Genomic DNA, 72089 nt, shown 5'->3' with positions numbered 1-72089 from the left:
CTTCTAAACCAGTGACGCCGATTGCTCGTTGATTGCTGGCGCCGATTGCTTCGTGTTTTCAGTCTTCCAAATTACTGCGCCGATTGTTGGCGCCCTTGCTTCGCCCATTGGTGGAGCTGATTGCTGAAACGAGGGTTTTAATATTTAAACTGAAACGCATCGTTTAATTTATCGGAATGGCGTGTGCCGGTGAGCCACATCAGCGCCACGTCGTTTCCGATTTGAGGGTAAAAAAAACATCGTGGGGAAATTGAACAAATGTCAAAGTATTTGATAAAAAATGGAATTTTTAAAGATCGTGGGGAAAATGGATTTCGGGCAAAACTCATGATATTATATGCATTAACCCATAAGTATCATCCTCATATCTAAGTTTGTAGTACCAGCTAGGGTTAAACTTAATCATTTGCCCTTGTGCTATTTCACATAAAATAGAAAAGAATGTGATTCTGGAATCCTTTCATATTGCTCCAACATACATAGGTATAATTAATTAGGAAATTCTTAATACACCAATAAAAGTAATAGCTGCAATCTTGATGGATTGAGATCTTTTACAAACCTGAATGATAACCTGTCTTAAAGACATGTCTCCATTAGAAAGCAGCCCATTTTCTGTTTGAATGTTTTTCAACCATTGTTTGAATAAAGAACATTCTATGGCATTCCTGCAACAGAAATAGACTCACTAAAATCAGACAACCAGGTAATGCATGATCTGTCACAATGAACCTAGTAGTACTTAGGTAAACCGTATTAGTATATCAAGCTCCCTACCCATAACAAGAACATGGTAAGTGTAGCCTATCAATTGTACAAGCATCAAACATGTCAAAACAATAAATGGTTGATACCACTAATGCAACCTTTTCTGCACACCTCATTCTCGTATTTGGTACTTCAGCAACAGCAAAGTGTAAGTGATGCTAGCTTATATGTTAAACTAACAATAGTTCAGCAGCTAGATGGAAACCATACAACAAATCGTCAGCTATACGAGCTCCTTTTAACTTCAAATGACAATTAGATTCTCCAACTTTTCTTTTTTTCTTTTGCTATCCCACATAAGGATGTTCTCTCAGAATTGCAATGAGCATGAAACTTAAAATAGTTGTATCTCAGTTCTTATATTCTTTTTTGCAGCTTCATTCTCAGCTAGCAACATTGAAAAAGTCAAAGCAAGACTTCAGACAAATACTCCTGGTTTTTATGTGAATGTACGTTCACAACCATCTTTACCCTTTGATAAATCCTTGCCACTAGCATACACAAATTGCTTTTCTGCTGGGAAAAGTAAGTATGAGTACAAATTTAAACAATGTAAAACTACAATTATTATAAAAAAAAATTATCATCTATCAACAAGCTTACAATTTGAAGGGCATATATGCAAAAATATTTCAGTGATAATCAAGGTTTAAAACTCGGCTCCCCCTATTATTTCAACCTAGCATATTCATAATATGACAAGAACGTCTTAACTAAATTCACGAATTCATGTTCTATAGGAAAACTTTGATATGCCGTACTTCGAATTAATAAGAACTCAACGCTCAAATGGCAACCAGAATAATATCAAATCCACAAGCGTAAATTACGATTTGCCGATATAAATAATTCCCAAATCACAGCAAATTGAGCTAAGTATGAAAGAATGAGAATAAAGACATGCCTGAAATCAGACTCTGAGACACCGGCGGCGGCTACAACGGTGACGCATTGGTCGAGTTGAGCCGGGAGGGTGATCGCATGAGTGAGTTCTGGCGAGGTCGACTCGGTGGTCATTTTTAAAGCCCGAATTCGAGTAGCTCTATGAAGAGGTCGAGTGGGAAAACGAGTTGACTCAGTGAGTGATGTGTTGAAGCCTTTGGTGGAGAGAACGCGCCTCGAAACTGTGAGCACAAGCTGTGCGGGAAGAAGCGAAAGTGCTCTCATTTTCACAACAATTTAGTTAATGCCTCGTCGACGAATTTTCACCTAATATGATGATGTGTTAATATGGAAATACTCTTTTTCTTTCTCCATATAGAAAATCAATTTTTTAATTAAAAAAAAAAAAGGGGGAATGAGATTTAGTGTACCATACTTTATGTCTCACTTTATGTCCCATTTTTAATTTTATTTTTTTTTATATATTTTTTCTTCAATTTCAATTTTTTATGCTTTAGTTTAATTTTGTAATTATTAACTAGGGTTTATTTCATCAATCTAGGGTATATAATTATTTTTTATCATTTAATTTCACTTTTATAGCTAATAATAGATTGATAAATTCAAAATCATGGTATATACTTTTTAAAAAAAAATAATTTTTTGAAATAAAAATTAAATATAATTCATAGTATTATAATACATGTTATTTTTATAAAAAATATTTTTAAAATGATAGATATAAACATGGAACACAGTGGCACACACAAAATTGTGTGACACTGGATCTCGTCCCCAAAAAGGCACATGTTACAAATAAAAAAATTAACAAATTTTAAGTATTTTTGGACAATAATTCCTATATTTTATGTGGACGGACGGAGGAGTAATATTTGGTCACTTTTTGTGAAACCAGGCTTGTTATTGTAACTTTCAATTGATGGGTAGTTCTTAATTTCAAATGCGGTTTTTTTTAAAAAAAAATTCTTTAACTTCAAATTTAAATATTTTATGCTTTTTAATTATTGCAATTCCAGAACAGTTATTTCTAAAGTTTATATTTCAATATACTCTTCCATGAAAGCAATCACCGTGAATATCACTTCAATTCACACATAACTTCGAATCAAATCATCACGAGTTCTCTGTTTCCGAAAGTTGCCTCATTTTTGTTATACTGCGTGGAGCAAATACACTGTACACACACTCTTATAAACACATCCGTACCCGCTTTTTTTTTTTTAGGGAAAGAAAACATATATTACGACAAATCAGAAAGAGCAATATCCGACAGCCAATGAGGAAACCCCGACTTTCAGATCATTACACCATTAACAGAGAAAGCAAAACAAGCCAACGTGTGCGCTGCTCTATTAGCCTCACGCCGAGCATGACAAAAATCGAGAACCACGTGCTTCCGGGCATGAGCAAAAACCTCCCACAAATCATCACAAAGGGAGTCCGAACCATGATGAGAATCAAGCACTGAATGAATAGCCAACAAAGAGTCCGAGTAGAGAACCACCGGACCGAGATCGTTGGCTAAGCAGAAACCGATAGCAACAATCATCGCATGCAACTCGCCGAGGAGCATAGTGGCCGTATGGCCGATTTGCTGATAGCTGGCCGCCACAATGATACCAGCCGAGTCGCGGAGCACGAAACCAGCCCCAACTCGCCGTCCTTCATCCTGATAAGCAACGTCCACGTCCAAACGAAGGACTTTCGGCGGCGGCGGAAACCAACAGGTGGCCCCCTCGTGCGGAAGAGCTTGCTCCTCAAAAATGACTCGGTCTCTAGCCATTTGATATTCATTCAACATGATCTCACCAGTAATCAAAGAAAACCCTTGCATCTTCTCCTTATCCCCATGTTTAATATTGCACAGGTGCTTCCACACAAACCAAAGTAAGAAGATCCACCTCTCCGAACCTTGACAACCCATCACATCCTCGACCACCCGACACAAATCCTCCAATGACAGCTGCTTAAATGGGCGAATCAAGGCCCAAAAATCAGTTGCAATCCACAGAGATCGCACCTTATGACACCAAAGAAGACAATGAGAGGTAGAGCCCCAAGCCTGCTTACACCAAAAACAAATTCCCGAACATGGAACATGGTGGCGAAATAAATTACCGTCAGCCGCAAAAAAATTATGCAAAGCTCGCCATCCGAAGTGCTTAGCCTTGGGAGGAATGTGCAGTCCCCACAATTTTTTCCAAAGCAGCCTCGAGGTGTGCGGTGTCGAATGTTGTTGATGAACTTTGTAAAAATCAGTTGCAAGAAGGTACCCTGACTTCACTCCATATCTTCCTTTCTCATCATGAGCCCAGTACAAGTTGTCTTCTTTATTCTCACTCGGAACTTTAATCGAGCAGATAGCCTCAATCACAAAGTCTGGAAAAAACTCCTTAAGTTTACCTCGATCCCAAGCTTTGTTTTCATCAATAAAAATCTCCACTCTTTCCTGAACGGCATCAGCTGGAGCCTCATCCGCCTTCCATCGACCGAGCCCAGGAATCCAATTATCCCGCAGAGCATAAATCTGTCGACCATAGCCCACCGCCCATCGAAGCCCGGTCTTGAGTAAATCTCGCCCCCAACAAACAGAGCGCCATGTAAAGGATGCATTAGGAGAGATTTTAGCTTCTAAAAAGTTACTTGATCGAAAATAGCGCTGCTTAAGAACCCGTGAGAGAAGGGATTCCAGGTTCTTCAGGATACGCCAAGCTTGCTTGGCTAGTAACCCTTGATTGAAAGGCACCAGACGACGGAAACCAAGCCCACCTTTAGATTTCGGTTTACACAATTTCTCCCAGCTGGCCCAATGCATGTTCCGAGCATTGTCCTTCTCTCCCCACCAGAAATGACCACAAGCTCTCTCAATATCAAAGCAAACCCCAATAGGAATCCGAAAGCATGACATCGCGTAAGTCGGGATCGATTGCAAAACGGACTTAATGAGCACCTCTTTTCCCCCTGCTGAGAAGAATTTATTTTCCCATGCTCCCATCTTCCTGAACACTCTATCTCTAAGATATCCAAACTGCATCTTTTTCCGTCCCATGACGAAAGTGGGCAGCCCAAGGTAGCAAAAAAATTATTTTTCGCAATTCATGCCTTTATACAGTTTATTCATGCGTGTTATACATAAAATTCATGCATTTTTGCTGGTTCGTAATTCTTAAAATAAGGGTGGTTTATTGAATAACCGCCCCATATATATATATATATATATATATATATATATATATATATATATATAGTGGGGCTATAATAAAAACACATCTTTTTGTAAAAACTAAAAACGGCTGAATTCTATGTAGAACACGTATGAATTAGCTGTGTAACTGTATGAATTGCGAAAGGTCCTGTGTTCGACTGAATTCTATGCAGAACAAGTATGAATTTCGCAATTCATACAGTTACACAGCTAATTCATACGTGTTCTACATAGAATTCATACATTTTAGCCGTTTTTAGTTTTTACAAAAAGATGTGTTTTCACCCTAGCTCAACCCTATATATATATATATATATATATATATATATATATATATATATATATATATATATATATATGTATATATATATAATTGAATATGATTTCAAATTTGACGATGTTGTTTAAAGTTTGAGACGAGATTATTCTCATAACTTAATTATAGTTTCACAAATTCTAGACAAAGAAATACTCACAAATAAGTTATAATCTTCAAGCTCCATACAAGATGATGCTCAAAATTCAGATGTGGTATTTCAAACTCCAAAGAATATGGTTTTCAAAATTTTGACGTTCAAATGTCATATGTGGTCTTTAGAGCTTCATAGATGTGGTCTTATTAGGTCCATATGAGATGATACTCAGGTGACATATGTTTAATTAAATTATTTATTATCCGTCAAATTTAAAGAATGTGAACAAACTTAATACTCCATCCGTCTCCCAAACATCTTCCTAAGAGAGGATGACACGGGTTTTAATAAAAGTTAGTTATTTATTTGATAAGTGGAGAATGTGTCCCACAAAAAGTGAAATTATAAGAGTGATAGTTAGTGAAAGTGGAGAACGAGTCCCACAAAAAGTAAAATTGTAAAAATAATAATTAGTGAAATTATTTCCAAAAATAAGTTAGAAAGATATTTTGGGGACGAACCAAAATAGAAAAAAAAAATAGGAAATTAAATGTTTGGAACTCTCATCCTTACTGGAAAAGATTCGTCCACCAACACCACCGCAAAGACCATGACATGCCTTGATTTGATACATCTACGTCTACCTACCTTTCTTTAATTAACTTTTTATTCTTTATTTATTTTTAGTCTTTAGGTTTATGTTTCAGTAATTTATTTCGTATTCCCCATCAATTATACTAGTGGAATATTTCATTTATGTTTCTCTTGCTTGATTCCTTCCTATTTTAGTAGAGTATTAACTTTCAAATGCTTTGATTAAATTCTAATTATAATTAATAAATCTTGTCTGTTGATTCAAATATGAGAAATTCTAATTAGTAAGAGTACCGCTAAACACACATAATATGTGCGCACATAATTGGACTTTTTGGTCATTTTATATATTTTCAAACTATAAAAAAATTAATTTTATTTATTTGAATTTATGTTTTACATAAATATCCATGATACTATAAAGGAAAAGATTACCCATAATCTTTCCATAATAATTTAAACCTTACTTTCTTCAATTATATCAATCAATCCCACAAATTGTTTAACTATCCTTTTTTTAGGTGCAGTTAATGTTTAACTATTCTATTATCAAACTCCACCATTCAACATGATTATATAGCTAAGATTGAATCACTGTTATAACTAGCATAATTTGTTTATCAAATCGTTATCAAACTCCATTCTCATAAATTTGGAGTTTTCGATTTTCTTATTTATTTTTTTATTTCTTATTTTCTATAATAATGATATCTTTATATATTTTTATAAGATATCAATTTTATTGTTTTTATTTGCATATTTTTTATTACGATAACTATTATGCCATTAAGAAGAATGCGATTAATCCATTTTAGGACTCTTTATTTTATTTTTTAAATTGCAAAACTAGATTTTGTATTAATATTAATTTAAAGATGAATAATTAGCCACATATTTAAAGTATATAATTTTTGGAATAGCTTAACGAAAAAATCATAGCAAATTAGGGAAGTAGAAATAAAAAATTAGAAAATAAAAGTGAATGACAATATGAGCACATTGATGGACAACTCAATAGAAATATACTATACAATAATATATTATAATAAATTAGTGAAATTGAAATAATAGAAATAAATGAGTAAAATTATAAAATAATGTCTTACTTTGAGCACATCGATCGATTGCTCAATGGAATTATAATATAGGACATTATATTATAATGAATTAGTGAATATAAAATATAAAATATGAAAGTACTGTAATAATAGTTCAAATGATAACACACTCTAGCTACTTTCTTTGATTAATTATTTTATAAAGGTATATATTAACGAAAAAATCATAACAAATTAGGGAAAATAAATAAAAAATTATAAAATAAAAATGAATGACTATAATTATTTTGAAATAGTGTCATTCGTTGTCACATGCATCTACAATTCAATACAAATATACTATAAGAAAATATATTATACTCCCATACATTAAGCACATTAAGCACATCGATTTTCTCAATGAAATTATATAATAGGACATTATAAATTAGTGAATATGAAATAAAAATATATAAAATATGAAGGAGTTTTATAATGGTACGAATGATAAATGACGCTAGCTACTTTCTTCAATTATTTCATAAAGGGAACTTGAAGTAAAAAAAATATATAAAATAGGAAGAAATTATTTTAATGGTTTGAATGATAACACACCGTAGCTAATTTATTTGATTATTTCATAGAGCTATAGGTTAACAAAAAAACCATAGCAAATTAGGGACATAGAAATAAAAACTAGAAATAAAAGTAAATGACCATAATTGTTTTGGAATAATGTCGTTATACATTGATCACATGGATCGACAACTCAATACAAATACACTATAAGAAAATAATTGATAATATATACTAGCTAGTAAACTCGAAACAATAAAAATAATTTGTTCAAAATTTGATAAAATTATGAAAATAAGTATCATACATTGAGCATTTTGATCTATTCAATGAAATTATACTATATGATAATATATTATATTAAATTAGTTATCTCAAAATAGAATATATATATATATATATATATATATATATATATATATATAATTATGAAAATAATATCATACGTGGAGCACATTGATAAATTATTTTCTTAAAATTAAATTTTAGAGCATTATATTATAAGATATTACATGAAAAGGCAATTAATAAATATCTTTTATTATTAGATATTACATATCATTTCCAAAAAAAAGTGGCCATATTTAAAATAAAAATAAAAATAATACTATTTTGATGACAAAATAAAGTGACCATATGAAATTGTATGTTAAATCAAATGAAGAAAAATTTAGTAATATATATTGATACATACCATTTTTTTAAAAAAAAAAAGTGGCCATATTTCAAAACAAATAAAGAAAAAATTAATAGTCAGAGTCCAAGATAAAGTGACCTAATGATATGTTAAATAAAATGAAGAAAAAAAATAATATTAATACATATCGTTTGCAAACAAAAGTGGCTATGTTAAAAAAAAGACAACAAAAAAATTAATAGTTAAAGTCCAAAATAAAGTGACCGAATAACTGTTAAATAAAATAAAGAAAAAATAATAATATTACTAATACATACCAATTGCCAAAAAAAAAGTGGCCATATTTAAAAAAAAAGATAAAGAAAAAATAATAGTTAGAGTCCAAAATAAAGTGACATAATGATATGTTAAATAAATGAAGAAAAAAATAATATTAATACATGTCATTTGCAAACGAAAGTGGCTATATTATAAAAAAAAAAGATAAAGAAAAAATTAATTATTAAAGTCCAAAATAAAGTGACCAAATAATTGTTAAATAAAATAATAATACATATCAATTGCCGAAAAAAGTGGTCATATTAAAAGAAAAAAGAAAAAGAAAAAATTAGCAGTAGTTAAAGTGCAAAATAAGTGGATTGAATAATATGTTAGATAAAATAAAGAAAAAATTAATAATATTGTTACATATCATTTCCAAAAAAAACAGTGGCCATATTTTGGAAATAAATTAATAACTTTCCAAAATTATTAAAGTTAAAAAAAAGAAAAAAAAAATCTTTAGAAGCTTTCCAATATAAATTAAGGATAATTTAGTCATGATAATAATTTATATTAGGTAATAAAATTTCAAGGGTATTATGTACGCACATATTATGTGCATTTATCATTATTCTTCTAATTAACTTTAAATTCAAATGGATGTTGATGCACACATTCTTTTGCCATTTAAGTATTTAATATCACCCTGCCATATATATACATTTATATATAGAAATCTTTAAGTCATCCAAATATTAGTATATCCTAGAATCTTACTACAAGATATCCTCGTCTCCTCAGTAAACAGTATTAAGAAACAAAGTGCACAATAAATTAATACGACTTAAGCTAGCAATTATGCCCCTTCAACATATGTTCGAAAGTTTTGACTTGTGGGAGTAACCTAATTGATAAAATGGGGTGGTCTCGTGACTGTATATAAGTTCGAATTTTGTGACAATGTCAATAGTAATGGCACAAAAACGAACGAATATGCAAAATCGTATGATACTTTTGTGGTGTTGTAACATTCTAAAATATAAATATTGGGCCTAGAAAAGATTTTGGAGGTATGGTAAATTACAATAAGCCTTGTTTCAAGAGGCCCAAAATATCAAACTTGATGATAAATAAGAGTAGGATGATGGCCTTCCTCACACATCATCAAAGTTTGGAAGAAAAGTTGCAATCTGCTGATAACAAATGGCTAATAAAAGGATTGAATTCAATTACGTGTTCTGTGTTCAAATTAATGTGTTTTTTTATGATAAATTTGTGAGCTGTGATTTGAAGGTTTGAATTGACATGTTCGAACAAACTGGAAGCAAATTAATGAATCAGATTCGTCCGCCCCTTCCGAAAAATAACAAAAATATCATAAATTTCGCCCCATGATCTAGTGTGATTTCGCCCTTATATTCTTCAATTATTCTAGGGTATAATTTTATATAATTTGTGGCTATATAAGAATAAGGTATTATTTTTGTTAATATTTTACATGAGGTGCTATAGTAAATAAAATTAAGGATATGAATAGAATTACTTATTGATATAGGGATGAATCCAACAATTATGGGAGAGAGGTTGAAATGAATCCAACAATTACTTTGCTATGTGTTGCGTTTTTATGTGTTCATATAAACACAATATATGTAAAGGTTTAAATGAATTCAATAATTACTCTGTCACGTGTCGCATTTTTATGTGTCCACATAAATACAATGTGTGGTCCAAATTTGAATCTATATATCACTTCATATATATTCGATAACAGGTCATTTGAATTGTAATATTTTTTTCTTTGACTAGAAATTTTCAACTGCAACCATACCAGTTGTTGGTTTATTCGGACAAACCCACGAATTTCCTCAATTGAGATCTCTAACTATAACTAACCCTTAAATTAAAACAATCAAAATAGCAAGAGATGGACATACGTGTTAGTCAAATGAGCTACTGCATGGGCTACTAAAATAGCTCATGTTAAGAATTTATGGCTATAACCTTAATTTCAAAAGTTGTTGTCACTATTTTTCAATATTGCGACTAACACCATCTCACATTTGCCTATAAATTGAGGGTTTCGCAGCTGCCTTGAAGTACACCAGAACATAAGCATTTTTCTTTTTTTAGAGAGAGAGAAATCTTATAAGGAAAACTTCAATATTGAAGTTATACACTTGTGATAAAAATGAATTGAGAAATAGCCTCTACCCAGGCAGATACAAAATAAAATGTGGTATTTTTGTTGTGCTCCTCCTTATGAGATTCTCTAATATATTGGTGTGGGTCCATGGACGTAGGCAGTTTGGTTGAACCACATTAAACATTTCGGTGTTATTTTTGTCATCATTTTTCATATCGGTCGATATCTTAAATATTGCGTGACACTAGATCAAGAGCAAAATTAGTTGCGACTAATTCCTAACAACTGGTAACAGAGCCACGTTGGTGACAAATTTTTTCTTTCTGCGCTATTGCTATTCATGTGAATAGTGAATCTTGTGAATAGTAAATTTGCGAACAGTGTTTCGAGCGCAAACAATTGGCAAATTTTCTTTTGAAATTCTTAGTATGATTTGTGGTTGCAGTGTAAACTGAACCTCATAACAAAAAAGGTTTTTTTGAGAAAATTATCATGTTTTTTTGATCGAGTTGAAGCAATGTCAACAAACGATAAAATTTCCAAAATTAATAAATTCAATTGTTTGAATTTTTTATTTTAGAAAATGCAAATGGAGGATTACTTGTACCAAAAGGACCTATATAAGCCTTCGAAGGAAAAGCCAGAAGAAATGAAGGACGCCGAGTGAGAGGTGCTTGATCGAAAGCTGTGATGCACGAATTCTCCAAAAACTAGCACTTTGCAGTATCGGATACGTGCAGGGGGCGGGTGCGGGTGCGATTCGCGTGGGATTCGCACGAGATTCACCACGTGGCGAATCCTCCCAAAAAATTGAATACGCGAATCGGGTGCGCCCACCTCAAGAATCGAGTGCGTTTAGGGTGCATTGAGGATTGTTTTGAAGAACTTCATTATTTTTAGCTCTTATGCAATTTTTTTAATTTATTGCCCTACAATTATTTGTGTCTCTTCGATCCCTCAACAATGAAGATTTTATACGAGATAGATTGAAGTTGTCTCTTTGTTTGCAATGCAACATTTAATTTATGAATACTCTTTTCTTTTTTTCAATTTGATTGGTCATATATAATAAAATATATAAATATAACAGACGTATCCTTCGAATCGCACCCTATAATTTTTAAAAATCTGTATTCCCACACCCGAATCGTATCGTTCTCGCACCCTCTCCCCCCCACACCTGTGCAACATAGATCGAAAGGCACTCGGTGCAATCAGGCTACCCTTGTTAAAGTTCGTCGTCTTCAACATAAAGCATGAAAAGATGAAAACATCTCTCATTAAAGCTCTATCCAACATGTATGAGCAACTATCTATAGCAAATAAAGTTGATTTGATAAAGAAATTGTTCACTATGAAAATGATTGAAGGCGGGATATTTAGAGAATATTTGAACGAGTTCAATGAGGTGAGAAACCAACTTACCACGATGGATTACATCACATTTGATGATGAGGTCCGAGCTTTGTTAATACTTAGGTAGTTACCTAAGAGCTGGAATGGTACAGTTACGGCTATTAGCAGCTCTGCTGGCAAGTCTAAAATGAAGTTCATAATGTCATGAGCATGATCTTAATCGTAGAGATTCAAAGGCAGTCAGATATAGCCTCCACTTCATGTGTTGCTTTAAACATAGAAGCAGGGGCAGAAACCCAAATAGAGTTCAAAGGCGTGGACGGAGCAGGTCAAGGAATGGTAGGCAGAGGTCCAGAAACCATAAAAATTCCAACAACTCAAAGTCTGTTGAATGATGAAATTGTGACCAAGACAGACACTACAGAATGTAGTGTAAAGTACCTTCAAATGGAAATTAGAAAAAGGTCGAGGCCAATGTTGTGGCTAAAGAAGAAGGTGATGCTTTGATATGCTCTATGGAGAAAAGGTTCAACTATTGGGTCATAGACTCTGGAGCATCTTTCCATGCCATCTCGAATCGACATTCCTTCATAAATTATGTGTCGAAATTTTTTGAAGAAGTATATCTCGGAGATGATCATCTGTGTAGCATGGTGGCATAAGAGAAGTACATATTAAACTTAATAGATCCATATGAAATTGAAAGATGTGAGACAGATTCCAGAGTTGAGGAAAAACCTTATCTCCGTCAAGCAATTGTCAAGAGAAGGATGCGATACACACTTCTCAGGTGATTGTTAGAACATCACTAAAAGTGCCATAATTATTGCATGTAGCAAGGATACTGACACACTATACACAACGATGAATGCATGAATCTCAAGCGAAGCATATTAGGCTTCGTTATCACTTTGTCAGATCTCTAATATTGGAGGATGAGCCACTTCAAGTGGGAGGCTATATCTGACTGCCTTTGAATCTTTAAGTGGGAGATTGTTAGTCAAATGAGCCACTTCAAGGGCTACTACTATAGCTCGTGTCAAACATTTATGGCTATAACCTCAATATCAAAAGTTGCTGCAATTAGTTTTTCAATCATTGCGTCTAACAACATCTTACATTTTTTTTTTGAAAAATTACATAAGTAGATAAAGAAATTTAAAGACCGTGCGACGGAGGATTTGAACCCAAGACCTCACAGTCTTGAAGTACACCAAAACATAAACATTTTTCTTCTACTAGAGAAAGAAGAATCTTGTGAGGAAAACATCAATATTGAAGTTATACACAAGTGACAAAAGTGAGTAGATAGTCTTTTTTTTTTTTGATCGGACAAAGTCATGTTAGATGTTAGTAATTAGTTCCCCATCCACTCCAAGAACCACCTTATATCTCCAATCTCCAATTCGCTCCCAAGAGGGATAGTCTTTGTGCAGACATATATAAAATACAGTGTGATATTTTTATTGTACTCTTCCTTTTAAGATTCTCTAATATATTGATGTGAGTAGGACGTAAACAATTTAGTTGAATCACTTTAAAAGTTATATTTTTATTTTTTATATCAATCGATATCTAGCAAGGGCGGAATTAATTACTTGCGACAAATTCCTAACAATACATCGAATCCCTATCTTTTAGTTACCAAATATTATCGACGTCGGTTCTTTCAAGAAGATCACCTTAAAACTACCATCACTTCTGTTCTGTCCATGTCACAACAGAATACCTACTCTATCTGCTCGATATGTGGTTATGATTACATCACTTTTTCCGACAACAACACATTTGATTTTCTCTTTGAAAATATAGTCGTATATATATCTATTCCGAAAGATCTACACTTCACATTCAACTGCTTGAATCAATTTCATTTAATCCTGTAAAATTTTGCTAAAAGTTCATTTAGAAATACCAGAATACTGGTTTATTATTGTGATTAATTGGCTATATATATATTGTATGCAATTTCATTTTTGATACACTGCAATTTTTAAAATCCCCATTATGTCTTTTTCTTTTTTCCTAAAAAAAAGAATAGCTAGTCGAAGATAGTTCACTTTGAACATGCACCAAGCATTGAATGCTTTTCTATGTCGACCACAACCCAACAAAACTTCATCCTGTATGTGAGACCCATTTATGGTTTGTCAAGGTGCACACATGTTGAAACGTAGGGTTTAGTAAATTAAATTTAATTAATTAAAGATTGAGATATTAAAAAAAAAGCTCAAACCTTATATAGAGATTATATCTGGTACTAGAAAATTCCACATAATTTTCTATGTATCTGAATATCAGACTATGATATGCCACGTGGGATTTTCAGTACCAGAATTTAACCTTGCGATATTATTTGAAAAAAGGTGAAAGACTGTAAAATATTAAGGGTGCGTTCTCTTTAGTTGTAAAATTATCATAGGAAAATAAGGGATAACCAAAATTTCACTCTTTAAATCGTTTCTTTCTTTTCCCTCATTTCCTACTTGACCCTTACTTATTACTCATTTTCACTACAAATGAAAGATATATAATATTATCACACCATTTTTGGAGGGATAATATTATCTTTCATTTGTAGTGTAAATGAGGAATAAGTAAGGGTCAAGTAGAAAATGAAGAAAAAGATTAGAAGGATTTAAATGGTGAAATTTTGTTTATCCTTCATTTTCTCATGATAAATTTACAACCAAAGAGAACGCATCCTAATGAGAAAAAGTACGTCAAATGTTAGATATATATGATATTTTTCCTAATATAAAAGTGAAAAACAATGGAAAAAACTTGTCATGATTATAAGTGGTGCATGATTTCGATATCTATACTTACCGCACCGGTAAGAGCTCTACAAAGGTATGGTTTCGGTTCACGGAACAGCCAAACTTCTCAAAATGACACAACAATAATAATCCTTTTAATGAAAAAGAACGTGACCAATTAAGTCCCTTTTTTTCGGGATGAAATCTTATGTTCCGCAGTTTATTATATATCTCATGTTCATTTTTAATCTTTCTATTTTATAATTATTTAATAAAAAATATTATTATATAATTCTAATTAACATTTATAACTAAAATTTAAATTTTTAAAAGTTATATACCCTAACTTTGAATTAATTAACCCTAATAATTTATTATTAATTCAAATTAATATAAAAAATAATTATAAACCTTAATTGGATATGTGAACCCTAGTTAATTTTTTTTAAAAATAATTATACTAAAACATTATGAATTAAAATTGAAGAAAAAAATTATTAAAAACTATGACAAATCGAAAGTAAGACACAAAGTGAGACGCTAAAAATAGAACCAAGGATCTTATGTATATTAACTTCTTCTTCTTCTTCTTCTTCTTTTTTTTTTTTTTTTTTTTTCAGTTACGTGTTTCTGTTTTGTCTTGGTATATATGCCCATGCAGTCACATTCTTAATTTGTTACACATATTTACACATAACCAATTAATTAAGTCCCTCTATTTATCACGACCCACTTTTAAAATGATTGACAAAAAACTCACATGGCGAAGTATTGGCACATAACCAATTAATTAAATCCCTTTACTTACCACGACCTACTTTTTAACTAACTGACAAAAACAATTTCACATGTCGAAATATTGATTGAAGGTTTCTGTAGTACATGTATCATCTAAATCGGGATATGACACCATCTTGGAGTATCGATACCAAAACTTTCACAAATTTCAGAGATACAGCTTTTTTAGAAACCTATAAAAATATAATAAACTTAAGCAAAAAAATAAAAAATCTGCCATCAACATTATTGAACTCGGAAAGTCCGATTTTCGTGAAACTACAAGGAAATTTCCTGCGCCAATAGTATAGGTCCACCAATTTTGTCTTGTAACTATGATTCTTAATTATAATTTAAAAATAAACGTTATAATATTTATATTTGTACTGGATGTCTTCATGTATTTCTCTTGATGCCACATGCCAGCAGAAAAATTTTCAACACACGCTCCACAGTAGCTACTTTAATTCCCTCACACACACACATGTATATGTGTGACATGCATTAATTAATTTATAACTTGAAAAAGATCGAAGAGGATCGCGCGCGGCCACATTAACCATGTCATAAGCCAGATATTCTCCTTCTCAACGTTAATTTGGGAGTAGTGATGGGTTTTCCGGTGGTGTTGCCGCTAGCAAAGCTCGGCCTCATTGCCGGTGGCGGCGGGCTGGCTCCCCTTCTGACGACGGCTTTGCTTTGGCCTTTTGTGCTGAAATTCGCCTTCAACTTCCGGCCGCTGCGGGAGACCTGCGTGGACATGGCGGATGCGGTGCGGCTGTTTTTGTTCCAGATGAGTCAGATAGCGTTTGAGGGCGGCGAGGGCAGCGGCGGCCCGCGGTGGCAGAGAGCGCTCCGTTTGGTATACGAGAGGCTCGTCAACGCGCGGGGTACGCAGTCCGACGAGGAAACTTTGCTTGCTCTCTCAATGCATGCACTCTAATCTGTTTTTTTTTTCTTCTCAATTTGCTAGGTATGTTCATCTTTTTCTACCCTTTTTCTTTTTAATTTATTGCTTTACTATTCTTACATTTTTACATGCACGTCGCCATTTTTTGACACGAAAAAACAATATGAAATGAGGTTCCAGAAATGGATGTGCATAGTAATATCATTAATTTTGTAAAGAAGATCATTAATAAGCTCCCTCCCATTTGCAAAATAATTCGTTGTGTTTTGCACAATTATTAAGAAAAAATATTTTTACCGATATTAACCTTATATAATGTTAATTTTTACAATAATGATGGAGAAGTTTGATTGAAAAAAAAAAGAAGTATATGAAGAGGAAGAGAAGAAGCGAGCTGTAAACATGAGCCAATAAACGATAGATGCTAATATATATAAAATGTCATATAAAATAATATTAATAAAAACAATCAAAACATCATGTATCAAGAATGGGATGGAGTAATAATTTTTATTTTTACTTGTATCGACTCCAATCCGGCAATCCCTAATCTAATGATGAAATAAAAAAATATTTTATCTATTAAAGTGTCCAATCATCGATGATTTCACACAATCACACTTGCAAACTTCGGTGATGCTAAAACAATATTATCGCAAATGGGAATAGAGAGAGAGAGAGAATGTTACGCTTGTTGTCATTGGGCCGACCAAAGACAACAAACGAAACGTGAGCCGAATATTTACAATATTTTTTATCATTTGACAATGGCATTATTCCACATATAGCTGCAGTTAGGTTGGATTAATTCATTCATCCTCGAATTCAAATGTGGACAATCTATATCGACGTGGTGGAGCTCTTGGACCGGATCCAATGATGATACCAGTGTCAATATCGTACAACAATTTTATTTGGATAGTGGGAAAAGATGTTGGAATAAACTTGATTTATTAAGAGGATAGATACTTTGGAATGAGAAAATTATAGAATATTAAGGACGTGTTCTTCATTATTGATAAATGGAAAAATGTGCAAATAAGACCTCCTAGGTGTAGCCCTTATAGCGTATACCTCCCCTTACTCTATGTGAGTGCAACTAAACCCCCCAACTCAAAAAAAAAACGGAGCAAATAAGCAGGGCCGGCCCTGACATCCTGGGGGCCCTAGGCGAAAGGAAAAAAAAAAGGCCCCCTAGAAAATCAAACTTCATAATTTTATAGCAAATTTGAGATAGCCGCATATATAACTAACATTATTATAAAGTGCAATAAATCATAAATTAATGATCAAATAATTATAGAAATAAAGTAAATTTTTAATATTTTGGGAACAAAATTATCAATAACCTCTTCAAGAATACGCCATGTTTAAAGTATAAAATTGCTAATACATTTAACCTTTTTTGAGATATAGTAGAATGCAAATATATACTATAATTTTATTGATTTTAATTTTAAAAAACTTCTTTCTACTAAAGTTACAATAACCAGTATAGTCTTTTTTTAGGGGACAATAACCACATTATACTCAACAATGTTCTATATACAATAAAAATATTTAAAAAATAATCTAAAATTTTTAATAGGATTAATATTAGTGAACTTGTATTTATTTTGGGGCCCCCTAAATTTAGGGGGCCCTAGGCCTTGCCCCTTTGGCCCTATGCAAGGGCCGGCCCTGCAAATAAGCCCCTCACCCTAGACGCCGTCTTCTCACCGTCAGTCAACCTATTTTTTTTTTAATTTGCTGTGGCACCCTCGATTTTGGGCGTGGTAGCCTGAGACCTGGCACCCCCTGACTCGATTGCTGCCTTCTTCACCGCATCCATCCCCGGAATCAGCTGCGCCCGCCTCGGCTCCACAATCTTATCCGACGACACGTGGTTCGACATGGAAACCTCCGGCGGCAGCGCCGCCCTCATCTTCTTCGTTGGGGCTTCGAATTCCGGATTCACCAGCACGAAATACAGACTCTTCTCTTGGGGGAATTTCAGCTGCATCAGCTCCAAGGGCTCGTAGCTGCAGATCAAGACGAATCCGCCCAAAATCAAGGGTGCCACGTTGTCGGCGTGGTAGCCTGAGACCTTGGCACCGTCAAGACGAATCCGCCCAAAATCGAGGGTGCCTCGTTCGTCAATTCCATGTGTAGGAGCTCGTTCTCATTCATCAGCCGCTCATTCTTCACCTCCAGCCAAGCACTCGATCTTCTTCCTAGATCGTTCAATTTCACAATCCTTACTCGAAATCTCGCTCTCCAGCACCGGCTAGACCTGTGCGGAGGAGCGTGGGAAACAGACGCCGAAAGAGCGGGAGAAGCCGGCACCAGAGCCTTTCTGGCCCTGCGGCTGGTGCTTGCCGGAGCTCGGCGTGGAGGCGTCGGGCTAGGTCTTCGTTTGAGCTGGCGATTTCTGCAATCCCATTGCCGTTTTAACTTTTCCGGCGACCATTTGTGTTGATTCTGGTCCTCAAAAATTGGATGAGAATTTGGGTGGGCCCCACAGCAAAAAAAAAAAAAATAGGTTGACTGACGGTGAGAAGACGGCGTCTAGGGTGAGGGGCTTATTTGCTCCGTTTTTTTTTTTAGTTTGGGGGTTTAGTTGCACTCACATAGAGTAAGGGGAGGTATACGCTATAAGGGCTACACCTAGGAGGGTGTATTTGCACCTTTTCCCTTGATAAATTTATCATTAGAAAAGAGGTATAATAAAAAATTCTCTTTTAAATTCTCTCTTTCTTGGTCCGACTAATATCCTCATTTTTTTAGTTGAGATGGTATAAATTTTAAAGATTGCACAATTGATTCAAAATTAAATTTTTTGGTATTAGACAATATTAACCATTTGATCACTTTTTTAGAGATCACACCACAATTAGTGGCGGATCTATATAGGGGTTGCACTGGGCTCCAGCCTAATGCAACCCCAAAATTTTGTCTTATATATATTAAATATATTTAGCTTAATATTTACATAGTTCAATTTTAGACCAGTCCAACTTTTAGAAAAAGAAAATCTTTTAACATAAAAGTAAAAATTAATTTATTCTTGTATAAGATAGATTATTTTCTTAAAAAAATATATAGATGTAGTTTTTTATATTCTTTCAATTATAACGGTACAATTTGCAGGGGTAGCGTTAGTATATGTTATTGAATCAATAGAAAGAGAATAATTATTTATTATAGTCGGGGATCAAATTCTAATCCTAAATCCATTAAAATTTTACTTACACAAAAAAATGAATTGTATAGACTGCCTGAAAAATTTAGCTAGGGGGCTACTGCCCCCGAACCCTCATTCAATCCTTCGAGTTCAGCACCCCCCCCCTCCCCTATTGATAAATCTTGGATCCGCCCATTTAATATTAGACAACATTAATTATTCGATCACTAAATCAACACACACATAATTATCTTCTTTTATATTAGTGTGAGTGTCTTGTCATGAATGACTAATTAAATATGTGTGCCCTAACTTTCTGGGAGTCCGAATTCATATACCTGCAACATGTTCATCATAAATGAACTGAAATATGAACAAGAGAAATGCAAATATGATCCTCTATCTCATAATTTAGTGTGTACTACTTTTAATTTATTATTATTTTTAATTATTTTTTTTCAATTTTAATTTATTATACTTTAATATAATATAAAGATAATTAACAAGGGTTCACTCATCCAAGTAGGGCTTATAATTATTTTTTATATTTATTTGAATTAATAATAGATTATTTATGTTAATTAATTCAAAGTTAGGTTTTTAAATTTTAATTTTGAATGATAATATTAATTAGAGTTTATAATATAATAATAATTTTTATTTTTATAAAAAATAATTATAAAATAAAGATATTAAAAATGGTACCCGGTGATACACACTAAATTGTGGGACAGAGGATTCCGTCCGAGAGAAACGTAGGGTTGCACGGATTTTTTTGGAACTAATTAAACATTTAAGCATTGCTGTCGTTTTTTTGTAGGACTGTATGAGTCTTTTTTTTTAAATTGGGAAAATGAGGACAGTGGAGATTGAATTCTGAATTAATCGTGTTATTATTTTGTAATCGCCCTTGCAACATATTTCATTTACTTTTTTTTTTTTTTCAAAAAGAAGAATTCATTTACAAAATAGTAGTAGTTCGTGTGTTTCCTAAAAAAGAAAACTAGGAGCTTTGTATTTAATACGATATTAATTTATTTATATGGGTGAAATTTTTAAATAAGCCCATTTTTGGATCCTCTTGTTATTGGTTCCGAAGCCCATTTTCGTGGTCTCCCAAACTCAGAAACCTTGCGCAAAAATCAGTGATCCAATCTACTCAAAAAAGAAGTTAAAAATCAGTGATCCAAAAAAACTTTTATTTTCTGCACAAAGTGATCCAATAAAACTTAATTTACACTAATTAGTAGTTGAAGTATTTTCTTTTACTTTTTAATCTTTTATTTACCAGTAATATTTTTCTTTTAAATTTAATGGAATATTTCAAACTTTATTCATAATCATTTTCTCAATGATATTTTGAGTATTGCATTAAATATGATGGTAACTTTTAGCATATTTTATATGTTGTGATATTAAATAAATTAATATTATACATAATAAATAATATAAATTTATAATGTAAAATTGCTTGATGCAGCAGCTGCTGCAAGGCGTGGACCATCTACACCGCAATCAGGTACTTGATCGAGATTTAAAAAGAGTAAAAATTTAAAATGCCAACTTTTATAAAATTATTGTGTTTATGCCCAAATTGACTATATTATCGTTAATGTCACAACAATGTATTTGCATGAGACAAAAATAGTCAACTATCGAAAAAGTAGGTTACTGGTGGACGTCGTATACCACCAAATAATTCCTGCAATACTATCAAGAATTAAGTGAGTATAATGATAAGCAGGGTCGAACAACAGAGAGCAGGTAAAATCATCCAATTCCCTAAAGGCTAATTTTTGGTGTAGCCACCATGCCTTAATTTTGAGAAAGTATTAATTAACCTAAGAAAGCAAATTAAATCAAATAAAATAACTCTAGAAAATAATCAATTAAAGGTAACTCGACTCGAATAAATCCATACCAATTTAATAACTCTGTTCATCGACGCAAAGATAAATTAATCCATATCAACCAACCAGTTATAGGATACCGTGAACGCAACGGACGTACTTCAATTCCTACTTACTGTGTCGATAAACAACTGGAGACGGCAGACATGTCTATTTCCCTTATTAAAATATAACCTAGCTGGAGACGCCAGACCTAAATTTAATATTCTAATAGCATTAAGAGGAAGGAACCCAATTTAGACAAATTATCCTAGATACGCTAGTAATAATCAATCCACCAATTTATTCCTACTACGAACATGGTAGTTTTATCCACCAATTTATTCCAACAATTATGGATTGGAGGAACCAATTCTCTTTAATCCAATTAAACCTAAGTTGGCCACACTTAAATAAAATCAGAATTAACTTTAAACACAATGAATAAATCGGAATCAATAGGAACCAATTTTAAAACCAATCAGGTCTCACAGATTAATAAATCAGTGTTTCATTATTCTTGCCGAATTAAGAAATTAGCTTATCATACTAATAAAATAAAATACAGTAAAATTAAATAAAGTAAACATAACTAATAATCTAACTGGTGAAAGAAAAACCTCTCCTATCCTCTATTAACTAGTTAAAAGGTAATAAGAACCTGAGTAATGTTGATTAAAGACCTCCTAAAGAATTCAGACGGGGCTAAAGCTTGAAGAACACTCCAGAAGTTTTAATGTTTTCTTCTTACTTGAAGAACCAAGAGGGAGTCTACTCGAAAAAAAGATCCCTACACAACGGGCAGTTACATGTATTTATAGGAGTTACAAAAGGGAAGGGTACAACAGTCATTTGACGTCTCACGTACTTCCCAGGCAGGAAAGGTGATGGACGTCGTTATCTTCTGTAGCTCGTCCTTTTGCTAACGGACTTGCAGCTTTCTCAACTACCATTGGGTTTTGATTCACCTGCGCAGGCCTTCTGGGAAGCTGTCTGTGCAGCATAGAACCTCTAGGCATAGGTCGGATAAATACGGGCGAAACCCCATGATGCCAACAGGACCCGTCTAGGAAATAGTTCTTCCACGTCTGTTAAACCTGCGCAGCAAGTGGTCCTTCAGAATCGATCAGTTTTACGCTAGCAGAAGCCCCGACGCCGAGACCTTAGTACAGGATTCAGTGCAAGCGTCAGCGCGGTCCTTAATTGTTACACACAATATATAGTCCTTCTTAGTTCTGCACAATAAGAGGACGTTCGTAGATAAGATGAAAAAGAAGTGTATGATAATAATTTTGCGCTGGTGAGTATTTACTCCTCATCACTAACAAACTGAAATATATAATATTACTAGAAACTTCAATTAATTCTATGTTCGAAACCAAAGCACAAATATCAAATCTTAAAGAAAGAAATAAAAAATACTCCTAAATGTTATAAACTAGAGAGAAGCGAGAGAATATAGTAGAGAATACAAATATCGTCATTATGAAGTTCACAACACACCCATATTTATAGGTGTTAAACCAAGTGTGAACGTCCGGTGTGAACGTTCACACACGTCCGGTGTGAACGGAGGACAGTCAACTCCGGCGGCTTGAAGATGTCAAGTGTTATTCTCCCTCTAGGTTTCTTGGTCAACACACATAAGATATATCTAGAAGATATATTTACAACACTTCCCCTTGATTGACCAATCCCTAAAAAATGTTGCCTCATTAAAACCTTGCTAGGAAAACCCAATGGGACAAAACCTAGTCGAAGGAAAAAGAGTACAACTGCTTCCCCTGAACTCGAAATCATTGAATATCTTTGAGTCGACGCATGCCGATCTCGTGTACCAACTTTCTGAATGTCGATGCTGGTAATGCCTTGGTGAATAAGTCCGCCAGATTTTCACTTGAGCGAATTTGTTGCACGTCGATATCGCCACCCTTTTGAAGGTCGTGTGTGTAGAAGAATTTGGGAGAAATATGCTTCGTCCTATCTCCTTTGATGTATCCTTCCTTGAGTTGCGCGATGCAAGCAGCATTATCTTCATATAAAACAGTTGGTTTGGCCTTTGATAAAGCTAACCCACATGACTCTTGGATATGACTCGTCACATTTCTCAACCATACACATTCTCGACTTGTTTCGTGGATTGCAATGATTTCAGAATGATTTGAGGATGTTGGAGTCAAGGTTTGTTTCACAGACTTCCATGATATAGCAGTTCCACCATATGTGAAAATATATCCAGTTTGTGACTTAGCTTCATGTGGATCGGATAAAAATCCTGCATCCGAATACCCCACTAGAGTATTATCAGAATTTTCTTGATAATATAATCCAAGGTCAATGGTACCCTTTAGATAACGTAGAATGTGTTTAACACCATTCCAATGTCTCAATGTGGGTGCAGAGCTAAATCTTGCTAGAAGATTAACAGAAAAAGCTATATCTGGTCTAGTATTATTAGCCAGATAAGTCAATGCTCCAATTGCACTTAGATATGGTACTTCAGGACCAAGTATCATTTCACCCTCTTCAATTGGTCGAAATGGATCTTTCTTAGTATCAAGAGATCTAACGACCATTGGTGATGCTAATGGATGTGCATTATCCATATAGAAGCGTTTTAACACTTTTTCTGTATATGTGGATTGATGGATAAACGTTCCTCCACGGATACGTTCCATTTGCAAACCAAGACAAAACTTTGTCTTTCCCAAATCTTTCATCTCAAATTCTTTCTTCAAATATTCAGCAGTTTTATTGAGCTCTTCAGGAGTCCCAATTAAATTTAAATCAACAACATAAACTGCTATGATTGCAAATCCACTTTCGGTTTTCTTAATGAAAACACAAGGGCATATTTCATCATTCTTGTATCCTTCTTTCAAAAGATACTTGCTCAGTCTATTGTACCACATACGACCAGACTGTTTCAACCCATACAACGATTTTTGCAGTTTAATTGAATACATGCTTTTGGGTTTTGACTGAAATCCTTCAGGCATTTTAAATCCTTCAGGAATTTTCATATATATGTCAGTATCTAATGACCCATATAGATAAGCAGTCACTACATCCATAAGGCGCATATCAAGCCTTTGTGACACAGCCAGACTAATCAAAAATCTAAAAGTAATAGCGTCCATTACTGGAGAGTATGTTTCCTCATAATCAATTCCTGGTTTTTGTGAGAAACCTTGTGCTACGAGTCTTGCTCTATATCTCGTAACTTCATTTTTCTCGTTTCTCGTTCTAACAAAAATCCATTTATATCCAACAGGGATTTTAGATTCCGGAGTTAAGGCTATAGGCCCAAATACTTTCCGGTTATCACAGGAATTTAATTCCCTTTCTATAGCTTCTTTCCACTTTGGCCAATCAAGTCTCTGTTTGCATTGTGCAACAGATTTTGGTTCAGGATCCTCATTTAAAACTTGAAGAGCTATATGAAAGGCAAATATATCATCAACGATGATATTTTTTCTCTCTAGTATCTGATGTAAATAATTTATTGAGATCTCATGATTTTCAGATACTTGTAATTCTTTAGGAATTACATCACTTTCATTTGATTGATTAGTCGTTTTCGTCATTGTTTGGTTTATATCTTGCCCCTTTCTTTTTTCTAGGCATAGAATCTTTGGAACCAACTGGTCGACCACGTTTTTGGCGAATTTTGGACTCATTTGCTGCCAAAGCTTTTTGTCCTTCAGGGACATCAATTTTAGCTGGAGTATTTGCAGCATGTATGTGAGATTGTGTCACTTTTCTTGTATCTACAAAAGCATCAGGAATTTGATTTGCAATCTTTTGCAAATGAATGATCTTTTCAATTTCTTGTTCACATTGATTTGTTCTAGAATCAAAATGTGATAAGTTTTTCTCATTCCAAGAGATTTCCTTGTGCTTTTCTGGATGTAGATTTATTCCTCCTAATGTTGGAAATGTCATTTCATCAAAATGACAATCTGCAAAACGTGCAGTAAATAAATCACCTGTTAAAGGTTCTAGATACCTTATAATCGATGGTGAATCAAATCCAACATATATCCCAAGTCTTCGTTGGGGACCCATTTTTGTACGTTGTGGGAGTGCAATTGTGACTTGAACCGCGCAACCAAAAGTTCGTAAGTGAGAAACATCGGGTTCTCGGCCAAAGATAATTTGCATTGGGGAGTATTCATGATTAGCTGATGGCCTTAGTCGAACTAATGTTGCAGCATGTAATATGGCATGACCCCAAGCAGTAGTTGGGAGTTTTGATTTCATAAGTAATGGTCTAGCAATAATTTGAAGACGTTTAATAAATGATTCCGCTAAACCATTTTGAGTATGGACATGAGCTACTGGATGTTCAATCTCAATTCCAATAGCCATACAATAGTTATCAAATGCTTGAGATGTAAACTCACCAGCATTATCAAGACGAATTCTTTTAATTGAATTGTCTGGGAATTGAGCTCTTAATTTTATGATTTGAGCAAGTAGTCTAGCAAATGCTGCATTTCTAGTAGAAAGCAAGCATACATGGGACCATCTATAAAAGGCATTAATTAATACCATAAATTATCGAAAAGGTCCACAAGGTGGATGTATAGGTCCATAAATGTCTCCTTCAATTCTTTCTAGGAAAGATGGAGATTCAGTATTAACCTTCGTATATGAAGGTCTAATAACTAACTTGCCTTGCGCACAAGCATCACATGGGAATTCCTTTGTAGAAAGAATCTTTTGATTCTTTATGTTGTGCCCATATGAATTATTGATTATTCGGCGCATCATAGTCGCTCCAGGATGTCCAAACCTATCATGCCAAAGCTTAAAGCTTTTTGTATCATTGAACTTTATGTTCATGACATGGTTTGTCTCAATTGCTTTTATGAATGTGTAATACATTCCAGAAGGTAGTGTTGCTAATTTTTCTTTTGTCAGCTTATAGCCTGAAACAAAAGAATTTATGTAAAGATATTCATTGCTACCTTCTGCAATTGTCTCTATGTGGTATCCATTATTGCGGATATCCTTGAAACTTAGTAAGTTACTTACTAAAGTGCAGGGCATTTTCAATATCTAATTTAGTATCATTTGGCAAAATGATACAAGCTCTTCCGGAGCCTTCAATGATGTTTGATGCACCTGATATTGTGTTGACATTATCCTTGGCTAATGTCAACTTAAGGAAATAATTCTTCTTTTGAAGAATAGTGTGTGTGGTGGCACTATCGGCAAGACAAATATCACAAGATTCCATTTGATTTTCTGAGATATTTTGGAAAAAAAATTAATTATTATTGAGTAAGCATTTGATTTTTATTATTGTAATAAAAAAAATAAAAACAACATCTTGAAATTAAAAATAAGCAATGTCATCTTAACAACTAGAAAAGAAAAAAAATTAAAATTAAGGATAATATATCCTTGATTATTTTGTGCAGAATTGCACGGATGGCAAACATAGCCAAACTTGAGTTCATCGCCCTTGACATCTCGGGCAAGAATTACATGTCATGGACTCTTGGTGCTGATAACATGTTATAAACTAGAGAGAAGCGAGAGAATATAGTAGAGAATACAAATATCGTCATTATGAAGTTCACAACACACCCATATTTATAGGTGTTAAACCAAGTGTGAACGTCCGGTGTGAACGTTCACACACGTCCGGTGTGAACGTTCACACACGTCCGGTGTGAACGGAGGACAGTCAACTCCGGCGGCTTGAAGATGTCAAGTGTTATTCTCCCTCTAGGTTTCTTGGTCAACACACATAAGATATATCTAGAAGATATATTTACAACACTAAACCAATTATTGTTGTAGTCCAGCCGCCAACTCTAATGTTCCAGCCGCCAAGATGAATTGCCGAAGGTAAAAAAATGTATTCTCCTCAAATAAATTATAACCTATCTAATCTAATTACCTCTAACTCCTTTGCCAAAGATTATAAAGCTAATACTATAAAGTCAATTAGCTCATGGGCCACAAATAAAATTAATCAAATCTTAGCCCACTAATGATCGCCACTTTTGATAATTGGGCCAAAGAAATAAAACTAATCAAATTCTAGCTCAATTAATAAGCTCGTCACGTCTCGTCTCTTTCGAGCTCCTTCAATATTTAGCATAAAAAACTTTATTCTTCTACTTTCTTTCACTCGACTCCATCAACATCGAACTCTTCAATTCCTGCACCAAAAATCACCTAATTGTGTAATTAAATTCGATTAAAGCACAAAATAATCCAAAATTCTGAACAACTAAAATACACACATCAGTTACCATTCGGGTGACAACCTACTTAGTGAGGTTGCCGCCCAGACGGTAACCTACTCTTCCGACCGACAAGCTACCTTTTTTGATTGAAATTTTTAATTTGTTACAAACGAAAGTAGGTTGCCGACCGAAAAAGTAGGTTGTCGTCCGGGCAGCAACCTCACTAAGTAGCCGCCCGGGTGGCAATCTACTTTTTTGACATCAAATAATTTTTTCTTATATTTTTCTTACACACTTGTATTGTGTCAGAATAATTGTAACAACCCGCTCTTTTATTATATTTAAATCCAGGAATACGATAATTATTATTTCATCTTTCAGTAAATGAAGCCCAGTAATTATTTATGATTTAAATTCAGCTTATGACACTGGATTATATTCAATTAAGCAGGATTATTATTTTATTACCAAGTCAGTAGCTTCGCGTAAATAAAACCGCGATGAGAATTATTGAGTAAACCAATAATTATTCATTTCAGATTCATAACTGAAATAGCTAAGTCATGTTATTTATTAATCACAGTAGAATTATTTTTCTATTTTTATTATTATTTCTTGAGTCGTGAATTTATTCCGACTTGTGAAGAATTTAATCTACGTTATTAATTTAGATATTATTCCGTGTTTTAAATTTAGCACGCCATGCTCCCTCAGCCACTCTATTCTCACTCGTGCTTAGCTTTTCTTTTCCACTCCTACATAGTAAAAAAAAAAGAATTCAGCAAATCTCCTAGGATTGTTGAGCGTACTATTCATCAACCACGCTCATTAATCTCAAGAATGTCAACAGCAATTAATGCTCCCTCAATAATTCTTCAACCACGCTCATTAATCTCAAGAATGTCAACAGCAATTAATGCTCCCTCAATAATTCTTCAACCACGCTCAACAATTTAGCCGTACTATTCATCATCCTTTCACACTAATCAGCTCTCCTTAAGTTCAGTATAAATTCATCCTCATTTACCTTCTTCATCACAGCAACAAATCTACTCCTTCCATCGAGAAATCACCAAGCATAATCTCCTCATTCCCATTCCACAAACGTTCCTAGCAAAAAGAGGAAAGACTGCACTGCTCTTCATCATTCTCTGCCAAAGCATTTTCAAGTATCAGTTCATTCAAACAATAACCAACCAACAAAACCATTCAAGGTATTTCATGCCATCTCAGTTCACTATCTTCATATATGCATTTCACTTTCCTCACTTCATGTTTTAGAAATTCAGAAATATAGGATGAAGTTTATTACAGAGAAACATAGCAAAACACATATGCGTACATGATTAGCATTCAACAGAAATAGTTTAATTCATACATTGATACCTTTATACTGCCTTTGTACTTAGAACCAAGTCATGAGAATTTCCATCAGCAACAAAACGAATTGAAATACAATAGTAGAGAGATAGAACAATAACTTAGCTTTTAGAAAGGCATCGAACGCGGCCCTGCACAGTCGAGCCGCAACAACGGCAACTTCCTCGGCCTCATCGGAGCCCGAGAACGACAGCAGCGACTCGCGGGGCTACTGCCCTGTTCAGTCGGACCGAGAGACGTCAAGTGGCGGCGACTCGCGAGGCTACCAGAGGGACGCGAGGACGATGGTGCTGCTCACCGGTCTCGCTGCGACGACGGCAGATTTGTGACAGCAGAAGGCCGACTCCATGAACAGCAGCAGTCGGCGGTTTCAGGCGAGAAGCTCGCCTTGGTGCTCCACGAACAGCAGCAGTCGGCGGAGCTCTGCAACAGGAGAAGCAGCAGCCGCGACTCCGGGCGAGTAGCAGCAGTTCCAGACGGCTGACTCGGCGGCTTTAGGCGACGCGGCTCTCGCCGGAACCGTTGGCGGTGGAACTCGTGAGGAGGCGGCTTGATTGTTGCGAGAATAGAAAGAGAGAGATGTAGCAGCGTTTTTAATTATGAGAATGAGGGAGATGGTGGGTTCTGCTTTTAAAAAAAAAAAGAGAGAGTCTCGATAATTATATTGAGAGAATGAATGTTGGCTTTAATAAAGAGAGAGAGAGAGTTATAAAAAAATGTGTGTGCAGCGTGTGTTTTGTTAATAAAGAGGAGAAATTTTACTTTATTAAAGATAAGGAGAGAGATGATGTTGAGTGGTGTGATTTGTGTTATAAAAAAAAAGAGGGGGACCGATGATAGTGAATTGTGAGAGAAAGAGGAAAATATTGGTAGAGAAAAAGAGAGAGAGAGGCGTGAGAGATAATAGTGGAAGAGAGGAGTGGGCCTTCCTCAGTTGGGCCGGGTTTGGGCCGATTCCTTTTGGGCCTAGTTTATTTTATTGGGCCGGAGATTAATTCAATTGGGCTTTGCTTATTTTATTTCCATTGGGCTAATATATATATATTGTTTGGACTCTATTATTTTTATAAATGGGCTCTTATTATTTATTTTGATTGGGCTTCTATTAATTGTTAATAATGAATTTATTATTTTTATTAATTGAACTCCTACTATTTAATTGATTAAGTTCAATGAAATTTATTTAGTTAAGCCCAATGAGATTTATTAATTTAGGCCCCATTATTAATCCTAATTATTTTTAATTAGTGATAAATTTTTAAGACTTACTAATCATTAATTAGTAAGTAAATTAGATTATTTTAAGCTGAGTAGATTATTAAAGATTAATAATCCGACCTCATAAGACGAGCTTTAATTCCTTAAATAGGATTAGCATCTCATAATTTAATTAAAGGAATATGAGTCATGCATAATCATTTCACGCATCCTCATTTATTGAGATTTTTCGAGAATTAGAATCTTATTTTATTTTCTCGGATTAAAGGTCAAGCACCAGAGTTAGAGCTAAACCGTGAGTCTGCTATTCAGGTGGGCTTTCTATGTATAAACTAAAATTATATATTAGAATTGCTAAGACTTTATGCTTATGAAATTTAAATGATATTGTCAATGCCTAAATGCTTTATGTTTTATTATTAATTGCCTATATGATGATAATCGAATTCGGATTCTGGATGGGACCGCAAATCCCTTCGGAATTAGTGTACACCTTGTGATCGTGAGTCATCTAGCGGGTTGGCCGATCATAGTGTCCGTAGAGGGAGGCCTCCCTCTCGGCACGAGTTACTGATATGGTGATTAATGATATAAAATACCTGCGCGGGTTATTGATGAAAGAAATGATATTATGTTTGGTAAATACGAGTCTTTAAAGGAAAACCCTCGTATCTTACTACTGTTGAAAGGCTTGACAATAAAATATTATGCATGTATGTAAATTTCGGCAAGTGTCCACTAAGTACTCTTGTACTTAGCCCTGTATGTATTTATAAATGTGCAGGTTGAGCTGTGATCGAGGATGTAGTGTGCAAGCGGAGCTTTTGTCGATCTAGGATGATTACCTCAGAGTAGAGTATATGTCTTCATACATATACTCAGATTGTTATTCCGCTGCGAACACTGATTATGTTAAGATATTATGTCATTTGTCAAACAATATGTATTATTTAATAATGTACTAAAACCATTGAGTACCCCGTTTTGGGATAATATTATGTACGGTCCCCTTGTGGCCTTCATTGATATCTAGATATTTCGATTGATTTCTTTATACAAGTCGAGTCATCAAGAAGCTAAACATGCCCCTTTTCTAATCCCGCTCCTAAATCCCCTCCCCTAGTCGCGGTTTTCCCGAATTTGCTATCCTTATCAAGTGCGGTCGTGACAGAATGGTATCAGAGCATTTCTTTTGCTCTGAGTACTACTCATTCCTTCTAAGTTGAGTCTAGATTAAGTAAGTTAATACACTTTTGAACTAGTTGACAAAAGCTTGGCACTACATCTCGTCACGCTCAACGGAGGTTATGGTAAGTACTTTCAAGTTTTAATTAAGTTAATTTCTTGAAATGTATGAAGCATGAATAAGTATGACTATGGTATGAATCACAAGAACTTAGAACTGTTAAGTTATATATGCTCACTCTCACGACGGAACATAGAAGAGAACTTAGGGAGATGCCTTAACTTTTTCTTCATGTTACGATGACATCGACAATGATGGTCGAAATAGAGAAAGAAGAATCACACGAAGGGTCGCATGATGAAACCACGAGCATGAAGATTGAGCAGCGTAACGAACGCCAATAGTACGTTGATGGCATGGGCATAACTTAAATATTCGAGTGTTTTTCTACGATGAGATCTCGAATTAGCTTGGCCTTTTGAACTTATTTTGTTGAAACTTTTAGTGCTCGTTGCTAGATTTAAGAAAATATCATCATCACATAACAAGCCCTAAGTTCGGTAAACAACGACACTAGAACTATATGATAGTCGAATTGGTAATCTGTGATTAAGTATTAAGAACCTGTATGGCTTGTGTAAATGCTAGATTTAGATGATGAGGTGTTTTTGCACGTTATGGTTATTGAACCGAACTTGTTTTCCGATTTTAGATATTTAGAACCTTATCGCCTTAAGTTACTTGTCGTGTGCTACTTTTGACGATAGAATTTCCTTTGTTAGATGGCGAGGACTGTTTTCACCCGACGACGACCACTGCCCCCATGGGCTAGTCCAGAGGAGGTCGAGCGGTCCTACCGCACCTATGCTCCATGTCACGGGGATAACCTCGGACAGTTCCTCGCAGGTTTTCACAGACACTGGGTCGAGGCGAGTGCACATGGAGTATCAGGGTATGACGGTATCCAGAGGTTGATCTTACTGTTACCTTCCGAGTGGCAGGGATGGGCTAGACAGATTTCTGGCCACTACATCTTTCGCCGAGAAGATTACCACGACCTCATGGGAGACTTCCCTAGCTTTATTGCGGAGCTTCAGATCTGTTTCACTTTGTGGGGCCGCGCCCCTCTAGGGCCCTACATCCTTCCGGGAGACTACGTACAGGTGGGGACGCCTTTGCCAGTGGAGACACCCGCTACTGCCCCTGAGTCTCCGATGGCCTTGCCACGAGACCCTCCACCACGTGCCTCAGTTCTAGGGCGCCGTGGTAGGCACGATGACGAGACAGGCCCTTCTCGTCCCCGGGCTCGTAGGGATTTCCCATCGCCTCCTGACTCAGCGATCCGAGCTACTGCTACTCCACCACCACTGATACCTACGATAGACGCAAGGTTTGAGGCTTCCATGGCAGATGTCGACAGGGTCATGGCCAACATGAGAGAGTTCCTAAATAGGGACAATTACCCTATGCAGGAGGATGATGATACAGCACAGTATGGTATGATGAGGATTATTCGTCCTGAACCCGTGCCACCTCCAGCTCCAACCGAGCCTCGTGCCACGGCCAGGATCAGCACCAGAGACGATCCGATCCGTGAGATTGTGGACGATATCTTCCGCTCAGCCCAGATCATGCAGGAGACAGGCGAGGGCCAGGGAGAGACTCTGTTGCCCAGCTGGGAGCCGGGCGAGGATGAGGAGGAGGACCCCAAGGAGGATGAGGAGGAGGACCCCGAGGAGGATCCGGAGGAGGACCCCCTGGCGTCACCGAGGAACAGTCGTACCGCGACTCAGAGTTCACAGATTTGATAGTTTTAGCTTGTGGATGTACTCCGGAAATGATGATTCGTTCCAATGACTATGATTTTATTTATGTTGTTTCTAGCTAGCATTAGTACGGAAATGTTGGTCTCTAGGACGTTCCGTGAATAAAAACCTTTTTGTGATTGCTTAACTAGTAAGCCGGTACATCATAGGGAGTACTGGATAGACTTTACTTACATTTTGGGTTGACGATGTAAAAGCCCTCGATGAGGCAATATTCCATGAGATAAAAATGACCCTAGCATGGGTTTTCTACGACGATCTCGTGTATGTTTTATGTTTCTCTACGGGTTTCATTCTTCACGAGTCAGTTAAGAATGTAGTAACTTTGAATAATGTGACTTGTGCATGCAACGGTTCCTGTTATATTTTAGTTTTGGAGTTATGATAAGTTAAATTTGACAAACAGTTCTTTATTAATTACCTTAGAGACTCCTGTATAGAATGCGTTAAAATGGGTGTTTGTATTGTACAGAATGCCGCCTAAACGAGGTCGCCCCACTAGGAGGAACATTAACAACAATGGAAATCGTGATGAAATACCTGAGGGACGGCGAAACGACAGGGAACCTACCCCACCCCCTCCACCCCCTGCTAGAAGGACTGAAGAACTGTTTCTTCGACAGAATCCGCCCACATTCACTGGGACAGGCGACCCAGCCGAGGCCGAAGCTTGGATACGCGCCTTGGAGCGTATCTTCACCTTCCTACACTGCACAGAAGAGGAGCGACTCTCGTGTATGTCTTTCCAACTAGCCGGATCAGCTGACTTTTGGTGGGAAGCCCGCCGAAAGACTCTGACTCCCGAACAATGGGCAGCATACACTTGGGAAGACTTTAAGACGGGATTATATGACAAGTATATTCCCAAGAGCTACAGAAAGAAGAAGGAGGCTGAGTTCTATAGCCTGAAACAAGGGAAGAAGACGGTGACAGAGTATGACAGAGAGTTCTGCGATCTATCGCGTTATGCTCCACAACAGGTGGATACTGATGAGAAAATGGCGGAGAAATTTTGTGCCGGTCTGAGGCACGAGATTCGGATGACTCTAGCTAGTCATGGTGGACTCTCATACACTGAGTCTTTGAACAGGGCACTGGACATCGAAGCTGCGATGCCAGTAGAAAGGTTGGCTCCGCCACAGACCTCAGCGCCAGCCAACCCACCTGCACGCCCTCAGAACTTTAAAGGGAAGCGCAACTGGAACGACCATGGAGGAAATGAAAACCAGACTAACAAGAGGCCATGGCAAGGAAATGCGCCGTTGGGACAATATCAGAAACAAGGACAAGGGAAGCAACAGGGTCCTGCCCCGGCTGGAGGCAGCCAAAGACAAAATGAAGTTCCCCTTTGTCCAAAATGCCACAAACCACATCGTGGTGTCTGTAGGGCTGGAACTGACAGTTGCTACACGTGTGGCCAGAAGGGCCACTACTCCTCACAATGCCCCAACAAACAGCAGGGCGCGGCAATCAGGGCCACTTATGCCCAGCCCCTGCAAGCAGTTCAAGGGCAACACCAGCCCCGCCAACAACAGCCATACCAGCAGCAATACCAACACCAGCCCCGCCAACAACAGCCATACCAGCAGCAATACCAACACAAGCACCAACAACGCCAACAGCAACAGAGGCGGCAGCAACCATTGCCGCAGCAGGCGAGAGCCTTTGCTCTCACCCAAAACCAGCCCGAGAAGAACCAGGGAAACCTGGCAGGTATGGGCAAGCTTAAAGGTTTTTCCATAATGATTCTGTTCAATACTGGTGCCTCGCATTCTTTTATATCTGCCCCTTGCGTAGATACCTTAGAAATCGAATCAGAACGAGCTAAGTGTGCCTTAAGAATCACTACACCCTCAGGAAAAAGATCTACCACCACACATGTTTGCTCGAACGTAGAATTTGAAATAGGAGAACTTAAGATGGTAGCGAACAATCTTAATATTCTGCTCATGTGGGACGTAGATATGATCTTAGGAATGGACTGGCTAGCTGAGAATCACGCCACCATCCTTTGTAGTGAACGAAAAATTTCTATTCGACCACCTGGAAAGGAACCGACGGAATTTCACGGCATAGGTATGAAGAAAAGAGTACCAGTGATATCCGCATTACAAGCCAGAAAAGAGATGATGAAGGAAGGAAGCACAGCTTATCTCGTCTACCTAAACGGGGAAGCTAGTGAAGACAAGAAGGTGGAAGATGTGGCAATAGTACGAGACTTTCCAGAAGTTTTTCCTGAAATATTGCTAGGACTACCTCCAGACAGGCAACTAGATTTCACCATTGATCTAGAACCTGGATCTGCCCCAGTATCAAAGGCACCGTACAGGATGGCCCCAAAGGAACTACAAGAATTAAAGGTGCAACTACAGGAACTCTTGGACTTGGGTTTCATCAGACCCAGTGTCTCGCCTTGGGGAGCGCCTGTACTCTTTGTCAAGAAGAAAGATGGAACCATGAGAATGTGCATTGATTATCGAGAGTTGAACAAACTGACGCTTAAAAACAAATACCCTCTTCCAAGGATAGATGATTTGTTCGATCAACTAAAAGGAGCCAGTGTATTCTCAAAAATAGATTTAAGGTCTGGTTATCATCAACTGAAGATCAGACCAGAGGATATATCTAAGACCGCTTTCCGCACAAGATATGGTCACTATGAATTCATTGTCATGCCATTTGGTCTAACCAATGCACCGGCAGTATTCATGGACCTCATGAATCGAGTTTTCCATCCATATTTAGACAAATTTGTCTTAGTGTTTATAGATGATATCCTCATCTATTCTAAGAATGACCAAGAGCATGAAAATCATTTGAGAATCATCCTGGAGACATTAAAGACGGAGAAGTTGTTCGCCAAATTCAGCAAGTGCGAATTTTGGTTGAAAGAAGTAATGTTTCTAGGGCACATCGTATCAGCAGATGGAATCAAGGTGGACCCCGCCAAGGTGCAAGCCGTGCGCGTGTGGAAATCACCAACCACACCTAATGAAATCCGGAGTTTCTTAGGTTTGGCAGGATACTACCGGAGATTCATCGAAGGATTCTCTAAAATAGCGAGACCAATGACGCAATTACTTCGCAAAGGAATCAAGTATAAGTGGAACGAAGAGTGTGAAGCCAGCTTCCAAGAGCTGAAGAAGAAATTGACAACTGCACCAGTGCTAGCAGTTCCAGCAGCCGATAAAGAATACGTGATCTTCACGGACGCGTCCAAAAATGGGCTAGGTTGTGTGTTGATGCAAGAAGGAAAGGTCATTGCCTACGCCTCGCGACAACTAAGGCCACATGAATTGAACTACCCCACTCATGATCTGGAACTGGCAGCAATTGTGCATGCTTTGAAAATTTGGAGACACCATCTATACGAAGTTAGATGTGAAATCTTCACTGATCACAAAAGCCTTAAGTATTTTTTCGAGCAGAAAGACTTGAATATGAGACAGAGGAGATGGCTCGAGCTCGTGAAGGATTACGACTGCGGTATCAACTACCACCCGGGAAAAGCTAATGTAGTAGCTGATGCTTTAAGTCGTAAAACTCAATCCGAGTTAGGACTTCTTCTCACTCAAGAGGACACGCTTGTAAGGGATTTTGACAAATTGAAGATAGAAGTGGTTCAGCCACCGGCAACGACAAGAGCAATTATTGCAACTCTAGTAGCCGTCCCAGACCTCAGAGAAAGGATCGTCAGTGCCCAGAGAGCGGATGAGAGCTTGGAAAAAGTTCGTCTCAAGATCCGAACAGGCACGCCAGGAGGCTACCAAGAGGCAACGGATAACGCAGTTCTTTTTGAAGGAAGATTGTGTGTTCCCCATAACGAGGAACTCAGAAACGAGATCATGAGTGAAGCTCATGACACGCCCTATACCGCTCATCCCGGAAGTACCAAAATGTATCAAGATCTAAAACAGAAGTTTTGGTGGGACGGGATGAAACGAGATATAGCCTCGTTTGTAGAGCGTTGCCTTGCATGCCAGCAAGTGAAAGCTTTACATCAACGACCATATGGGAAATTACAACCATTGGAAATTCCAGAATGGAAGTGGGAGCACATAGCGATGGATTTCGTGACGGGTCTACCCAAGACAAATAGGGGCAACACATCTATTTGGGTAATAGTAGACCGTCTCACAAAGAGCGCTCATTTTATACCGATTCCAATTACCCATGGATCGGAGAAACTAGCCCAATTGTACATTCGTGAGATTGTACGGCTACATGGAATACCAATATCCATTACTTCAGATAGAGATTCAAAATTTACTTCTAGATTTTGGATCAGTTTGCAGAAAGAGTTGGGAACGAGATTAAACTTTAGCACCGCCTTTCACCCTCAAACAGATGGACAATCAGAAAGGACAATTCAGACCCTTGAAGATATGTTGAGGACAGTGGTGCTAGACCGAGGAGGAAGTTGGGAATCAGTGCTGCCATTGATCGAATTCGCCTACAACAATAGTTACCAGGCAACCATTGATATGGCACCTTATGAGGCGCTGTATGGAAGGAAGTGTAGATCACCACTTTACTGGGATGAAGTGGGTGAAAGAAAAATCCTTGGGCCAGATGCAGTAAGCGAGATGATCGAGACCATCCGCCAGATTAGAGCAAGAATTAAAGAGGCCCAGGACAGACAGAAGTCTTATGCTGATACCCGACGAACTGAACTACAATTTCAGATTGGAGACAAGGTTTTCCTTAAAATATCACCCTCGAAAGGGATCGTTAGATTCGGTGTTAAGGGTAAGTTGAGACCCCGTTTTGTAGGACCTTATGAGATCCTTGAAAGAATAGGTCCCGTAGCGTATAGGTTGGCACTGCCACCTAGCTTTGGAAACGTCCACAATGTGTTCCACGTGTCACAGCTGAGACGGTACGTGTTTGACCCCAAACACGTGATTCACCAAGATGAAATGATTCTTAACCCAGACTTGACCTACGAGGAAAAACCTGAAGCCATTTTGGACCGAAAGGTGCAAGAGTTGAGGAATAAATCGATCGCGTCAGTCAAAATACTGTGGAGACACCATGGACCGGAAGAAGCAAAGTGGGAACTTGAGGACCAGATGAAAGAAAAATACCCAGAACTTTTCACATAGGTATGCAAATTTCGGGACGAAATTTTTGTTAAGAGGGGTAGTATGTAACAACCCGCTCTTTTATTATATTTAAATCCAGGAATACGATAATTATTATTTCATCTTTCAGTAAATGAAGCCCAGTAATTATTTATGATTTAAATTCAGCTTATGACACTGGATTATATTCAATTAAGCAGGATTATTATTTTATTACCAAGTCAGTAGCTTCGCGTAAATAAAACCGCGATGAGAATTATTGAGTAAACCAATAATTATTCATTTCAGATTCATAACTGAAATAGCTAAGTCATGTTATTTATTAATCACAGTAGAATTATTTTTCTATTTTTATTATTATTTCTTGAGTCGTGAATTTATTCCGACTTGTGAAGAATTTAATCTACGTTATTAATTTAGATATTATTCCGTGTTTTAAATTTAGCACGCCATGCTCCCTCAGCCACTCTATTCTCACTCGTGCTTAGCTTTTCTTTTCCACTCCTACATAGTAAAAAAAAAAAGAATTCAGCAAATCTCCTAGGATTGTTGAGCGTACTATTCATCAACCACGCTCATTAATCTCAAGAATGTCAACAGCAATTAATGCTCCCTCAATAATTCTTCAACCACGCTCATTAATCTCAAGAATGTCAACAGCAATTAATGCTCCCTCAATAATTCTTCAACCACGCTCAACAATTTAGCCGTACTATTCATCATCCTTTCACACTAATCAGCTCTCCTTAAGTTCAGTATAAATTCATCCTCATTTACCTTCTTCATCACAGCAACAAATCTACTCCTTCCATCGAGAAATCACCAAGCATAATCTCCTCATTCCCATTCCACAAACGTTCCTAGCAAAAAGAGGAAAGACTGCACTGCTCTTCATCATTCTCTGCCAAAGCATTTTCAAGTATCAGTTCATTCAAACAATAACCAACCAACAAAACCATTCAAGGTATTTCATGCCATCTCAGTTCACTATCTTCATATATGCATTTCACTTTCCTCACTTCATGTTTTAGAAATTCAGAAATATAGGATGAAGTTTATTACAGAGAAACATAGCAAAACACATATGCGTACATGATTAGCATTCAACAGAAATAGTTTAATTCATACATTGATACCTTTATACTGCCTTTGTACTTAGAACCAAGTCATGAGAATTTCCATCAGCAACAAAACGAATTGAAATACAATAGTAGAGAGATAGAACAATAACTTAGCTTTTAGAAAGGCATCGAACGCGGCCCTGCACAGTCGAGCCGCAACAACGGCAACTTTCTCGGCCTCATCGGAGCCCGAGAACGACAGCAGCGACTCGCGGGGCTACTGCCCTATTCAGTCGGACCGAGAGACGTCAAGTGGCGGCGACTCGCGAGGCTACCAGAGGGACGCGAGGACGATGGTGCTGCTCACCGGTCTCGCTGCGACGACGGCAGATTTGTGACAGCAGAAGGCCGACTCCATGAACAGCAACAGTCGGCGGTTTCAGGCGAGAAGCTCGCCTTGGTGCTCCACGAACAGAAGCAGTCGGCGGAGCTCTGCAACAGGAGAAGCAGCAGCCGCGACTCCGGGCGAGTAGCAGCAGTTCCAGACGGCTGACTCGGCGGCTTTAGGCGACGCGGCTCTCGCCGGAACCGTTGGCGGTGGAACTCGTGAGGAGGCGGCTTGATTGTTGCGAGAATAGAAAGAGAGAGATGTAGCAGCGTTTTTAATTATGAGAATGAGGGAGATGGTGGGTTCTGCTTTTAAAAAAAAAAAAGAGAGAGTCTCGATAATTATATTGAGAGAATGAATGTTGGCTTTAATAAAGAGAGAGAGAGAGTTATAAAAAAATGTGTGTGCAGCGTGTGTTTTGTTAATAAAGAGGAGAAATTTTACTTTATTAAAGATAAGGAGAGAGATGATGTTGAGTGGTGTGATTTGTGTTATAAAAAAAAAAGAGGGGGACCGATGATAGTGAATTGTGAGAGAAAGAGGAAAATATTGGTAGAGAAAAAGAGAGAGAGAGGCGTGAGAGATAATAGTGGAAGAGAGGAGTGGGCCTTCCTCAGTTGGGCCGGGTTTGGGCCGATTCCTTTTGGGCCTAGTTTATTTTATTGGGCCGGAGATTAATTCAATTGGGCTTTGCTTATTTTATTTCCATTGGGCTAATATATATATATTGTTTGGACTCTATTATTTTTATAAATGGGCTCTTATTATTTATTTTGATTGGGCTTCTATTAATTGTTAATAATGAATTTATTATTTTTATTAATTGAACTCCTACTATTTAATTGATTAAGTTCAATGAAATTTATTTAGTTAAGCCCAATGAGATTTATTAATTTAGGCCCCATTATTAATCCTAATTATTTTTAATTAGTGATAAATTTTTAAGACTTACTAATCATTAATTAGTAAGTAAATTAGATTATTTTAAGATGAGTAGATTATTAAAGATTAATAATCCGACCTCATAAGACGAGCTTTAATTCCTTAAATAGGATTAGCATCTCATAATTTAATTAAAGGAATATGAGTCATGCATAATCATTTCACGCATCCTCATTTATTGAGATTTTTCGAGAATTAGAATCTTATTTTATTTTCTCGGATTAAAGGTCAAGCACCAGAGTTAGAGCTAAACCGTGAGTCTGCTATTCAGGTGGGCTTTCTATGTATAAACTAAAATTATATATTAGAATTGCTAAGACTTTATGCTTATGAAATTTAAATGATATTGTCAATGCCTAAATGCTTTATGTTTTATTATTAATTGCCTATCTGATGATAATCGAATTCGGATTCTGGATGGGACCGCAAATCCCTTCGGAATTAGTGTACACCTTGTGATCGTGAGTCATCTAGCGGGTTGGCCGATCATAGTGTCCGTAGAGGGAGGCCTCCCTCTCGGCACGAGTTACTGATATGGTGATTAATGATATAAAATACTTGCGCGGGTTATTGATGAAAGAAATGATATTATGTTTGGTAAATACGAGTCTTTAAAGGAAAACCCTCGTATCTTACTACTGTTGAAAGGCTTGACAATAAAATATTATGCATGTATGTAAATTTCGGCAAGTGTCCACTAAGTACTCTTGTACTTAGCCCTGTATGTATTTATAAATGTGCAGGTTGAGCTGTGATCGAGGATGTAGTGTGCAAGCGGAGCTTTTGTCGATCTAGGATGATTACCTCAGAGTAGAGTATATGTCTTCATACATATACTCAGATTGTTATTCCGCTGCGAACACTGATTATGTTAAGATATTATGTCATTTGTCAAACAATATGTATTATTTAATAATGTACTAAAACCATTGAGTACCCCGTTTTGGGATAATATTATGTACGGTCCCCTTGTGGCCTTCATTGATATCTAGATATTTCGATTGATTTCTTTATACAAGTCGAGTCATCAAGAAGCTAAACATGCCCCTTTTCTAATCCCGCTCCTAAATCCCCTCCCCTAGTCGCGGTTTTCCCGAATTTGCTATCCTTAGCAAGTGCGGTCGTGACAATAATGTAAGACTTAACGCAAAAAATGATGTAAAGCCATCAACATAAAAGGGCAATTTCGACTCTTCAATTTAATTTGGGCATAAGATCAAGTTTTTATAAAAAGTGGCATTTTTAATTTTACACTTAACAAGTGGTCAATTTTACCAATTGACACATTTGATAAAAACTTCGAACCTGTTATTGAAGAACCACAGGGAGTTAAAGATATGTGATTTTTAAACAACAATAACATGATACCACATCTGAACTTGATTCCAATATGTTAAAAGTACCAAATTACTTAATATATTTTTTTGTTCTATGTAATTTGGTACTTTTGACACAAATTATTACATTAGTGTCAAAAGTATCAAATTACTTAGTAGTATTTTTTTTTTGTTTTTCTTTTGCTTTGTGTTGGTACTTTTGGCACAAATTACAACATTAGTGCCAAAAGTACCACCCGAACCCGCGCGCCCAACCTGATCCGGTCCGCCCAAATTAAGGGCATTACGGTCCGAAATTGTAAAAAATGGCCAAATCTTGTGTTTTTATATGAATGGCCAAATATTGAGTTTCATTGCTCAATATGACTATCTCAAAGGTTGGCTCATTATTTAAATACACAATTTAGTTTTTTTTTTTTTTTTTTCAATAAAAGGAGGATCTATAATGTTGGAATTATAATACTCATACAATCATATATATATACATGATTCTGGAACCTTATACATACTTGTACATATTCTGCAACAATATTGGTAACATAAAAGTGATGTTGTATTTATTATTATTATTATTATTATTATTATTATTATTATTATTATTATTATTATTATTATTATTATTATTATTATTATTATTATTATACAACATCCCTACCCAAAATAATAATTTTAAATAAGTTTGAACTCTTCAAAATTACTTAAATATAGATGATACCTTTAATAATAATAATAATACATTATCTTCCTTAAAATAGATTAAAAAACAAGGATATAATAAGCAAATCAGATTTTATAAAATAAAGCTCTTTTATAATAGATATATTTAAGAGGCAATATGCACTAATTAATATAAGAGATAATAGGGCCGAATGGCCCTACAGGGCATACAAAATTAAATTTTAGCCTCAAATCTTAAAACATCAAATTTTAGCCATTAATTAGGCGGAATGCCTAATTTGCCCTTTCTACCCATCGCACTGCAGCTCTTCGATCTGGCCCAATCGCTCTGGCGCTCCTCGATTTGTTCCGGCGTAGTTTCGCAGACACAGACGGAGGGCACTCACATAGAGCGGCCGTGGCTGCTAGCGCGGTGGAGAAAGCGAGCTGCGTCGCGGAGGCCGAGGAAGCGGGAGCGATTGCTGGGGCTCTGGTCGCCAAGCAAAGGCGTAGTGTTGACGGTGGCTGCCGCCGTGGGCGACGATGGGCTGTCGTTGTTCGACGACATCGTTTCGATTGGGGGAATTTCGAGTTTCTGATTTTTTTCTAATTTTTTTGGGCGTGTCTGAGATGATTTTTTGGATCTGATTTGATGAGGCGGCGGCGGTGGATCTGATCTGATCGTTGCGCCGCCTCCTCCATCGGCAGATCTGATCTCCGCCTCCTTCGATTTCAGCCATCGACAGATCTGATCTGATCTGATATGATCTGTGCTGCACGTATGGCACTTATGGCACTATTAGTGCCATAAGTGCCATAAGTGCAAACTTCCCCCTAGGGTTTAGATATTCCATTTAGGGTTTAGATTATCCATTTAGGGTTTAGATGTTCCATTTAGGGTTTAAATGATGTTGTTGTTTCTGTATTTGTGCTGCACGTATGACACTTATGGCACTATTAGTGCCATAAGTGCCCAAATGACCATTTTACTTAGTTTTATTTTGAATTTGCGTTGGCACTTTTGGCACTATTAGTGCCATAAGTGCCAAAATGACTATTTTACTTGATTTTATTTTGGATTTCCGATGGCACTTATGGCACTATTAGTGCCATAAGTGCCAAGATGGCACTTATGGCACTAATAGTGCCATAAGTGCCTAACCCGACCCGGCACGCGACCCGCGTGCCTGATCCTACCCAGTCCGCCTCATTAAGGGCAAAAACGTCCAAATCAATAAAAATGGCCAAAATTTGTGTTTTTTCAATGTGTGGCCATAAATTGTGTTTTATGCTTCATTTTGGCTACTTCAAAATTTTACTCTTAATATAATATGCAAAATAATAATGTTTGACTTAGGAAAATAAGATGACAAATTATATGTAGTTCTTCTTTGAGACATTTAGTCGAACAAATAGCAAAAAAAATTGAGTTATTTCATTTACTTTCATAAAACGAAGACGTTTTAACGTGCGATCTATATGATGTAGTTTGTTAAACTGATCATTTTGTCCAAGTTGAACTTATGATATGCCATGTCAGTTTTAATATGTGTAATTTAAAACTGTGTAAAATTATTAGTCATAAAATTTGTGTAATTTTTTATATGTATTTAGCTGTCAATTATAGCTAAAATATATTACTATTATTCTATATATACAATAATCGAATTAATATTTAATTTATATATAAAAAATAAATCTAAACACGTTCCCATGCATACAATATACAAATACCAATTCAAGAAAATTCACTCATGCATTTAATTATGTTGAACCGTCTAACGTGTATAACTCTTCAAGCAACGAGGCCAATACAAGTTGACACGAAATATAATTCTGAACAACATAAACTTCGAAAGCTTAAAAAATAAAATAATTTCAGAACAATTATATCAGACAGTACAAAATATATAAAAACCACCAAATTAAAATAGAGCATGCATGTGTTGTGGAGCAGGTATTTAGGCGATGATAATTTTGTGGAGAACTAAAGCAGCAAGAGCCCAAGCCCAAGACATGAAGCCGGAGTATCCATTAGCTGCCGAATTCCCGGGGCTCTTTGGGTCGGATCCTGGTGCCGGAGCCGGAGCCAAGTCTGAAATTACATTTATGGCCAGTTTCATCCCTTTCGAACAGTGGTCTGAAACGCCACAAGCGTACCACTTCCGGCCCGGGCTAGCAAGGGTAATTATGTCACTTCCGGTAGGAGATGCAGCAGATATCGTACACCCTTGGAAGTCGCCGGCGTTGCTCAGTCTTTGGACGTTGTGAGATCCTTGTGTGTACTTGAAAACTGCAACATTAATTTATCAATATCAATTTAATTTAATTGGACAAGGTTTTTCACTTTTTCTGTCTAGCTAGTATATGGTCAATTTGATCCTGGGTATAATGTTCAGGTGATATCACCTTGCATGTAATTTAGGATTATGTAGCATTAACAAAGAAAAAACTATGTATTTAACTTACAATAAAATTATTAAATCGAATTACGAGAGGGAGAAAAAAATTAAGAACACATAAAGTTGGTAGATGACAAAATTTAAACTATTGTGAAATATTAAAAATAGATATTTATTTTATTCAATTCATATATATGTATTTATATATAATGAATAGAGCTTACTCAGCCTATCTCCGACGTGGAATTGTTTTCCCTGCGCCCACGCGGTGTAGTTCACGTTGAGTTTCCAGCCGGCGTCGTCTCCAACAATGAAGTCGGATCCAAAAGCTGGTGCAGCTACGGCAGCCATCATCGCCGCGAACAAGAGAGCATTAAGAGCCATCTCAGAAAAGTTTGAAGTTAGGCGTTTTATTAATTGAAATAAGCTAGCTAGGTTAATGTTGATACTTGATGATTTCTTGATGATCATATGTTGGCTTATTTAAAGGCTTTGCAGCCGGCTAACAATGGCACTTATTATATATATTTTCACATCGCAATAAAATTTCAATTACAGGGAAGTTGCCAAATTGTGGTTTTAGGCAAAGACGCTAATGACTTGGTCCGAATAAAGTAGTGAACCGTGTAGGATCTAATATGTACTTCTTTGTTAATTTGTTAGTTAAGACGCCAAATGGCGCGGTTAATTTGCTTTAAATACTTCGCCTCAAAATTGGCTTTATATACTTTAAAATATTCTTTTTTCTTCTATTCCATACATATATATCAAGACATAATAAGTGTGTGTATGATATCTAAAAAACACGATTGTTGTAGATGATATATAAATAGGAAATGTAACATGCAACAATGATAATTAATGAATAATATTGTGTACAAATGACAAGCCAATTATATGTATTATAAAACATCCTTGTTTCATAAAATTTGGATTGCATGTTATATCTCTAATCTATACATATTCCTACATAAACTTTGTTTCAAAAATTTGATTTTCTTATTATATCCCTCGTGTATACTTAATTTATGGACAATTGTGTATCTCTAGTACTTGTATCCCTAGTATATCCTTCGTATATACTTAATTTATGAATAATTATGGATTTTTTTAATATATTATACATATAATGAATCTAAGCATCTACCATGCATGTGTATATGTTATATATTTTAATACTAATTTAACTTCGTTGTGCTTTCAAGGGGTTCCTAGATTTCTTTTTTCTTTTCTTTAATATACTGTTATGGAAATGTAATATTTTAGAATTATAGTTCAAAGAATTATTTAATAGTTTTATTACAAGTTTAATTTTATTAGAATTCTTGAACTAAAATTAATTATGTAAACATGAAACCTAATGTAACTATAAAAGATATTAAAATGAAAGATATTGAAAGATAGTTTCTTGAAATAATCCAATAATTGGTTTATAAAAGATATTAAAATGAAAAATGTAACTATAAGAATGATAAAGAATGTAAAGTTACGCATATCAAAATTTATTTATTAAAATAATTCTTTTTACGTGTGAATGCACGTCATTTCCGCTAGTATATGTAACATCAATAATGTAATACTTCATTTGTCCTTTAAATGAGTACCCATTTGAGAATTACGCGGATATTAAGAAATTGATTGAGTGTGTGTGAGTAGAATTTTCTTATATGTGGGTCGTATGTGGTGCACTTATCAGAAAGAAAAATGAGTATTCATTCGAGGGAGTACAATATAGTATACTTTCTTTGTCCCATTGATAATGACACATTTTTCATATATTCCCAACAGTCCCATTGATATAATAATGCATTCTAAAAGTAGAAATAGTTAGGCCCCCCTAACCTTTCTTAATTCTTGTGCGCAACTTATTTTACACTATAAACAAATGGTCCCTACTTACTTTACACCATAAATTTATTTTGCACATCATCCTTACAAGTGGTCCTTATTTACTTTAATTACCGTGCCTAGCACAATTGTGTCGTCATTATCAATAGGATGGAGAAAGTATTACTCATTCCGTTCACAAAAAATTTGCCACAATTTAAATTGTACGATAAAGCATATTAATTTAAAATTAAAGCCCAAGTACCACTGAACAAATACTCATATTGATCCGTGGTGATAATCATTAAATTTGGAGCGGAGTCGTTACGGAATAAATGAAGTTAACTTTGCAATCAATTAAATTAAGCGTTGAGATATTGTAATTCACCATACTACATAAATACATGTAATTAGTTCTAGTCTCACAAGTGTCCGGAAACATATATTGAATGGTCCATTTCATTGTAGACTTGTAGTGTTCATAGAAACAAGAAGAATCACTCCTACTCAAACATCTGGTAAAATTCCACGGCACGAGACAAATTAACAAAAAAACAAACAAACGAAATTTGGTTTATAACAACAACTGATACCTAGCTAGCTAATTCAATCAACGATGCTGCCTGGCTTCAAATTTGAACTTTATTGTAATGTAAAGTAAAAAACAAGAGCATGAGATTAGAAGTGAAATTTGAGTTTCCAGTTTCTCCAAATGGTGATGGGCTTCTTGGTGGGAGCTCCGTAGATGGGAAACGGGGCAGGGGCAGGAGCAGGAGCAGACATAGGGGCATAGGACATGACGGTAATGACCAGCTTCATCCCACTTTCACAGTGGGTGCCATTGCCAACGCCGCAAAGGTACCACTTCCTCCCGGGGGTTGCAAGGCTAATTATGTCATTTCCCGTTCTTAGGGCCTCTGATGGCGGCGGCACCCAGCATTCTCGGAAGGCGCTTCCGTTCACTTTGTACACATTATGCACTCCCACCGCATACTTGAAAGCTGATCGATCAAAATATTCCACTAATTAAATTTATCAATTGGATTTAAATCTTTGAAATACTCGGGGTTCTCCTTTTACAAACTGTTTGATCTTAAATATATATTTCAGTATGTGTGTAAAGAATTTTCTTCTAGGCTACGTTTTCTGAATATGATTATATAATTTAAGAAAAGGTGGATTTACACAGCTTTTTTTTTTTTAATCTTATGTTCTCTTGGGCGAAAAACAAATATCATTACACTATTGTCCTATGATAATAGTATCGTGATTCAGAGTGGTATTGAGGGACAATGGGATTGATGAAATTTCTTTTCCATTCTATCCGAGGAAAATTATTCACCATGATTAGAGCATGTGAAAAGAGTGAAAATTAAATAGTGAAAAAACACAAAAAATCAATTTAGATATCCTCTATTTCCTCGCAATATATGACATCTTCTATTGCAATATTCATGGATAATTGACGTATGACAATACTAAAAATTTAAAATTTATGATTTATATAAAGAAGATATACACCCTAACACTGAACAATCTTAAACTACCCTTTGTGACATATATGTTCTTCATTTATGTAACAAAAATTTATAATAGATGATCTTAAATGACCAAAAATACCTACTTTTCTTCCGAGTAAAATAAAGTCTACAAACTTTTAGGACGAGGTGACAAAATTGCCCTTCTGCCAGTTTTTAAGAATATACAATGCAAAAATCAATTAAATCTTCAAGTTCGAAAACACACATTTTGTTTTGTTGTAAATGGATGCAATTAATGTGTATATGTAAAAGTTATATATATAAAAATAGTGACGGAAGGATATTTGAGTAACAGTGCGTGCAATAAATTTCAAAATAGGATAATCGATCAATTATGAGCAGAATAAACGTACCGATGGTGTCTCCGACGTAGAACATTTTCCCTTGAGCCCATGCAGTGTAATTGACATTCAATTTCCAACCGTCGTCATCTCCAACGACGTAATCGACTGCGAAAGCCGGAGCTGCCGCCGTTGCCGCAACCACGATCACTGCGAACAAGAAAGCTTTGGAGGCCATGTTTTCTCAACTTAATTAATTATTATCTTGCAAAACTGCTTATATATTTTGCTTTCAATTTGCTTATGATGATATTACATATATACTGTATTTATAGTAGATTTAGATGGAGAAATGTCGCTAGCCAGCCGGCCAAAAGCAGCACTAGCTATCAACATAGTATAAGCCGCAAGTTTGATAATGTCGTGTAATAGAACTATAGTATATGAAAATCTTGACTCGGTAAAAATGACTATCTTATGTATATTATTTTTGTCCTGCCCATATACTTCATGCCGAATTGCCGATCGGCACAGTGAGAATTTATTTATAATTATTAATTTCATTATTTTTAATTATGTTCAGTTGATTAATATGTACCACACTGACGCAAGGCGGACACAAAGTAAATCCTTGATAGGATTGTATTTTTTTATATTTCGAATTTGAGATTTTAGAAGATAATTTATTTAAGATTCAGTTTGGTGGTATAGTAGGGGTTTTTGAACAAAAATTATATAATTTGAAGATTTTATAAGAATAAATAATTACAAAATTGTGGGACTCTCACTGGGTACACTTCTATCTAGACTTAGAAAATTTGTATTCTCTTAATCCATCAAATGCATACTTATTTGAGAATGACACATTTATTTAAGAATGACACGAGCGTTAAAAAATTTGTTTAGTACTACTCCCTCCGTCCCATAATAAGTGGCCACATTTCCTTTTTTGTCTGTCCCACTATAAGTGGCTGTTTTCTAAAAATGGCAAAAGTTTACTTTAATTAAGTCAACAATTACTCAGTAATTTGGTCAACAATTGTAGGCCACTTTCTAAAAATGCCAAAATTACTTTAATTAAGTCAACAATTACTCACTAATTTGGTCAACAATTGTAGGCCACACTCTATTAAAACATATAACACTCAATTTCTTAATCTCCGTGCCGAAAAGAATGTGGCCACTTATTATGGGACGGAGGGAGTATATGAGTAGAATAATAGTCTCACTTTTGTTGTGAGTGAGTTGTATAAAGTATACTTACCATAAAATGAAATGAGTATACACTTAACAGACCAAAAAATAAAATAAAGGTTCATAAATACTTCATTCTGTCCCACTAAAACATGCGACATTTCTGATGGCACGAGTTCTAAAAAATATTAGATGAATGTGTCGTGAGTGGAAAATGATTTCACTTTATTGTGAGTGGAGTGATGGCTCATGGGTGGTTTTTTTGAGATAATATTGTAACGTAGAGGTAAAAAATAAGAGGTTTGTGATGGAGTAGTGTACAAAAATGAAAAGTAAATGTTTATGTGGAACGTATCAAAATGACAAATTACACATATTTTTGTGGATTGAATGTACTATTCTCTCTGTCCACTATTTCCTAACCCATTTATAATGGCATGGGTTGTAAGAAACTGGTGGAGTATATTGTGAGTGAAATGAGAGTCCTATTTTATTGTGTCAATTTTTTTTTAAAATAAAATGGATCAAGTTGATGGACGGACCAAAATAATAAAATAGATCAAGAATTGGTGGGCGGAGGATGTATTATTTATCAAACTTTTGAAGGGTTAATTATACTTACGGTCAACATATTGTACAAATTACCAAAACGATCATGATATTCATTAAGTATTCTATAGTGTTTTTTTTTTTTTTTTTTTTTTTTTTACTTTGGGGGATGGGGAGCGGTGGGGTTTGATCCCTGGACTTCACTGTTCATAGACAGGAGTTCGCACCGCTTGGTGTCTCCTTAGGGACAAGTATTCTATCGTGTTAATATCTTTAAATCATGACGACATTTCTTAATAAAAGATTACATGAGAGTTACAAGTAGGGCTCGGTTCGATTATGGGTTAATCGATCGAACCGATTTTTCGATTATCTGGAATCGAATCGAATAGAGCTAATTTCACTAATTGTTAGCGGTTAACCGAATTAATTAATCGGTTAACCGCAAATAATAGAACTGTTCAATTAAAAAAAAAAAAAAACTTACGTTGAAAGCTGTCACATTACCTTTGAAAGAATGGTAACACTCTTATCCAAAGAAGATATGTGAGTTAACGTAAGTTATTTCATGTGATTTGATATCTAACTAAACTCAAATCAATTTAAGAGATAAAGAAATAAGATTTTAGTTATATTGGATAGTATTTTGTAGCAACAAAAAAAGAGATAAACACGCAGCACACTGTAGCTGGTATGTTTGTATATATGTCCTATTATTATACTTGAGCAGATAGATTTTGGATATACTATAAACTTGGTCAAAGAAGATATGTGGGTAACGTAAGTTATTTCATGGGATTTGATATCTAACTAAACTCATCAATTAAGAGATAAAGAAATAAGATTTTAGTTATATTAGATAGTATTTTGAATGTTCAATTATTATATATACTTGAGCAGATAGATTTATTATGGATTTTGGATAAGCTATATGGGAATTAATTTGTTATCTAAACGAACTCAAATAGATTAGTAGATACATATCCGATCCAAATTAACTAACTTGTGGAGATATAATTTTATCGTTCTATAAATATGGGAGTATTGATCGAGTGAATGAATGAATCGATATATATCTAGGCAGATTTTGATTATTGAGAATAGAAACGAGAAAAGTAAAGATGGCGGTAGGGGTTATGAGTGTGAGCGGCGGCGGAGGCAGAGGGAAGGATTATCCGGGAAAACTGACTTGGCGAGTGGTGGTGACATGCTTGGTGGCGGCGAGCGGCGGACTGATATTCGGTTACGACATCGGAATCTCGGGCGGAGTAACGTCGATGGCTCCATTTCTGAACAAGTTCTTCCCACGAGTTTACCGGCGGGAGGAGCTGAACGGCGGCGGCACAAACCAATACTGCAAGTTCGACGACGCCCTACTGACCCTGTTCACGTCGTCGCTGTATCTGGCGGCGCTGGTGGCGTCGATATTGGCCTCTTTCATCACGAGAAAGTACGGGAGAAAGGTGTCGATGGTGTTGGGAGGGGCGGTATTCTGCGGCGGAGCAGCCATCAACGGCTTGGCAGCGAACGTGGCAATGCTGATCGTGGGCAGGATCCTCCTGGGCATTGGCATCGGCTTCGCCAATCAGTCAGCTCCGGTGTACCTCTGCGAGATGGCTCCCGCCAAGCACCGCGGCATGCTCAACATGCTCTTCCAGCTCTTCATCACCATGGGGATCCTCGCCGCCAACTTGATCAACTACCTCACCGCGCATATGAGCAGCGGGGAAGGGTGGCGCGTGAGCCTGGGCTTGGCCGGTGTCCCCGGCCTCATCTTCGTGGCGGGCTCCCTCTGCCTCTCCGACACGCCCAACTCCCTCATCGAGCGCGGCAGGTCCGCCGAGGGCCTCGAGCAGCTGAGGAAGGTCCGCGGCGTGTGCTGCGTGGAGGAGGAGTTCAACGACATCGTGGCGGCGAGCGAGGCCGCCCAGAAGGTGGAGAAGCCCTGGTCCAATCTGCTGCAGCGCAGGTACCGCCCGCAGCTGGTGATGGTGGTGCTCATCCCCTTCTTCCAGCAGTTCACCGGCATGAACGTCATCATGTTCTACGCCCCCGTCCTCTTCAAGACTATCGGCTTCGGCAGCAACGCCTCCCTCGCCTCCGCCCTCATATCCGGCGGCGTCAACTTCTGCGCCACCTTCGTCTCCATCTTCAGCGTCGACAGAGTCGGCAGGAGGACTCTGTTTCTCGAAGGCGGACTTCAGATGCTGGTGTGTCAGATCATCGTCACCGTCTGCATTGCCCTCAAATTCGGAGTCAATGGGAATCCTGGCGAGCTGCCCACCTGGTACGCCGGCATAGTCGTCGCCGCCATATGCGTCTACGTCGCAGCATTCGCCTGGTCCTGGGGCCCGCTCGGCTGGCTGGTTCCCGGCGAGATTCTGCCGCTCGAGATTAGATCGGCCGGCCAGAGTGTCAATGTGTCCGTCAATATGATTTTCACCTTCGTCATCGCCCAATGCTTCCTCAAAATGCTCTGCGTCATGAAATTTGGTCTCTTCATATTCTTCTCCTTCTTCGTCTTGGCCATGACTCTTTTTATCTACTTTTTCTTCCCAGAGACTAAAGGGATTCCCATCGAAGAAATTGCTTCTGTTTGGAACTGTCATCCCTACTGGAAGAGATTCGTCCACCAACACCACCGCAAAGACCATGACATGCCTTGATTTGATACATCTACGTCTACCTATCTTTCTTTGAGCAGTTATCATCACTAGCTATCTTTCTATATAGGACCATTTCTTTAGTTTTTTGGTTTATGTTTCATCGTCTTTCCATCAATTATAATAGTAGAACATTTTATTTATGTTTCTCTTGCTCGATTCCTTCTTATTTTACTTATTTCGCATACAGTACATTCAAATGCTTTGATTAAATTCTAATTATAATTAATAAATCTTAGGAAAAATTACACCTAAATACACAAAGTTTGCCGAAAATCCATATTTGACGTGAACTTAGAAAGTTACATTTTAATACATGAATTTAATAAGTTGTTCAATTTTGACGAAATTTTTATCTTCCCCAATTTAATATCCGACGTGGATCCTACGTGTGTACCCGGCACATGCCATTCCGTTCGCCGGACTAAAGAAAGAACGGCGTCGTTTTTTCATGTGCAAAACTACGTTGTTTCATAGGTGATTGTATTTAATCCCAACCTAATTCAAAATCATCCTCCCCCAAATAGAAATTCTGAACCCTACCTCCATCCCTAATGAGTCTAAACGGCGGTGGTTAGCCCAGCTAGCTGCTGCGGCCGCCAGACTTCGGAGCCAGGTGGCGGCGGGGTTGTGAGGGAGCGGTCAAGGTGGTGCCTTTCATCGACTGGAGACGACGTGGAGGCGAGTTCGCCAGAGACTGAAAGGGAGGGGGAGAATTGGGGGTTGGTGATGGCAGTGGCTCGCCGCTGTTAGCGACACCCTTGTCTTTTCCGGTCGTGGCCGGGGTGGTCACCTTATGGGTTCTGAGATTGGGGATCTAGGGTTTAGGCGATGATAGAGAGAGAGGAGGCGATGCGAGCGTCGTCGTGGTGGCTAGGTGAGACACGGGTGGTTTGTTGGGCGGATTCTTCGCCGTTTGAAGGCGGAGGAGGCAGCATCGGCTTGTGATAGGTGAGAGAGAGAGGGAGTCGGGCAGAGTTTTAGAAGGGGGATGACATACGACGTCGTTTTGTTTAAATTAAACCCTATTTTAATTCAGTTGTTACACGCCAGCCAAAACGGTGTCGTTTCTATTTCACGTGGATAAGTCGTAAGACACGTAAATGCCACATCATAAATGCCGTTCACCGGAGATGAAAATTTCGTCAAAATTGAACAACTTATTAAATTCATGTATTAAAATGTAACTTTTTAAGTTCGCGTCAAATATGGATTTTCGACAAACTTTGTGTATTTAGGTGCAATTTTCCCTAAATCTTAATTCAAATTTGTGCCATTTAAGTAAATTAATATCACCCCACTTTGTAATCTCAATTCAATTATCTATTTCTGTTTCGCATTCTAATTCTAATAGTAACATGTCTAAACTCTAAATTTTCGATATTCCTTTATGGGTGACGAATCTAGCTAGGCACCAACATTGCTTAATAAAACTCTGTTCTTACAAAAAAAATATTAAAAAAAGATCATCACATACAAGACTAGTTAAATCATGACAGAACCATCGGGTCACAATTACATGGGATGAAATTTATATATAAAAGCAAAATAAATTCTATCCAACGTGGCATTGTATAATCACTTCTTTCTAATTTTCCTCAATTCTCATTCATTCTTATTTTTTTCTAAATTTTTAATTAATTTTCTTATCTAAATATTCTTCATCATATATTTAATGCACACAATGACTTATATTAGAACTCCTCTTGATTTTAAACTCTAAATAAATGAGGATTAGTTATTTTATGTTATACTAAAAAATATTTATATCTTCCTCTTATTAGTAGGATTTTAAACTCTAAATAAATGAGGATTAGTTATTTTATGTTATACTAAAAAAATATTTATATCTTCCTCTTATTAGTAAAACGAGAGGCTAGATAACGTAGGTGTTTGATAATTTATAAAATTGAAATTAACGTTTAAATATAAAAAAATAAAAGAGATTGATTATAAGATTGTATAAGTCGGAATCCTATCCTACATATATAATAGTAAAATAAATCTTATCCTACGTGGCATCGTATAATCACTTCATTCTAATTTTCCTTATTTCTCATTCATTCTTATCTATTTATATATTTTTAATCAATTTTTACATTATAGCAAAATAAATCCTATCATACGTGGCATCGTATAATCACTTCATTCTAATTTTTCTCAATTCTCATTTATTTTTATTTATTTATACATTTCTAATCAATTTTTACATTTAAAAACTATTAAATAATCATATAAATTTATAGATAAATTCTATACTGTTAAATAATCGTATAAAACTATTAGATAAAGTATATGTACTATTAAATAATTGTATAAAACTATTAGATAAATCCAATATATCCATTTAATTATAAATCCTACATAAATCCTACATATACATTTGTCTGTTTTCAAACGCCTGAAATCCCTCCCAACCTCATACCAACTTTTCTTATATATATTGTAACGCCCCGCTTTTCCCTAGCTAAATTTAGAGTAAATTTTAAACTTAGATTTAAGATGATTCACGCCGGATTGAGAAAAAGAATTTATTTTAATTCCAACAAAAATGATTTACAAAAGCATTTGTAAATTTAGTTATTAAATTTATATGCATTGCATATTTATTTAATTTAGCATTCAAGCAGTTTCACGAGCTTTTAATTAGCAAACCCTGAAGTAGTATTACAGTTTCGACAATTTTATCCTGAGGGATTTAAATTGTCCAATCATAGCCGCCCACCCTATGCCTCATAGCCGCCCACTCTACAGCCCAATTCCAGCCCAAAAGTCAGGCTGTACAATCCCAACTTTTCTGCCAAATCAAATGCGCCATATTAATTTGACATTTTTCCACAACTAGTTTTTCCTATCTATGCTACCATGCCTTAAAAGTAGCCTCTCTTTCAACACTTAACATCACTACCCACTCCCACCACCAACTCCCTGCAAAAGCCATGCCTAAGGCTCTCTACTCCTCTGCTTAATCCAAGCACAACCCTCTGAGTTTAGCATCCTCACCATTCAACAGAACTCCTTCTCATAAAAAAAAAAAAAAAAGAGAAAAGACTCAAGTGCAAAAATCGATTCAGTGAGGTCCAGTTTTACAGTAGCAAATCAAACACCAAACTTCAACCAAGTTCAGATGACAACAACGCAGCCTAACCCAAGTTTCTTAAGCAGCCAAACCATTCCAGTTTCCAGCCGCACAAACCCAACCGATTCTATTAAAGGTTACACCTTTAACTCATCTTGTATATCAAGCAATTGAATAGAATGTCACTCACTTCTTATACACAGGCATGATATATTTTAGTTCCACAAATCTATCAGCAATCTTTCATCTTTCATATATTCGTGTATATATATATATATATATATATATGTATATTTTACTAAATCAGCAGCCCATGTTAAAGAAACACATACATGAATTTATGGAATAGCTTTTCACAAGTTTTACATATACACAAATGCTTTTAAGAAAAACTGTATTAGTAAATAGAAGAGAATAAGAAGAATGTTATATGTTTGTTGGGTGTGTGAGCCGGGTCTGGAGAGGGTCGACGGATGGCGGTGGTGGTGGCTACGAAAGCTGCTACTGCCCGGCCGAGGCAGGGGAGTGATACGGCGGTCGGGGGCGGCTCATCGCTGTTGTCCGTCCGGCGCAAGTAAAAGAGAGGAGGCGATGGAAATTAGGGGTTTCGGGCTGAGGTCGGCGGCGTCACGTGTGGCGGAGCGGTCGCCGGGAATCGGTGGATTTGGGAAAAGTGGACTAGGGCATAGCAGCGACTCTGCTGCAGCTGTTCGGCCGAGGACGGGCGAAGAGAGTAAGATGAGGCGGCGGCTTGGAGGCTATAGTCGCCGGAGGAGAAGAGGGAAGGCAGACTGCGGCGGACTCCGCTGTTTCGCCGGAGAGAGAGAGAGCCGCGGCGGTGGGTTCCGGCTGGAAAGGGGCGGAGTATTTGTGTGTGTTCTGATGAGGGAGATCGAGGAAGATGGAGGCGGCAGCCTTCCAGCCTTGAATTCGCCGGAAGGCAGACTGCGGCGGCCGAGCTTTGAGAGAGTTTTTGGTCTGAACCGAGAGAGGCGCGAGGGAGAGATGAGCTGTGTGTGTGTGCGTGTGTTTCTTTGAAGAGAGAGAAAGAGATCTGAAATTGTGAGGGAGAAGAGAGAGGGATAAGAAACGTAGAGAGAGAGAGATAAATGGGCTTAAATTTGGGCCTCCACTTTGGGCCAAAGTTTTAAAACAAACTAAAATTGGGCTTTTGTATGGGCCGATTTTATTGGTTTTATTTTCTGTTGGGCCGAAAATATAGAAGGAAAGTGAATGGGCTTAAGTCAGTTTCGGCTTGAGTTTTGGGGCTATTTTTGTTGGGCTCGTTTAAATGATTTTAATTAGTCTGGACTGATCTTTTTTTATAAACTGGGCTGCGTTTTATTTAATTGTTCGGGCTCTGAATTATTTTATTGAGCCAATAAATTTATTAGATTTCACACTTTATAATTAGTTTAATTAATTTATTTCAAAGACTAGTTTTCATAATAATATTAAATTATTATTATTATGTGCATATTTTAAGTAATTTCTTATTATATGCCAAGCATGACATGAATTTGCATTATATTTTTGCAATAAGAGTATTTAAGATTTAATTGGTTTTATTTATAATTCCAATTATTAATGAAAGATGAGTAAGAATATTGTTGGTGTTCTTAACTCAAGAGAAATGTTTTCAATTATTTATTCATTAAATTTTGAAAACCGACTAAGTGAATCATAGAATGTTAAGCACTACACCATGACTTAAGATTAGATTCAAGGAGACCTATTAAGAATAGAATTTCTTGTAGGCTTTGTGACCAGGGGGACTAGCGCTGCTTTCCCAAGACAGGTTTTTATGTGTATGATCTTCAGGCTTTGCCTATCCAGGTGGGCATTACTTTTACTATACGTATATAGAGATCCCCTGCGTGTCGTAGGCCTCTTATACGAATGAATGCATGAGATGATCTAACTGTTAATTTCAGTTTCATATATATCAAATGAGTTTAAATGTTACGTTCAAGCAAGTTATTTCATGACAAAATCTTTTGAGTTAAAGTTATTTCAAGTATTGTCTTGCCATAAAATTTTTCAATTTTAGTATGATATCTATCTGCTTTGGCTTTGCCAATGATGCAATCGAATTCGGGTCTTGAGCAGTTGATAGCTATCCTGCCAGGGCTAGTGTACACCAGTGACCGTGAGTCATCTAGCGGGTTGGCCGGTCAAGTGACCGTGAGAGGTGGCCACCTCTCCGGCACACAGTTCCAGATATGATAGATTACAAGAGAACTTAGACTGCAGTCGAACTTTAAGAATCACAACTGAATTTAGTAAGCTTGGACATTTTTAGCGAAAAACCTCTTGCTGTACTGTTTATGATGGCATGACAATTTAAATCTTTACGAAGCATGTTATATTTCATAGTAGGCATATGTGCCCACTGAGTATTTTTATACTCAGCCCTGCATGTATTTCTAAATGTGCAGGTTGAGCAGCTGATGGAATGGAATGATGTTGAGCGGGTGTTCTTTTGACATTTCAAGAAATGTAACCTTGAGTATACATCTTCATATGTATATCTCACACGTTTTTCCGCTGCAAACCACTTTGATTAGAATAACTCTATGTTATGAAGTTGTGACACGTGTTATTGGGTAACCCACCTTAATCAGTTCTCCTTTATGTGTATGTTTTATAAGTATCCAAATGATCATATATGATCCTAACATTTTATCTATGAGTGACATTTCCATATACTTTAATGTTAAGTAATAGTCCATATCCGTTCCCACTCATTAATTCTTATCCCAAGTCATAATCCCGGCTAAATCGTCATTAAGGGTTGCGGGCTGTGACAGAGTGGTATCAGAGCGGTTCGTTCGCTCTGGCCCTAGAAACCTTATTCTAAAAGAGTCGAGTCTAGTTTGATTCTTTTGACTTACATGGGTTTATACGGCACCGCTCAACACTCCATTGCATCGTGCTCAATCAAGGAAAGAAGGTAACTGTAGTTCACGTGTTAAAGATGTTATTGTTCTAAGATATTTTATGAATATGTTTATGTAAAGAGCATACTATGATGAAATGTTGAATGTTTTGCCTTTCATGGCATATTTTCGCAATCTATGATGTTATGATCAGACGAATAATAGAAAAATTGACATATGTTTTTCCAGAGAACATAGATTGCTATAAGTTGCATGATCACAATTTCAAAAAGAACATAGACTACTAGGTTAGTAGGATATCTCTACAATCTAGATTCTTAAGGTGATGATGTAGAAGAATGAAAGAGAACTTAGAGCATTTCAGCTCCCTCAAGAAAACAATGATTCTTTTGAACTACAAAGAGGAATGAAAAGATATGTACGAGGTAAAGGAAAAGCACAGAATGACGATACGCGACGAATTCAAGGTAAACGTTGCATCAAAGGTTGAACCATAGTCTCTACGTTCGAATGTTCAAGTGCGACGGAACTTCGAATCAACTTTTGCTACACGATAAATTTTAAGAATAGTGTGTTTTGCCTGTGTACGTATGTCTGTGTGTATATGTCTTAAGAGAGGTTTGGGGTTTGAGATCAATAGGATAGGGAACCTTAAGATAAGTTTAGTTGTCATGATGAGCTTATGTTTTGTTATGTATAGTATGTTCAGGGCTCTCCAAGTTCGGGACGATGTTTCTCGTGTGACTGGGAGGTGATGATGTTGGACCTGGCCAGTCCACATGATCCAAATCTCAGTAGACGTCTTTTGGGTTGAAAATCCATGTGTTTCAACTTTCGGTTGAAAAGCCAGATGGGTTCATACTCGAGGTCATTTTATTCGACCTAGTAGTTAATCATTTCATACCCTCTGGTCATTCTTTTGATTCTCTTGAACAATTTCTACAACACCTTGCTTTGATGTTGTGTTGAGTTTGAGCCTTGCAACTCGTGAGTTGTCATAATAAGATCCCCTTGATTGATAAGACTAAGAAGTGTTAGTCTACCGACGTAGTATACTACCCAAACTATGGCTTCATATAATTGTGTCTCATTGTGATTAATTTCCTTAGCCTTACTTGAAGTGGACGTGTGGTATGAAGATGAAGGGAAGGAATTAGTGTGTAGGTTTAAGGGGGACAAGTATTAAATGGTGAATAGTGTTTGGTCTCCAATCATCCTTCCTAAGCAAGACAAATTCACTTCATTTCCCTCATTTCCTTCACCATTCGGCCACTCTCAATTTCTCTCCCTCTCTTCCGATTTTGCTCCAAAAGATCACCATAGATGAATCACCAAAGCTTCCAAATTCACATCAAAATCAAATCCTCCACCAAATCAACATAAACACCTTTCAATTCTTGAAGATTTCAAGAGGACCGTGGGGTTTGGTTTGAAGAGTGAGAAAGGAAAACTATGATCTTTGTTTAATCTTGGGTAAGTGATTCTTATTTTTATAGATCTAGATTGTATGATGTTATATGTGAAGTATATGCCTTGAGATGTGAAAGTTCGATGGAGTTTAGTTTACCCAAAATTGGGAACTTTTGAGTCAATGGTTAAAATGATTAATAGATGAGGAAGATGAGTCCATGAGATGTATATGATGATGATTGATGGAGTAAATTGAGTATATGATGTCAATTGATGATTTTGATATGAGTTAGTTTAATAAAATTAGGGATATGTGTATCTATGCTCTAATTTGTAAATTGATGGGTTATATGTGAGATTAATTGGCTAAGATTGATAGATCTATGAATGGATTAAGGTATCATGTGTGTTTATTAAATTTCAAAGAGTTTACTTTAATAAAAATTAGGACTTTTTGCCTATGTGTTATTTAAGTAATTTTGGCTTAAGATATATGTATTTGAGCATGATATTAGTGTATAATTATGTTTGAGTAAGTCTTTTGTTGGCTAGGAAAATTTTTGACTTAGTTTAGTTTGTATGAGTTTTTGAGTTTTCATATTTTGAGAAGTCGATGATTGATAAAATGAGGTCTAATTGCTTTATGACCATTATGTGAAAGTTTGTCATGTTTTATTAAGAGTTTTATGATGATACATGAAGTTTCATTAGAGTTTAGTTTACATGATAAAAGGGAATCTATATGTGTATAATGATTTATATGATGAATGAGATCATGTTTGAGTATTTGAGTAATTTTGAGCATGAAAATGAGAAGAGAATTTTAATGATGCGTTCGTTGAAACGTTTTACTTGAGATTTGAGGTTATGATGTAAGAAGAGAGTCAAGATTGAGTATGATGAGTATTATAATGTGCTTGAATGTTTTCAAGTGCTATATGTGTTTAAAATAAGCTTTGATTGGTTTTCTTTGAAGGGATGTTAAGTTGAGCATTTAAGAGTTTGAGATGAGATTTTAGTGAATTTCGTAGGCCTACTGACCTACTGTTATCGACGGTTTTTCGATGTCTAATAGCTTTGAAAATTTTATAGAAAATCCCTACATGAGTCTTAAGCATACCGGTAAAATTTCAAGTCATTTGTACTTCGTTTACTATTTTTATAAAATACAAAACCTAAACTGCACATTACTACCGAGAATTTCAGAGAACAGGAGAAAGAGTCATTCATTTAAGTACCTTCCTGTGTGATCTAGATTTCAAAAATTTTTATGGTATTAATCTTATTGTGTTAGCTATATATCCACCAAAGTTGAGCCCAGTTTGACAACGTTTACTATTTTTCAAAAATCCAAGTTTTCGATTGCTCAAAACTGCCGAATATGGTAGACTGTAGTAAAACAGTCATATCTCCTACAATACTTGGAGTTTTTGACTCTACTTTTTTTTATATGAAACTAGACTCGAAGAATTTTCTTTTGGTATGAGTCTCGAGTCCACGAGGTGTCGGAGTCAGAACAGGTTAGATTTTGAAGTTGAGTCAGTGTAAAAACAAAGCATGTTTTGATAATGTTTGATTGTGTTTTTCTTATGAGCCTTAGGTGATTGTGTTGTCTATGTGTTTGAATGAGATTAGACGAGCCTTATATGAGAAACAAATCGAGACTTAGAACCATGATTTTCTTGAAACCTATCCTTGAACTTAAGGATTTGAGATGCGTGGAGAGTTTATATAGAGTTGAGTAAGGAGATAGAATATTAGATAGAGCATAAGTTTCCTTTCATGTCTCTGATAACCATAAGTTTTTGATGTCGAGTCTAGAATAGTATCTCTAGACTTCTAAGAATGTCAGTAACCCTCAGCTCGCCGTCACACTGCCGCAATAAAGGTACGATAATAGTTTCAAAAATATACATATATGTATTTCAGATGTTATGAAAGTTTTTCAAGAAAATGTGCGCCTTATGTTTACGATGCTATGTGAATGCTTTTTGTCGTGTTTGGGACTACCCGAACCCATAACGACTCAATGAATGTATTTCGTGTTTGGGACAACCCGAGCCCATAACGAATCAATGTATGTATGTATGTATGGTCGAGTTAGATTCCTTGAATCTTTCCGGCATAAGCAAAGTTTTCATGAAAGGGACATTAAATGTCCATATATGTTAAGGTTTCAAAAGAAACAGAAGTATGTATGTATGAATGAATGAGAAAGCTTTATGTTGTCGTTTTAGGCTAGCTGCCTATACGATTAGAATGATGGGTCCTCTTACAAACCATTTGAGTATTATCCAAGAATGCTTTGAGAATGTTAATCGTGATAGCACCGCTTGATCGATTTAAGTAAAGACTGGTAAGATAGAAATGTTTAACATAGAGATGTTACAACATAGAGGCAATGCCTTAAGACCAAGGATTCACTTGAGCTATTTCAATAGCGGTGAGATTAAGTTTTTCACATAAGAACTTATGTTGCTTATGATTATGATGTTAGTCGTGATAGCTTGGCTAGAACAACATAGAATGGACGTTCATGGTATCAGTAACTTATGATGAAGTACTTATTAGTAAGTGCTTTATGTTAGAAGTTGACTTAGAGCTTTATAAGAGATAAGAAGTTGACATGATTGGGGGCGATGCTCCCATTTGACTGAGTGATTCATTGTGCTGGGTCTGGCCAGCCCATATAACTAAGATCTCGGCGATTGTCAATTAGGATTTTTGACCTTGAGTATGGCGTCATCCCAATGTATAGACTCGCACTATGTAATTATCACAATAAGATCTCATTTTACCACGATAAGCACAGTAATAACTAGAATGACTTAGTTTGCTGTCAGTTCTCGAAGTACTAGAAGGTGATATTCTCACAGTTAGAAAGATACACTAAGCATCAACTTATCTTTTGACCGACAGTCGGTAGAAACAAAGCAACTTCTGGAATCCCAAGTGGAGAACCAGGGCAGATAACTAGTATGATAGAGTTTTCAACAAAATGTCAGGACGTGCTCCAAATGTGGTGGACACTTATGAGAAACGCGTAAAGGAGTTCGCAAACGAATGGCGTCATGAGATATTCAATTCCCCTACCAAGCCAAAGAAATATTACGTAGGAGCAACCAACGAGCAAGACTCTCACCATCAAATCACTGCTACCAAGGGAGAATAGGAAGATTCCGACACAATCTGGATATACACCACCTCAAGATGTGGTGAAGGAAAGAAAATGGAATGAAGAAAACAACAGAAAATTCGAGAATAAAAAAAAAAAAAAAAAAACTTTAGAATAAGACTTAAGATCCAACCCAGCCTCAGAGCCAACAACCTCACACTAGAAGGGTGATTGTTTCGGCTAAAGTGTCAAAAGCTCCATCAATAGGAATGTTCAAAGGAAGCAAATATTTGTTTTAAACTTCAGAGAACTTGAGCACTATGTCTCATTAGCCCCAAAGTTGAATTACTTGACTTATGACTTAGAACTCGTTGTGGTTGTGCACGTGTTGGAAATTTGGAGACACTATCTCTACGGAGTTAAGTGTGAGGTCCTTATAGCTGACAAGAATTTGAAGGGCTTTTTCGAGCAAAGAGATTTCAATGTAAGACAACAGAGATGATTCGAATTAGTGAAGAATTATGATGGTACCATCAATTGGAAATTAAGAGAAGATGTTTCACCACTAAATATGAAGTATTGATTGGTGATTGCCTTAATCAGTTTAGTAATTGTTCAGCATCCAGAGACAATATCAAGATGTGTAGTTGCATTAATAGTTAAGTGTGAATTGCGGGAAAGGATTATAAAAGCATGAAATGAAAATGGATATTGGTGAGAAAATGTGTCTCGCCTTGAGAATGAGAAAAACGAAAGGATTCGCGAAAGTCAGGAATAATGCACTAATGGTTAGTGGAGGATTGTGGATGTATACACTAGGTATTAAGTCTCGCAGTTAAGAAAGTATGTGATTAAGAAATATGAGATAGTCCAAGCTCAAGGCTTAAGTTATGAAGAGAAATCAGTTTAGTGACTAGATTGTAAGGTTAAAGTGTTACGAGGCAATAATGTTGTTCTCGTTATGTAATGGAACCATCACAGGATGGAAAAGGCTACAAAAGAGATGAATGAAACGAATGACTAGTATCACAAGCTAGAATACCAGGTATGCAAATTTCGGGACGAAATTTATTTTAAGGGGGGTAGTATGTAACGCCCCGCTTTTCCCTAGCTAAATTTAGAGTAAATTTTAAACTTAGATTTAAGATGATTCACGCCGGATTGAGAAAAAGAATTTATTTTAATTCCAACAAAAATGATTTACAAAAGCATTTGTAAATTTAGTTATTAAATTTATATGCATTGCATATTTATTTAATTTAGCATTCAAGCAGTTTCACGAGCTTTTAATTAGCAAACCCTGAAGTAGTATTACAGTTTCGACAATTTTATCCTGAGGGATTTAAATTGTCCAATCATAGCCGCCCACCCTATGCCTCATAGCCGCCCACTCTACAGCCCAATTCCAGCCCAAAAGTCAGGCTGTACAATCCCAACTTTTCTGCCAAATCAAATGCGCCATATTAATTTGACATTTTTCCACAACTAGTTTTTCCTATCTATGCTACCATGCCTTAAAAGTAGCCTCTCTTTCAACACTTAACATCACTACCCACTCCCACCACCAACTCCCTGCAAAAGCCATGCCTAAGGCTCTCTACTCCTCTGCTTAATCCAAGCACAACCCTCTAAGTTTAGCATCCTCACCATTCAACAGAACTCCTTCTCATAAAAATAAAAAAAAAGAGAAAAGACTCAAGTGCAAAAATCGATTCAGTGAGGTCCAGTTTTACAGTAGCAAATCAAACACCAAACTTCAACCAAGTTCAGATGACAACAACGCAGCCTGACCCAAGTTTCTTAAGCAGCCAAACCATTCCAGTTTCCAGCCGCACAAACCCAACCGATTCTATTAAAGGTTACACCTTTAACTCATCTTGTATATCAAGCAATTGAATAGAATGTCACTCACTTCTTGTACACAGGCATGATATATTTTAGTTCCACAAATCTATCAGCAATCTTTCATCTTTCATATATTCGTGTATATATATATATATATATGTATATTTTACTAAATCAGCAGCCCATGTTAAAGAAACACATACATGAATTTATGGAATAGCTTTTCACAAGTTTTACATATACACAAATGCTTTTAAGAAAAACTGTATTAGTAAATAGAAGAGAATAAGAAGAATGTTATATGTTTGTTGGGTGTGTGAGCCGGGTCTGGAGAGGGTCGACGGATGGCGGTGGTGGTGGCTACGAAAGCTGCTACTGCCCGGCCGAGGCAGGGGAGTGATACGGCGGTCGGGGGCGGCTCATCGCTGTTGTCCGTCCGGCGCAAGTAAAAGAGAGGAGGCGATGGAAATTAGGGGTTTCGGGCTGAGGTCGGCGGCGTCACGTGTGGCGGAGCGGTCGCCGGGAATCGGTGGATTTGGGAAAAGTGGACTAGGGCATAGCAGCGACTCTGCTGCAGCTGTTCGGCCGAGGACGGGCGAAGAGAGTAAGATGAGGCGGCGGCTTGGAGGCTATAGTCGCCGGAGGAGAAGAGGGAAGGCAGACTGCGGCGGACTCCGCTGTTTCGCCGGAGAGAGAGAGAGCCGCGGCGGTGGGTTCCGGCTGGAAAGGGGCGGAGTATTTGTGTGTGTTCTGATGAGGGAGATCGAGGAAGATGGAGGCGGCAGCCTTCCAGCCTTGAATTCGCCGGAAGGCAGACTGCGGCGGCCGAGCTTTGAGAGAGTTTTTGGTCTGAACCGAGAGAGGCGCGAGGGAGAGATGAGCTGTGTGTGTGTGCGTGTGTTTCTTTGAAGAGAGAGAAAGAGATCTGAAATTGTGAGGGAGAAGAGAGAGGGATAAGAAACGTAGAGAGAGAGAGATAAATGGGCTTAAATTTGGGCCTCCACTTTGGGCCAAAGTTTTAAAACAAACTAAAATTGGGCTTTTGTATGGGCCGATTTTATTGGTTTTATTTTCTGTTGGGCCGAAAATATAGAAGGAAAGTGAATGGGCTTAAGTCAGTTTCGGCTTGAGTTTTGGGGCTATTTTTGTTGGGCTCGTTTAAATGATTTTAATTAGTCTGGACTGATCTTTTTTTATAAACTGGGCTGCGTTTTATTTAATTGTTCGGGCTCTGAATTATTTTATTGAGCCAATAAATTTATTAGATTTCACACTTTATAATTAGTTTAATTAATTTATTTCAAAGACTAGTTTTCATAATAATATTAAATTATTATTATTATGTGCATATTTTAAGTAATTTCTTATTATATGCCAAGCATGACATGAATTTGCATTATATTTTTGCAATAAGAGTATTTAAGATTTAATTGGTTTTATTTATAATTCCAATTATTAATGAAAGATGAGTAAGAATATTGTTGGTGTTCTTAACTCAAGAGAAATGTTTTCAATTATTTATTCATTAAATTTTGAAAACCGACTAAGTGAATCATAGAATGTTAAGCACTACACCATGACTTAAGATTAGATTCAAGGAGACCTATTAAGAATAGAATTTCTTGTAGGCTTTGTGACCAGGGGGACTAGCGCTGCTTTCCCAAGACAGGTTTTTGTGTGTATGATCTTCAGGCTTTGCCTATCCAGGTGGGCATTACTTTTACTATACGTATATAGAGATCCCCTGCGTGTCGTAGGCCTCTTATACGAATGAATGCATGAGATGATCTAACTGTTAATTTCAGTTTCATATATATCAAATGAGTTTAAATGTTACGTTCAAGCAAGTTATTTCATGACAAAATCTTTTGAGTTAAAGTTATTTCAAGTATTGTCTTGCCATAAAATTTTTCAATTTTAGTATGATATCTATCTGCTTTGGCTTTGCCAATGATGCAATCGAATTCGGGTCTTGAGCAGTTGATAGCTATCCTGCCAGGGCTAGTGTACACCAGTGACCGTGAGTCATCTAGCGGGTTGGCCGGTCAAGTGACCGTGAGAGGTGGCCACCTCTCCGGCACACAGTTCCAGATATGATAGATTACAAGAGAACTTAGACTGCAGTCGAACTTTAAGAATCACAACTGAATTTAGTAAGCTTGGACATTTTTAGCGAAAAACCTCTTGCTGTACTGTTTATGATGGCATGACAATTTAAATCTTTACGAAGCATGTTATATTTCATAGTAGGCATATGTGCCCACTGAGTATTTTTATACTCAGCCCTGCATGTATTTCTAAATGTGCAGGTTGAGCAGCTGATGGAATGGAATGATGTTGAGCGGGTGTTCTTTTGACATTTCAAGAAATGTAACCTTGAGTATACATCTTCATATGTATATCTCACACGTTTTTCCGCTGCAAACCACTTTGATTAGAATAACTCTATGTTATGAAGTTGTGACACGTGTTATTGGGTAACCCACCTTAATCAGTTCTCCTTTATGTGTATGTTTTATAAGTATCCAAATGATCATATATGATCCTAACATTTTATCTATGAGTGACATTTCCATATACTTTAATGTTAAGTAATAGTCCATATCCGTTCCCACTCATTAATTCTTATCCCAAGTCATAATCCCGGCTAAATCGTCATTAAGGGTTGCGGGCTGTGACATATATAAACTCAATTACCAACAAGAATTCATCATGCCTCACAATCCACCTTTTTTCACTCGAAAAATTTAACTTAATAAAATGATGGCATCCAAAATAGGAATTCTTATACCCACTTAATTGAGATTGTTTCAAATGTGACTAAAACTTAAATAAAGTATACCAATAAATCAATCCACGAAAAGCAATCAATTCAAATGTTAATTCAGTTTTTAGAAAAGATATTCTTCAACTAAATGTTATAAATAGGGAAAATTGCACCTAAATACATAAACATTGCCAAAAATTCATATTTGGCAAATTTCGTTGTTGTCCAAACTACGTGGCATCGTATAATCACTCCATTCTAATTTTCCTTATTTCTCATTCATTCTTATCTATTTATATATTTCTAATCAATTTTTACATTATAGCAAAATAAATCCTATCCTACGTGGCATCGTATAATCACTTCATTCTAATTTTCCTCAATTCTCATTCATTTTTATTTATTTATACATTTCTAATCAATTTTTACATTTAAAAACTATTAAATAATCATATAAATTTATAGATAAATTCTATACTGTTAAATAATCGTATAAAACTATGAGTTAATATATAAAACTATCCACTTTCATATTGTAAAGATAAAAATTGTCCACTAAGATAAAAATATTAAAATCTGGCCAGTTTTTGAGCGAAAAGACAAAAATGCCCCTGCCCTCAAAAATTAAAATTTCTCTCGCTGTACTCTCTCTTTCTCTCTCTTTTTCTATCTCTCTTCTCTTTCTCTCTCTAGGTCTCTGCATTCTCTCTCTCTCTCTCATCTCTCATTCTCTTCTCTCTCTCTCCACTCTCTTTCTCTTTCCTCTCCCTCACGTTTTTCGACGGCGGCCAACAGTAGCAGCTCTCTGCCGCCCCGTCGCCGTCCTCTGATTCTCGGAGAGCAGCAACTACAAGGCTGCCACCACCGCGTCTGCCTCCAGTAGTATCATCTCCTCCGGCGGCGGAGATTACTCGCTGGACTACTCATCGGACTTCGATTCTCGGCCGCCGGAGGCCGAGGAGTCCCCACCGCATTCGTTGCTCTGCTACACCAGATCTCGCCTCCTCCTCCATCCTTCGAGATCTCCTCCAGCTCGCAACACCTCCTCCTCCGCATCGACGCCACCATCTTCACCTTCAAGTCAACAGCCCAACCAGCTCGTCTGTCGCCAGTCACCTCAGCGCCACCGATGTCTTTCACAGCGGCGAACAACCTGCACTTTCATTTTCTGTTTCTCTACTATCTTTTATCTTTTTTTTCTTTCTTCATCAGTCATTCTCATCTCTCTCTTCGTCTTAATGATCTCCTGGCATCTTAAAAGGTCTAGGTAATATACATTTTTTTATGAGATTCATTGAATGGACATTTAACTACATGATTGGTTTGTTTTGAGAATGGAATTGGCGAATGCTTAATTTAATTTGAAGTCAGAATGGTAAGTGATATAAGTGATAGAGATATTATTTTTAATCTCAAGTCTAAATGTTAGTTTTAAATTAATCTCAAGTTTGAATGTTAATTTTAATCGAAAAAAAAAAGACATAAGTTATAGAGAAATTATTATGATTATCATTGTACTTGTATTGGTAATTTAATTAATAAACTTAACTGATATTTTGAGAGTGTATTGATCGATTGAAAGAGAAAAATAGATTTTGCATAATTGATTAATGATGTTGAATTCACAATTAGCTCTATGAATTCACATTTTAATGTTCTTCAATTCACAACAAGATCTATGAATTCACAACATAATATTCTTGAATTCACAACCAGATCTATGAATTCACAACTTAATGTTTTAGAATTAACGACCACATCTATGAATTCACAACTTAATATTCTTGAATTCACAACCAGATCTATTAATTCACAACTAAAACTCGAATTCACAATCAAAATAAATTACAGTTTTAATTGTGAATTCAAACTTTAAAAACTCAAACTCACAATTACTTGAATTCACAACCAAAATAAATTCTAGTTGTGAATTAAATTCAGGTTGTGAATTCGACTGATTGTGAATTCACAACCAACATAAATCTGACTGTGAATTAAATTTTGGTTGTGAATTCGTTTGTTGTGAATTCACAACCAAAAAATTCTAGTTGTGAATTCGACTGGTTGTGAATTAAATTTTGGCTGTGAATTCGACTAGTTGTGAATTCACAAACAAAAAATTTTGGTTGTGAATTCACACTAGTTGTAAATTCACAACTAGTGTGAATTCACAACCAAAATTTTTTGGTTGTGAATTCACACTGGTTGTGAATTACGGGATTTTTTAAAGGGGTGATGTAAAGTGGACATTTTTTTAATTTTTAATGTGAAGGGTATTTTGGTAACAGTGGACATTTTTTATGTTTTTTATTTTAGTGGACATTTTTTATCTTTACAATATGAAAGTGGCCATTTTAAAAATCCACTCTAAAACTATTAGATAAAGTATATGTACTATTAAATAATTGTATAAAACTATTAGATAAATCCAATATATCCATTTAATTATAAATCCTACATAAATCCTACATATCCATTTGTCTGTTTTCAAACGCCTGAAATCCCTCCCAACCTCATACCAACTTTTCTTATATATATAAACTCAATTACCAACAAGAACTCATCATGCCTCACAATCCACCTTTTTTTCACTCGAAAAATTTAACTTAATAAAATGATGGCATCCAAAATAGGAATCCTTATACCCACTTAATTGAGATTGTTCCAAATGTGACTAAAACTTAAATAAAGTATACCAATAAATCAATCCACGAAAAGCAATCAATTCAAATGTTAATTCAGTTTTTAGAAAAGATATTCTTCAACTAAATGTTATAAATAGGGAAAATTGCACCTAAATACACAAACTTTGCCAAAAATTCATATTTGGCAAATTTCGTTGTTGTCCAAATTTGACACGACTTAATTCTTAAAAATTCAAAAAACAACCACTTTTTGTAAATAATTATACAAAGACCCACTTATGTTATAATTTGGGACATTTAAACCAAAACAAGATATTTCCTTATGATGTTTTCTTTTAATCTTTGATCCGCGCCATCATAAGGAAATATCTTGTTTTGGTTTAAATGTCCCAAATAATAACATAAGTGGGTCTTTGTATAATTATTTACAAAAAGGGGTTGTTTTTTGAATTTTTAAGAATTAAGTCGTATCAAATTTGGACAACAACGAAAGTTGGTGTATTAAAATGTAAAATCCTAACTTCGCGTCAAATATGAATTTTTGGCAAAATTTGTGTATTTTCACGCAATTATCCCTTATAAATAAATAAAATACATGCCTATGCCCAATCTATCTATATATATAATAGCAAAATAAATCCTATCCCACATGGCGCCGTATAATCCCTCTATTTTAATTTTCTTCAATTTTCATTCATTCTTATTTTTTTCCTAAATTATTTATCAATTTCCATATCTAAAAATGATTTATATTTGTATTTTAGTTTATTATATAATATTAGTTTAAGTTTATCACATCATACTCACAAATTAATATGTATATATATAATACGTTTATATATAGATGTATTTACTTAAATAATTAACTATATATATATATATATGATTGAATATGATTTCAAATTTGATCACGATGTTGTTTAAAGTTTGAGACGAGATTGTTCTCATAACTTAATTATAGTTTCACAAATTCTAGAGAAAATGATACTCACAAGTAAGTTATAATCTTCAAGCTCCATACAAGATAATGTTCAAAATTCAGATGTAGTATTTCAAACTCCAAAGAATATGATTTTCAAAATTTTGACGTTCAAATGTTATATGTGGTCTTTAGAGCTTCATATGATTATCTGGTTTTATTAGGTCCATATGAGATGATACTCAGATGACATATCTTTAGTTAGATTATTTC

At 36.2% G+C, this 72089-nt stretch overlaps 5 protein-coding genes and 2 long non-coding RNA genes across 10 annotated transcripts in view; 4 read left to right on the top strand and 3 right to left on the bottom strand.

Moving 5' to 3' along the window:
- Nucleotides 1-1983, bottom strand: part of LOC131026367 (nudix hydrolase 14, chloroplastic) — a 5494-nt gene extending 3511 nt beyond the window's left edge. For both annotated transcript variants that reach the window (XM_057956236.1, XM_057956243.1), the window contains exons 1-2: nt 1673-1983; nt 563-668 (exon numbers count right to left, since the gene is read on the bottom strand). In XM_057956236.1, coding sequence (XP_057812219.1) covers nt 563-668; nt 1673-1935 — 369 coding nt within the window. In that variant the 5' untranslated portion in view covers nt 1936-1983. The remainder of the gene's footprint in view (nt 1-562; nt 669-1672) is intronic.
- Nucleotides 1984-15811: 13828 nt separating this feature from the next.
- On the top strand, nt 15812-33263 carry LOC131026335 (uncharacterized). Of its 2 annotated transcripts, XM_057956191.1 has the most exons (4): nt 15812-16405; nt 20989-21024; nt 30467-30510; nt 30983-33263. In XM_057956191.1, the coding sequence occupies exon 4, from the start codon at nt 32167-32169 to the stop codon at nt 33190-33192; it is 1026 nt and encodes a 341-aa protein (XP_057812174.1). In that variant the 5' UTR covers nt 15812-16405; nt 20989-21024; nt 30467-30510; nt 30983-32166; the 3' UTR covers nt 33193-33263. The 2 variants fall into 2 exon arrangements, 1 of the variants encoding a protein (XP_057812174.1); XR_009102249.1 differs by lacking the exon at nt 30467-30510 and having other exon boundaries at nt 30983-31252.
- A 10743-nt stretch (nt 33264-44006) lies between these two features.
- LOC131026540 (blue copper protein 1a-like) lies at nt 44007-45562 on the bottom strand. The gene is made up of 2 exons (XM_057956431.1): nt 45306-45562; nt 44007-44972 (listed from the first exon to the last, which is right to left on the bottom strand). Exons 1-2 carry the CDS (start codon nt 45550-45552, stop codon nt 44641-44643), a joined length of 579 nt encoding a protein of 192 aa, XP_057812414.1. The 5' UTR covers nt 45553-45562; the 3' UTR covers nt 44007-44640.
- Nucleotides 45563-47354: 1792 nt separating this feature from the next.
- LOC131026574 (blue copper protein 1a-like) lies at nt 47355-49021 on the bottom strand. Its single transcript, XM_057956466.1, has 2 exons — nt 48803-49021; nt 47355-47909 (listed from the first exon to the last, which is right to left on the bottom strand). The coding sequence occupies exons 1-2, from the start codon at nt 48966-48968 to the stop codon at nt 47587-47589; spliced, it is 489 nt and encodes a 162-aa protein (XP_057812449.1). The 5' UTR covers nt 48969-49021; the 3' UTR covers nt 47355-47586.
- Nucleotides 49022-51284: 2263 nt separating this feature from the next.
- Nucleotides 51285-53264, top strand: LOC131026264 (sugar carrier protein C-like). Its single transcript, XM_057956068.1, has one exon. The coding sequence runs from the start codon at nt 51595-51597 to the stop codon at nt 53137-53139; it is 1545 nt and encodes a 514-aa protein (XP_057812051.1). The 5' UTR covers nt 51285-51594; the 3' UTR covers nt 53140-53264.
- Nucleotides 53265-57561: 4297 nt separating this feature from the next.
- On the top strand, nt 57562-58855 carry LOC130984922 (uncharacterized). Its single transcript, XR_009088816.1, has 2 exons — nt 57562-58051; nt 58654-58855. It is a non-coding gene; the product is annotated as an uncharacterized LOC130984922 (long non-coding RNA).
- Nucleotides 58856-65154: 6299 nt separating this feature from the next.
- On the top strand, nt 65155-67990 carry LOC130984958 (uncharacterized). 2 transcript variants are annotated; one of them, XR_009088838.1, is made up of 2 exons: nt 65155-65498; nt 67795-67990. It is a non-coding gene; the product is annotated as an uncharacterized LOC130984958 (long non-coding RNA). The 2 variants fall into 2 exon arrangements; XR_009088837.1 differs by lacking the exon at nt 65155-65498 and adding an exon at nt 66703-67192.
- Nucleotides 67991-72089: the final 4099 nt, after the last annotated feature.

Source organism: Salvia miltiorrhiza, chromosome 1 (genome assembly GCF_028751815.1).
Source record: "Salvia miltiorrhiza cultivar Shanhuang (shh) chromosome 1, IMPLAD_Smil_shh, whole genome shotgun sequence".
In the NCBI taxonomy this organism is placed as follows: Eukaryota; Viridiplantae; Streptophyta; class Magnoliopsida; order Lamiales; family Lamiaceae; genus Salvia; species Salvia miltiorrhiza.
This window is presented reverse-complemented; position numbering and strand designations above follow the sequence as displayed.

Excerpts from the sequence above, each read along its gene's own strand:
- LOC131026335 (XM_057956191.1), top strand. The coding sequence starts at position 32,167 with ATGGCGAGGACTGTTTTCACCCGACGACGACCACTGCCCCCATGGGCT.
- LOC131026264 (XM_057956068.1), top strand. The coding sequence starts at position 51,595 with ATGGCGGTAGGGGTTATGAGTGTGAGCGGCGGCGGAGGCAGAGGGAAG.
- LOC131026574 (XM_057956466.1), bottom strand. The coding sequence starts at position 48,968 with ATGGCCTCCAAAGCTTTCTTGTTCGCAGTGATCGTGGTTGCGGCAACG. Across the intron at positions 47,910-48,802 it reads CTACGTCGGAGACACCATCG|CTTTCAAGTATGCGGTGGGA; the intron begins GTACGTTTATTC and ends TTGATCGATCAG.
- LOC131026540 (XM_057956431.1), bottom strand. The coding sequence starts at position 45,552 with ATGATCATCAAGAAATCATCAAGTATCAACATTAACCTAGCTAGCTTA. Across the intron at positions 44,973-45,305 it reads CCACGTCGGAGATAGGCTGA|TTTTCAAGTACACACAAGGA; the intron begins GTAAGCTCTATT and ends TTAATGTTGCAG.